The sequence below is a fragment of the Brachypodium distachyon genome, chromosome 3, assembly GCF_000005505.3.
Source record: "Brachypodium distachyon strain Bd21 chromosome 3, Brachypodium_distachyon_v3.0, whole genome shotgun sequence".
Classification (NCBI taxonomy): Eukaryota; Viridiplantae; Streptophyta; class Magnoliopsida; order Poales; family Poaceae; genus Brachypodium; species Brachypodium distachyon.
In genome coordinates this window covers 36,830,965-36,889,392 of record NC_016133.3, presented here as the reverse complement: position 1 = coordinate 36,889,392, position 58,428 = coordinate 36,830,965, and the positions used below count along the sequence as shown (strand labels likewise).

General features: G+C 43.7%; 4 protein-coding genes, 1 long non-coding RNA gene and 2 pseudogenes across 16 annotated transcripts; 4 read left to right on the top strand and 3 right to left on the bottom strand.

Annotated features, from left to right (window-relative positions):
- The first annotated feature begins 13,068 nt into the window (after positions 1 to 13,068).
- LOC100846223 (sulfite exporter TauE/SafE family protein 3) lies at positions 13,069 to 17,820 on the top strand. 3 transcript variants are annotated; one of them, XM_010236777.3, is made up of 13 exons: positions 13,071 to 13,468; positions 13,540 to 13,746; positions 14,157 to 14,316; positions 14,972 to 15,172; positions 15,262 to 15,326; positions 15,406 to 15,433; positions 15,512 to 15,588; positions 15,684 to 15,770; positions 16,127 to 16,177; positions 16,450 to 16,671; positions 16,825 to 16,918; positions 16,993 to 17,133; positions 17,217 to 17,820. In XM_010236777.3, the coding sequence occupies exons 2-13, from the start codon at positions 13,552 to 13,554 to the stop codon at positions 17,300 to 17,302; spliced, it is 1,407 nt and encodes a 468-aa protein (XP_010235079.1). In that variant the 5' UTR covers positions 13,071 to 13,468; positions 13,540 to 13,551; the 3' UTR covers positions 17,303 to 17,820. The 3 variants fall into 3 exon arrangements, with proteins under 3 accessions (XP_024316981.1, XP_010235079.1, XP_024316980.1); XM_024461212.1 differs by having other exon boundaries at positions 13,072 to 13,468; positions 13,560 to 13,746; XM_024461213.1 differs by lacking the exon at positions 16,127 to 16,177 and having other exon boundaries at positions 13,069 to 13,468.
- A 79-nt stretch (positions 17,821 to 17,899) lies between these two features.
- On the bottom strand, positions 17,900 to 24,167 carry LOC100832870. Of its 4 annotated transcripts, XM_014901151.2 has the most exons (7): positions 23,565 to 24,167; positions 21,384 to 22,247; positions 19,993 to 20,436; positions 19,432 to 19,621; positions 18,485 to 19,356; positions 18,266 to 18,328; positions 17,900 to 18,184 (listed from the first exon to the last, which is right to left on the bottom strand). In XM_014901151.2, the coding sequence occupies exons 1-6, from the start codon at positions 24,054 to 24,056 to the stop codon at positions 18,266 to 18,268; spliced, it is 2,925 nt and encodes a 974-aa protein (XP_014756637.1). In that variant the 5' UTR covers positions 24,057 to 24,167; the 3' UTR covers positions 17,900 to 18,184. The 4 variants fall into 4 exon arrangements, 3 of the variants coding, with proteins under 3 accessions (XP_014756637.1, XP_014756636.1, XP_003572150.1); XR_002964868.1 differs by having other exon boundaries at positions 18,266 to 19,356; positions 23,565 to 24,166; XM_014901150.2 differs by having other exon boundaries at positions 17,900 to 18,328.
- A 4,975-nt stretch (positions 24,168 to 29,142) lies between these two features.
- Positions 29,143 to 34,862, top strand: LOC100832561 (carotenoid 9,10(9',10')-cleavage dioxygenase 1). 2 transcript variants are annotated; one of them, XM_014900803.2, is made up of 13 exons: positions 29,143 to 29,371; positions 29,476 to 29,598; positions 30,873 to 30,975; positions 31,081 to 31,340; positions 31,728 to 31,907; positions 32,266 to 32,344; positions 32,429 to 32,510; positions 32,901 to 32,963; positions 33,043 to 33,181; positions 33,448 to 33,733; positions 33,834 to 33,898; positions 34,003 to 34,161; positions 34,584 to 34,862. In XM_014900803.2, the coding sequence occupies exons 1-13, from the start codon at positions 29,255 to 29,257 to the stop codon at positions 34,692 to 34,694; spliced, it is 1,767 nt and encodes a 588-aa protein (XP_014756289.1). In that variant the 5' UTR covers positions 29,143 to 29,254; the 3' UTR covers positions 34,695 to 34,862. The 2 variants fall into 2 exon arrangements, with proteins under 2 accessions (XP_014756289.1, XP_010235077.1); XM_010236775.3 differs by having other exon boundaries at positions 29,149 to 29,374.
- On the bottom strand, positions 31,442 to 37,378 carry LOC100845919. 5 transcript variants are annotated; one of them, XR_002965167.1, is made up of 5 exons: positions 37,315 to 37,378; positions 36,040 to 37,182; positions 35,798 to 35,925; positions 32,177 to 33,240; positions 31,442 to 31,960 (listed from the first exon to the last, which is right to left on the bottom strand). It is a non-coding gene; the product is annotated as an uncharacterized LOC100845919 (long non-coding RNA). The 5 variants fall into 5 exon arrangements; XR_002965169.1 differs by having other exon boundaries at positions 32,177 to 32,378; XR_002965168.1 differs by having other exon boundaries at positions 32,177 to 32,253.
- Positions 37,379 to 37,714: 336 nt separating this feature from the next.
- LOC100832252 (probable disease resistance RPP8-like protein 2) lies at positions 37,715 to 40,345 on the bottom strand. 2 transcript variants are annotated; one of them, XM_010236776.3, is made up of 2 exons: positions 39,951 to 40,345; positions 37,715 to 39,406 (listed from the first exon to the last, which is right to left on the bottom strand). In XM_010236776.3, the coding sequence occupies exons 1-2, from the start codon at positions 40,310 to 40,312 to the stop codon at positions 37,849 to 37,851; spliced, it is 1,920 nt and encodes a 639-aa protein (XP_010235078.1). In that variant the 5' UTR covers positions 40,313 to 40,345; the 3' UTR covers positions 37,715 to 37,848. The 2 variants fall into 2 exon arrangements, with proteins under 2 accessions (XP_010235078.1, XP_014756288.1); XM_014900802.2 differs by having other exon boundaries at positions 39,267 to 39,406; positions 40,051 to 40,345.
- A 1,071-nt stretch (positions 40,346 to 41,416) lies between these two features.
- Positions 41,417 to 46,549, top strand: LOC100831959 (annotated as a pseudogene).
- A 5,445-nt stretch (positions 46,550 to 51,994) lies between these two features.
- On the top strand, positions 51,995 to 57,479 carry LOC100831048 (annotated as a pseudogene).
- Positions 57,480 to 58,428: the final 949 nt, after the last annotated feature.

Here is a 58,428-nt window from a genome sequence, read left to right as displayed (position 1 = left end):
TCAAGTCCACTCTCTCCACGCACTTGATGTTAACATCACTCACATGGCTCACTCACATGGCTCATGTTCTTGAGTTTACTCAGTGGATCGATGCTAGAGGGTAATGTTATAGTACACCTAATTTGGGACGTAGGTTCTTCCATATATGTTGTGTCAGATATATCTCATGGACCTGCAGATGGTTTGTTTTTACCTGCTCATAGGGTCATAGGGAGTAATACCTTTCTGCGAACTTTTGTTAACCAGTCTTCATAAGCCTACGCTCTTTAATTTTAGCAGCAAAAGACAATTTCTCAACACAATCACGAGGTACATGCATGAGTAGATATAACATTAACAGTAACCTCATTAGCATAAGACGTAAGAAAAGGTTTGCAAAGTTTTTTTGGATTCTAACATTGATCTGTTGGGCATGCTGTTGAGAACCAGCTAATGCTTGCATGAAGAACTGATGAAGCTCTTGCATCTCTCTGGACATGGCACGCAGGGAATCTTCTGTGACCATCGGTCTTCCAGGATAGTAAAGAAGCACCCGGCTCCGTCCATAGCCACGAAATAAGATTCGTCTTCGAATCTATGGCCTTGATATGGGTTCCTGATGAGAACGTTAGGCCTATTGTCCTCCCAGACTCCAGTTATGTCAGGCACATGGTGCATCTCATCTTGAGTGACATTAGAGGACTCCTTGATGGTCTTGCCGCCGCGCACCCTCTTTTTATGCCTCCTCTGCTTACTGTCCCATGCCTTCTGCTCCTCTTCCTTGTACGCGTCATCGATCTTGCGGCCACCCATGGACTCAGCGGCACCCAAGAGAGAGAAGGAGGGAGGGACGCTTTCAGCCTGTGCCGACCCTGTGGTCTGGCTATCTTTGAGCTGTGCAGGCACCGACATTGCCTGCTCTTCATCTCCGCCGGCATCGACAGGAGGAGGAAGTATCCTAGGGGAAAGGCCGAGTGGCGAATGAGAAGTACCTTTGTGGGCGGAGGGAGATGGAGTCATAGAGAGCCGGCGCTGGTTGTAGAGAGATACCAAGCTCCTAGGGCACATAATGCGGTAGTTTGGACAACCGCCTAGGATATCCACGCCTTCCTCCGGAGGTAGCGGGATAGCATAATCCCGATGCTCCTCGACGACGGAGTCCACCATCACAATCACTTGTGCGTCGTTCATGAGAATGCCGTGCACCAGTGGCAGTGATTGTTTGGGCATCAGGCGGCCAATGGCGCCTACAGGCTTCCCAGGCTTCTCAACATGGATACGACACTTCACCGGTGCCTGCGCGTAACAAGAAGAAGGCATATGTGTGTAAGATCTTTATTCATGAAGGTAAGGAGTGAAAAAGAGTTTGAAAAGATTGCTTACAAGGATGTTGTCGCTCGGACCCGGATCGTTATCCCGGATGCCCTCGCTTGGGGAAGGTTGGCTAGCGGGGGGGGGGGGGGGGGGAGGGTTGTCCATGCTAGGAGCCGGGCTGTAACCTGGGGTGCAGGTGTCTTCGTCCTCCATACGTGTGTCGGAGGCAGCGCTGCTCTTTAGCGGGGTGCTCTTTCGCGGGGGAAGAGGAGGAAGAGGAGGAAGGAGGTTTCTCAAACCTTCCACTCCTCCCCCGAGTATGGCGCCAAGGGCGGGGTGGTCTTTGGCCAATGCCGAGACCAAATGATGGACGGCTTGCACTGCATATTCCCGCAACACCTCTTGAGACACGATAGATGCCTGCTCTCGCGCCTCCGCCTTAACTTGTTCTATTATCTCAGAAGAAGCGGGGAGCTTTTTCTGGGCCCTGCTTCACTTCGGAGCAGGCGGGAAATAATCATCCCAGCAGGGCCCTTCGCCTTCTCCTAGGACACGGCCCGTATGCTCTTCCTTTTGCAAGCCGGCGGTCATAGCCGACTCCCACCTCTTGCTCTGCACGGAGTTGTCGGAGGTTTCTGACCTCTTGCTCTCCTCCCATTTGTGGGCATTTTCCTGTTATCATATAAGACAGGACGTGAGTCTATATGGATCAGGAGTGTCATAATTAACGCCGAAAACAACTAAATGCACGTGAACCCTTACCGTAAAAATTTTAACAGGCGGCTGCATTGGCTCAATGCCCGCCCACTCCTCGGGTGTCATGTGCTGACGTGCATATTCTCTAGCACGTTGGTCCTCCAGCATGTCATGCACTAGAGGCACCCTGCCTGCCGCCTCGAGAATTCGGTTCTGCTTGCGCCAGACCTTCTTCTTCCCCTCTTTCCCTGCACTCCCTAGCCTGTGGTTCAAGGGCTTCCTCGCGCGCAACGCCTTCATGCGTTCACTCTTCGCAATGAAGGCAGGGTCAGACGATTCCTTTTTGAACTTTTCCCATTCGGCCTCATCAGTTACCGACGGCCATTTCTTCTTGATGATCTCGTAGGGTTTGTCCATCCACTTTCTAGCGGTGGTTTTCCAATTAGCAAGTCCATTGCGGACTGCTATGTTGACGGCCGCTAGGAATCGCTCGCGCCACTCGTCGGTGACTTGGGACCTCCTTGCAACGTCCACGATGCACGTGTTTCTAACGACTTGGGAGATGTCACTCCACTCGTCGGTGATCTTGCAATACTTGCGTGCAACGGCTCCACAGGTCGTTGCGAAAGCCTTCTGTGCCCTCTCAGGCGACTCCGGGCGGCCTCTTTCAGAGTGCCGGGTGACCACATAACATAACTCCTTCAAGTTGTGGCTCCCCCTCGGTGTCTTCTTCCTTTGCTTCTTAGCGGGAGTTTCAGAAGGCTGCGGGTTACTCTCGTTGTCGCGCTCTTCTGAACGTGAGCGGCCTGAGCCAGAGCTGGCAATTTGCTCTCCCTATGAAAACTCTTCATTGACATGATCTACCTCCTCCCGATCAAGAACTGGTTTCTGGCTACTCTTGTCCATTTCATACCTATGCCATCAAAACCATCAAATATATATCGGCCGAAAATTTTGGCATGACCTATGCTAAAAAACTAGCAAATTTTCTCTACTAGGAGCTCGAAACCTGCATAAAAAACACACCCGCATATGTACCCTCTCTGCACGATGGCCGGCCCCTTCTCCAATGACCCGACACGATGGTCGGGCCCACAATTCACATAAATGAAGCACTTTCCAAAGCAAACAATCATCACACCTAGCTAAAATCATATGCAGCATGTATATAGCATAAGTAAACAGCAGCCGCATAAGTAAACAACAGCATATTTAGCCTAAGTAACATAAATAGCAGCATATTCGCATAATAAATTCCAGCATAAGAATTCTAACCCTAATTCCAGCATGTATATAAATTCCAGCATGTATAATCTAAACTTATGATTTACTTGACATAAGTAAACGGCAGCAAAACACTAACGATTATGATTTACATAAGTAAACAACAGCACCTTCACATAAGTAAACTTATGATTTACTTCACAACATGTATAATCTATTTGCATCCTAACCCTAATTCCAGCATGTTTGCATCCTAAATTAGGCAAATTAGGCATTGTTTGCATCCTAAACAGCATGTTTGCATCCTAACCCTAATCATGTTTGCATCCTAACCCTAATTCCAGCATGTTTGCATCCTAAACAGCATGTTTGCATCCTAACCCTAATCATGTTTGCATCCTAACCCTAAATCAAATTAGGGTTAGAACAAGGAAATCAGAGGAGAGGGAGGCAGAGGAGCGCGCACCTAGGCAGAGGAGGAGGACGGTGTCGCGGGGTAGGAGGATGGCGTCGGGGGCGGCGGCGGGCTCGGGCTCGGCGCGGAGGAGGTCGATGGGCTCGGGGGAGGAGGTGGCGGCGGGCTCGGGCGCGGCGTGGAGGAGGTCGACAAGCTCGAGGGAGGAGGTGGCGGCGCGCGTCGGGCTCGGGGGAGGAGGCGGCGGCGCGCGGAAATCCGGCAGGGCTTCGCCCGAGGAGGAGGAGCGCCCACAGCTGGTCTGCTCGAGGAAAGCGACGCACAGGCGAGAAGTAACGGGTTAGGGTTTCGGCCGCTCCTTTTATACGCCGAAGCACATCACATCAGTAACGGTCGCGTAGCTACCCGCGTAGCTACCCGCCCGTTACTGATGGGCTTGTATACATCAGTAACGGTCGCATAGTAGCTGACCGTTACTGATGTGCTTGTTGGAGCAGTTGTATTTCTCTAGTATTTATGCTACACTTCTCTAGTATTTGTGCTACATTAAATTCAAAAAATTCATCACATTTATAATTTCACACATAATTTCACTTATAGTACAAAGTTTGCATTAAGATCTACATTTCTCTAGTATTTGTGCTACATTAAATTCAAAAAATTCATCACATGCATAATTTCACACATAATTTCACTTATAATACAAAGTTTGCATTAAGATTTCACACATAATTTCACTTAGTACACATAATTTCAATTAGTACAATGTGACTACTAGTGCTTCTCCTTCCTTCGGTAAGTCATCACATGCATACAAATTTCAAAAAATTCATCACATGCATAGAAATTTCACACATAATTTCATCACATGCATACAAATTTCACACATAATTTCATCACATGCATACAAATTTCAAAAAATTCATCACATGCATACAAATTGCATTAAGATTCAGTATGAGTACATTTTTACAATGTGACTACTAGTGCTTCTCCTTCCTTCGGTAAGTCATAACTTGACTCCTCGCAGAACTGCTTCTGAGGCAGGGTTTTTGTGGTATTTTCTCGCTGTCGCTCTCATCACTTCTTCTTTTCCCTCTCCTTTTCCTCGTTAATATCGTGCGTTCTGCTTCTTCGTCATCTGCGGTGGTCGTCGGATCATGAAAACCTTCGTAGTCTTCTTGTGAAGTAACTCCGTCCACTCCAACAATACTTCTTTTCCCTCTTCTTACTACGACGCGGCCTTTATTTGCCGGGTCGTCTATGTAGAATACCTGCTTACATTGTTTAGCAAAGACCCATGGTTCCTCTCTTGCCGGGATTTTTCTCACGTCAACTTGTTCACGAGGGATCTCAGGAGGTAGCACCATCATCGTGAACCTGTGACTTTCTTCTTTGTCACCTTTGGTCCATCTTTCATGGAACATTGGGATCTTTGTGATCGAGTACTCCAATTCCCAAATCTCCTCGATAACGCTGAAGAACGCTTTGGTTTTGCTGTTGTCGTCGGTCGCGGTCTCAGAAGTCATGACTACACCACTATTTTGATACGTGCTTTTATGGTCCTAAGACGCAGTGTAGAAGTTATAGCCGTTGATCGCATATGATTGCCAAGTAGAGACGTGAAACACAGGTTGCCGTGACAAACATGCAACCGTCTCTTCTGATACATTAGTCGTCTCCCTGCCGTACCAACAATTCTTCAGCCACGCTGCGAATGTTTTATTGTGCTCCCAGTGGATCCAGACTTCTCCTCTTTTAGGGTTTTCATTTCGCAGTTGTTCCATGTGCATTTCCTGATAAGGCCGGCAGCAATCGACAGTTTGCAACACAACCAAATGTGCTCTTTCAAAGTCAGCTTCCCTTCCTCTTCCATAGACATTAAGGTATGTATGTCCAAGACCACCTTCGCCATCGAGCTTGCCCTTGTGCCGTGATTCGGGAACACCTATTGATTTCTGATCGGCCAACCAATCCGTGCAGAACTCGATGCACTCTTCTGCCCTAAAGCCTTCCACGATGCTACCTTCCAGACGCGATCTATTACAAACGTACCGCTTCAGAACCTCGTTGTATCGTTCAGGGCCATACATGTTATGGAGGAACGAGGGCCCTAGGGACAGGATCTCATCGCATATGTGGATCATTAGATGGACCATGATATCGAAGAATGATGGAGGGAAGAACATATCGAGCTCGCACAGAATCTATATCATATTATCCTTCAGTATCTGGCATCGTCTAACGGTTATTGACTTCTGCGAGATGCTGTCAAAGAAGTCAGAAAGCTTCATGATTGTCTCCCTTACGTGCGGCTCCATGATACCTCTGATTGCGACTGGAAGTAATTGAGTGAGTATGACATGGTTGTCGTGAGACTTCATGCCAGATAGCTTGTGATCTTCATGTCAACTAGATGCTTGATGCTCGACGAGTAGTTCGATGGGACTTTAATGCTCTGCAGGCACTGGCACATCCTGTGCAACTCATCTTTGTACAGGTTGTAACATGCAAGACGACACCGCGTGGTCACCGTCACGAAACCATTCTTGTCGACTGCCGACACTTGATCTTTGCCCCACAACTCTTTCCTGATAGACATGAGTTCCAGGTCCTTCCGTGCATTGGGTCCATCTTTCGTCTTCTCTGGAATGTTCATCAGCAACCCCAGCACGCTGCCGCATACATTTTTCTCCACGTGCATGAAATCTATGCTGTGGCGGCATTCTAAATGTGCTCAGTACTCCAGGTCCTAGAATATGGATCTCCTTTTCCACACGACGCCTTCAGGTTTCTTATATTTCTTCGCAACAATCTTTCCGGCGACAACCTCAAGATCGTTCACAATTACTGATGCGTGGTTCATCAGTAACGGTCGTCTCCTAACTGACCGCCACTGATGTCTCTCGCGAGCTATGACTGTTCATCAGTGGCGGTCGGGTCGCGCGACCGCCACTGATGTGTGGCTGGGCGGGGACGGGCGGTGCCCGCTCAATTCATCAGTAACAGTCGCGGCCGCGACGGACACTGATGTTGTTCATCAGTAACGGTCGCGCCGGACCCGTTACTGATGTGCCGTTGCACATAGACCGTTTTGTAGTAGTGTAGTCATGGCTGGTGCGCCCCGTCAATTTATATTGATGTCGCCATTAGATGCACCTTGGGCTCCACGAGCAACGTGCATTCGCTCTCCTCGGCCGGACCACAGAAGTATATCGATCAAGGACAGTCTGCACCGAATGCGTGCAGTATATGTACGACTAGGTTAACTGTGGAGACATTTGTGACAAGATGACACACATTTTTTTGGTCTTTGCTCTAAGGGCACAACTTTCATTGTCACAGACAAAATAGCACTATTTATCTTTGAAACTTTGACAAAATAGCAATTTTTATGTTTTTAACTCGTTTCTCCATCCAGGCCACATGGCAGATATTTCTGAATCAAATTGCCTCGCCTCTTGTCAATCAGTTTTGCTATCAAATGGATTAATCGGTGACAGCAAACTGAAAATAATTACCACTAGAGTAACAGTAAACTGATACGAATCCCTGAAGTGGTAGTCCTAACCCTAAGAGTAGGCATTTTGTGAAATTTACACTTCTTAGAAGAGGCGGCGAAAGTTAAGGGAAGGTCAAAAACAGAAAAACGAAAACAACACTGAAAGGACAAAACAGAGCCAAAAAACGTACAAAAGGTCAAAGCTGTACACTAGTTAGCCGAAAGACGAAGTAGCTAGGCAGGAAGTCGTGAGTGAAGCGGCAGCCTTCCAAGAGCCTTGGCGCCGGCGATCATCCAGAGAGAGGTCTCGGGCAAGATGGCTTCGACCAAAGAAGGAACCACGGGGGCGGTGAAGATGCAGTCATTACGGAGGCAGCCTGGGCCCTGGGCCATGCACGCAGCCTGGTGATCAACATGAATTGGGAAAACGAGCCCAAGGCTTGGTGGGGGCAGAGCGTTGGAACCAGGGCCAGCGCACGCGCAAAGCCCATCACAAATGGTTCTGTTTCGATCAGATTTTGATCCCACCCAATTTGGCTGAGATGGTGAATGCTGGACAAACGTACTGCACGGATGGTGGCACATCAATTAGCTACAGCCAGCAAGCAGCACATGAATCAGCTACAGGCTACAAACATATAGAAAGCAAGGACCAACCCAAAATAATATTGTAGCTTAAGATCTTGACAAAATGCCACATAATTTCTCATATCTTGCTTCAAGCACACATATTGATCCTCTTCAAAAAAAAATCTGGATTCGATCAAAAAAAATCTTGTCCGGTAAAAGGCCGTTGGATTGTAGTTTTGGTAACCGCAAATCCTGTTCCAAGAAGGAAAAAAAAGACGATCTAGAAACGAACCAAAACCTTTGGATTGTAGTTTTAGCTTGCTTACACCGTTGATCACCTTTTTTTTGTGACTTTTAGCTTTCTGGTGGTCGATGTCTGATTGGTCTGACAACACAGACGCGAGGGTTTAAAAAATTCTACACGCTATGCTTGCTGCAATAAATGATACCGTAAGATATTTTCTAGAGCAGACAAAGACAGCAGAGGGAAACTGAAAAGAAAAATAAAGTTGAATGTACTATGATATGATTGCAAGTTCGTGGTTAATTCTCAAATTTGCCCCTCCTTTTGACTGGGAGTACAACACGCCGAGAATCATCTCCGCCTAGTGTTGCAAGCGCCCACTTAAGTCCCTCTTCTAATTTACTCTCTCCGATCCTAAATTGTTGTCGAAATATTACATGTATTTAGACGTTTTTTAAAAGTAAATACATCCATATTTGGACAAATTTGAGTCAAGAATTTAGGATCAGAGGAAGTATTTGGTATTTGCTAGTTCAAAATCTTGACTCAAAATTTGAATTAAAATTGAAAATTTGAACTAGAAACGGGACTTAGGTGGAAGCCCACTTGCAAAGACTCTCCACCCGTCTTCTCCCGGCCTCTTCTCAACTCCCACCACCAAACTAACTCATCCAAATAAATCATTTCCTCCCCCCAGTTCTTGCAGCTCCCTCCTTAGCTCGTCCAACTCCATAGCGATCTCTAGCTGGACGTTTCCACACGGTCCAACAGAGCATCGAGGTGCTGAAACATTATTTAACTTCAATCTATCTAATTCTTGATATTTGAGGCTGTTTGGCTTAACATGGTCCATTAGAATCAATTTTAAAGTAAACAATAGATCAGTGATTAAAGTTACTACTTTGCTAAAGTAGTTTCGAGGCAAAACTAACTTCATTGCTGTCTATATATATATATATAACAGAGGATGGAGTATACCAGCTATATGACATGATAAACACCGGTGAAGCTATACATGTTTTTATCCACTATAATTCATCTAGTGTCCTGTTTTTCTCTCGAGCGCATAGGTCACTCAAATTGGCTTCGATAGATATGCGTGGCATCAGGATATGTAGTGTATGTTTTGGAAATAATCTTGCCTTAATCAAGGTAGGTCAGTCCTGAGTGCTACAAGAGTTAGTATTAGGGAGTTAGTACTTAACTAAGTAGTGCTAGCTTAGTTTGAATCAGTATAGGATTCTAGTCCGTGTAGGAGTTTGCATGGAACTCTCTAGTCCGTGTAGGAGTTTGCATGAAACTCTCTAGTCCGTGTAGGTTTGTAGTTAGAAGAGGATGTGTATATATACACATCGATGGCTGCAGGTTGTAAGATCGAACTTGTACCGTGGGATTTGAGAAGAAATAAAGAGATTAATAGAGGGCACGATACGTGCCCTTGGTCAAATAATTGTGTGATCGTTTCTGTTTGTGCGTCTTCATGTGATTGATCTTTGGGCAAACCCAACAGTGTAACAAAATCCTATCCATCAACTACATCTTAGATTAGTTGTGCCAATTCTAGAGGCGCTTGTCCACCGTCATCAGGACGGCATTATGAGTATATGTACTTACCGACTTGCTGGATGCCATAATTTCATTTTGTACTAAAAACAGGTTGTGTTCTTGGTGAAATAATTCCGTACGAATATGCTTGTGTAGCATCCAAATTTCTAAAATCCGATACGTACTTGTTATCTATGCTGGGTTAGTTAGGCATTACAATTCTAAGGAATAGGTCAAGTTCCTGTAACCTTGTAGCCTGACGACGTCGCCCCGTCGATTATGCTGATATCTCGCCATAACCCATGCATATCCATCCACGAGCTGGCAATGTGCATTCGCTCCCCTTGGGCCAGATCAACTCGTCGCGGCGGCGGCAAGACAACACAGCAACATACTCCCTCCGATACTAAATTCTTGTCGTGCTATTAATTCAAATTTATATTAAAATCATGAAAAAAAAATTAGTATCGGAGGATGTACATACACATGCACAGACATCGACCGTCAATACTCGCTAGAGCCCGAGATCCAGATCGCCGTGGTCTGGTCCTCTGCAACTTGTTCATTTCCACCAATGCCATCTACTGTACTTTTTTAGTTTTGAATTGGAATACCCTTCCATCGGTTCACCATTAATTTGGATCTACCTACCATAGCGCGTGTTTCTTTTGCAGATAATTAATGGAAAAATTGATTGGGATAAGTTTTTTTTAGAACAATTGACTGGGATAACTATAAGAGGTATTTTATGGATGTTGCTCCTGCGCGAACCCGCCAATGTCCGCAGCCCTGTCAGGACCTGATCTTCAGTTCAACTGTCACTTTCTTCAGTTAAGGATCAACAGCTAAGGCTCTAAGGACTGAAACGTTATCTTCAATCGTCGACCGTCCGATGGCCATCGTACGGTCCAGATTCAATCACTGAAGCTGTCATCTTTTGCCAGTTCATCTCCTTTTCACCTGCTCCTTGGCTATATCTCTGGATCGAGCATTCCCCTCTATTGTGAACCCTAGCCGCCATAGATCTACAATACCAATAACACTACAAAATCCCCAAAATACCAAAAATAGTATCACGTGTGATTTCTGTTATTGTTGTTTTGGATTCTATCTCAGGTCCTGACACAGCCAGCAGCGCGGCCCAGTCTTGATATTGTGGGTTAACGATCTAGTATTTGTCATTGTGACATCCTCCGCTCTAGCTCCGCCACGTACTGTTCACCACGGTAATCTGTCTGACTTAGCGAAGCCCTCATACTTTCCTGGTACCTCGCACGCCTAGCTAGTGCCTACATGCATGATCTAATGCTAACATGGAAAAAGAAAAACGAAAACACATTTCCTGGCAGTGACTCGACCCCACTGCTCTTGCCTTGTGCTCACTCTTGCTGGCCTGGTTAACTCAATTTTCTGAAACTAGCCTCTTCGGCCATGCATATATGGTTGCAGGTGTTCATGTATGCATGGGTACAATGATGCGTAGTTGTTTCCTTCTACATATATACATGCAACACAGAGACATGCGTATGTTGCTTCGTGATACCTATAACGCTTTTGCTATTGATAAGTCGCATGTTTTTTAGTTAAAGCTCATTTCTTAAAAAATCAGGCAACTTTGAAATAGCCACACCTATCTATAATTTGGGATTTTGTACAAAGTTAGTACAAACTTAAGGGTCTAAATGAAAAGTTGCGAATGTTCATCTTAGGCCACACAACTTTGAGCCCACGACTCATATTAGGGTTTGCATCTTTTCACCCAGGGTTGGTTTTCATGGGATATATACTTTCTCGTCTTGTATGTACGTTGCTCCGTGGCGAACGTCGCCAGGTAGTCCTTCCGAGCGGCGGGTAGCCAGCAGCTAGCGAGCCTCCCGCGTGAACTAGCCAACGCCCGCAGCACCCAACGCGCGGCCCAATCTCCGCAGCGTAGCGCAGACACTTAAAATTGTAAGCCTCAATCACATGCTTCAGTTTAATCTTTTTTCTTCTTTTAACGGATGGAACTAACTACCGCAAGGCGTGGCCCGTTAGCATTAGGCAGCGGAAGCTGAGACTAAACAACATGGAATTAGCAACTAGATAATACACCACATGACAGATAATAGTGCACGACATATCACTATGACCGAGTAACATGGTGACTATGATCAAACAACATGCTAACTATGTAGCACAACATGGTAAATAGGTAACACATAGCATGTCCACTAAGTAGTAGACTCTTCATGATAACAAAGGTTTTAAATAGCGGATATATAGCGGGTTTGGTTGTGGACTGGCCACGTTGTGCATACCGGATTGCGGGTGCTATGTCCACATATTGGATTTACAATAGCACTAATAAATTTAAGATTATTGTGTAGGCCATTAACAACAAAAGTGCTACTCCTATTTAATTTGAAACATCATCACTTATATATATGCCGATAGGGCGACGACAGAACCTCTTGGCAACATCATCATGGCGGTTGAATGTAGTGATGAATGTGCTACTGTTTGTAATATAAATGTACGTACTATTTGTCATTGTGACGATCTCCTCGCTAGCTCAGCCACCGGCGATCATGGCGGTAATCCATCTGCCTTAGGGAAGACATCATACTTTCCTGCTACCTCGCACGCCTAGTGCCTACTTATCTCTAATGATAACATGGAAAAAGAAAAAATGAAAACACATTTCCTGTGACCCAACTCCACTGCTCTTGCCTTGTGCTTAGTGCTCACTTGTGCTAGCCTGCTTAACTAACTTTTCTGAAACTAGCCTCTTCGGCCATGCATGCATGCATGCATGCATGCATGCATACATACATACATATGTTGCTTTGTGATATCTATAATTAAGATGGGAAGCAACTAACTATTGTGGGTGGCCAGCTGAACAGAAGAGGACGATCGAGTTGGTGAGCCGCGTTCTTTGAAGTAGAGTAATGGAGTAGTCACTGCTGGCTCGTCCGGTTGGTACTTCTATCTGATTATATTGATCTCGCCATAATCCCATGCACCCTCCAGGAGCAACATCCATTCGCTCTCCTCTGGGAAAAAATCACTGGGATAAATAACACCTTATTTGGATGTATCAGGGGCATATGTGCTAGTTCGTAACTTGTACTACTGCACAGATGGAGGCACATCAATTAACTACAGCCAGCAAGCAGCGTAGCAATTAGCTACAGCACAGCAAAGCAGCAAGGAAATAATTTTCCCAACCAAAAATAATGTTGCAGCTTACTCCTTCTGTCTAGAATCTAGACACAGAGGAATTTGACAAAATGCCGCACACTTACTTATATATCTTTCTTCCATCCAACACACATATTTGATCATCTTCCAGAAAAATTGAGTTCAAAATTTGATTAAAAAACTTATCCAGTAAATAGCTGTGGGGTTTTCCAGTAGCCAGAACCTTGGGTTACACCGTTGATCAACTGTCCTGTGACTTTTAATTAGCTTTCTTGTTAGGTGCGATGTGCGATTGGTCTGACAACACAAACACGAGGATTTAGAAATCGACACACGTTATGCTGCAATAAATTGATAAGATCATTTCCAGATCGAGCAGACGTAGACAGCACAGGGATACTGAGAAAAACAATCAAGAGTTGAATGTAATGATTAGTTCGTGTGGTTAATTCTCAAATGTGCCCCTCCTCTTGACTTTCCCTTGCTACAACACGTCGACAATCATCTCCGCCCGTCTTCTCCATTATACCCACCATCGAATTAGCTCATCCCAAATTCCAATCCCAGCATTTTCTTCCCCGGTTCTTCAGTCTACCTACAACACCCAAATCGCACTCAAAACCCAAATTTTCCCAATCCCAGCATTTTCTTCCCCGGTTCTTCAGTCTCCCCACAACACCCAAATCGCATTCAAAACCGCTATGCCGTCCTGCTCCCCACACACGCGTAGAAATTGAGAAAAACCATCCAACTCCATCGCGATCTCTAGCTGTCCACGGCCCAAAAGAGCAGCAAGGTGCTGAATTTGTTGCCTTTTTTTTCTGGCTGTTGTTGCGTGCAAATAGCTCAAGAATTGATAAAGTTCAGGTTTCGATCGAAATGGGAAGGCAATGGCACGCCGTCGCGGCGCTATGCATATCCTGCACCGTCATGGCCGCCGCCGTCGGTGCCGACAGGGGGCGCTTGTTCGCCAGCACCGCGGCGGCGCCGGAGCCGGAGGATGTGAGCTTCCTGCGCAAGGTGGCCAGCTACATGTGGCAGAAGGACGGAACCACGTACCACCACGTGTGGCCGGTAATGATAGGAAACCTCTGCTGTGTTAATTACAGTAATTTGGAGCTGGATTTCAGGGGAGTATACCTTGTAAAGCTTGATTACTCTGGTTTTCAGGCGAGCTAATTAACACAGTTTTTTGACGGAATTTTAAAAGAAATTTTGACGGAATTAATTAGCACAGTTTTCTCAGGCATGTCCTAGAATTTGTGGCAAAAAGCACATTGCACCAAATAAAGCTTGATTAACTCTGGTTTTCAGGGCAGTTACCCTTTGTACCCGTAGGCATGTTAGAATTGAGTTCATTTTTGTGGTCATATGACCCATTCTGCAGTCTGCACTTCTGTTTTGACGCATGAGTAGCTATTTATTGATGGTAAATTGTGTTCTTAATTTGGTAAATTTTATCGGCTTCTCTTGTATGTACGTAGCCCATGAAGTTTGGATGGAAAATTGTGTTGGGGTCATTCTTCGGGTTCATCGGAGGAGCGTTCGGCAGCATTGGAGGGGTGGGTGGAGGTGGGATCTTTGTGCCCATGTTGACATTGATCATTGGCTTTGATCCCAAGTCCGCGGCGGCCATGTCAAAATGTAAGGTTTATATTTCAATTCATTTTACTTACTAGATCTTTCTTTTCCTCATCTTTCAAAAGAGATGTGTTCTAGCTTGTTCTTGATCATTAGTCGATTTATATTATTTTGAGACAAAGCCCTACACTTATTCTGCACATTATGACAGTATGTACTCCACTACGTAGCATGTAATGATGAACGGCTTTTTAATGCCCTGCCTGTCCTTTGCTGTACCGTACTACTCCCTGCTAACAACTTTCAGAATGGGTATCCTCAGGTGCTGCCTAGTTCGACCTTTTAAAAACTGGCTGTGACTTCATTTTTTTAAGGCTCCATTGTTGGTTAACTATTTTCTGGGGAAATTGAAATATATAGGTGTAGAAGGGAAAATATTTCAATATCTAAACATGGGCGTACAGCTCATGCAGTAGGGTCTAAAATTATGAGAATACAAGTGCTGTTCTATATTCAGTCAACACTTGCAACCAAGTAGAAGCATTCCATAATTTTAAGTGCAAAGATACATCTAAAATGTATCCCAAATCCCATTGATTAAACATGGTTTTTCTCTTATCATTTCGCATAACGAAAAAAATCGAAAACATAAAAAAATTTCAAAAAGATTCCATGGTTGGTATTGTGAATTGAGTTTGGTTTTTTCTCGCTGCCACAGGTATGATCATGGGAGCTGCTGTGTCAACCGTTTACTGTAACCTAAAGCTGAAGCACCCTACCTTGGACATGCCAGTGATAGACTATGATCTGGTCCTGCTCATACAGCCCATGCTCATGCTGGGGGTCAGCATTGGGGTTATTTGCAATGTTATATTCCCCAACTGGCTTGTCACCGTCCTCTTGATCATCCTGTTCCTAGGTGCTCCGACATGTCCTTGAAACTGCGATATCGGTGGTTTAACCTTACCCGTAGCTAACTTCAGAATGCATTTCCAAATTCAATTCCAGTTACTTCGACTAAAGCTTTTCTAAAGGGTGTTGAAACATGGAAGAAAGAGACAATAATAATAAAGGTAATCTTTTTTTCTTACCTTTTTTCGTCACAATTTTATTTGACATTGACAGTCTCTTGATTTTGGTTACTCATTCCAGGAGGCAGAAAAAAGATCAGAGCAAATAAGTAACAACAATAAACCCTACTACTCATTCAAAAAAATGCAGAAAATGTTTCTCTTATATAGTTTTCTTGATCAAGCAGGCGAAGAAACGGAATATACACCGCTGCCTACAGGACCTGATTCCCCAGCTGAGACAATAACTCCATCAGATGAAGCGGTAGACTGAAATCATGAACATTACTAAATTACGTGGCCTTAGTAGCAACCATCTTAAGGACTATGTATAAGACTAGAGATCGCCTGATGCTGTAGGTATCCATTTGGAAAAACGTTCATTGGAAGGAGTTTGGCCTTCTGGTCTTTGTTTGGGTAGCATTCCTTGCTCTTCAGGTTACAAAGGTGAGAAACTCAATTGCAATTTAGAAGTGTGACATGAATTCCAGGATAATTATCCAATATTTTTATTTTTCAGTTATTAGTTGCTTTGTTTATATGTCAATTTCCATCCAATTATTCCTTTTGACAATATGTAGCTGTATACTTGTGTGTTCAGTTTTACCTGTCTTATCCATATTAGTATTGAATAAGGTAAGTCAAGCTGCAAAGGAAGATGCTGTAAAAGCGAAAAAATTCTATATGCATTCAACTCGATCATACTGACAAAAAATTCATAGGAGTATTGTATATGGAATTACATCAGGATAAATAGTATTTTTGACAGTAACATCTTTATGTTTATTCCTTCGTGTCTCCAGAACTACATAGCAACTTGCTCAACGTGGTACTGGGTTTTGAACTTACTACAGGTACTTTACTGCCTTGCCTCACCTTATTATTCAACAATACAAATACAGCGAATTTAAGATGGTTCCGGGAATAAGGAGAACTTCATGCAACTGACTGTGTAATCTGCCTGAGCATGTCTTATCCCAAATCTATTTATCTGCATTTCTCTTGCAACAGAAACATACATATTTTTTTCCATGTATGATCATCCGAATTGAGATATGGTTTAACCATTACCGTCAAAGTGTGTTTGAAAGTAACATAGTTTCTTTACATGTTGGATTATACTCAGATCCCAGTGTCTGTTGGTGTTGCCATGTACGAAGCTGTAGGTTTGCTGCAGGGAAAGAGGGTGATTTCATCAAAGGCAAATGATCAGACCAGCCTAAAAGTTCATCAGTTACTGCTATATTGCTTCTTGGGCCTCATGGCTGGTGTCGTTGCCGGTCTGCTTGGTGTCGGTGGTGGCTCCATCATGGGGCCTCTCTTCTTGGAGCTAGGTGTCCCTCCGCAGGTAAAATATTTGCTTGTTCATCTTTGTGCTTCAATCATGGTGTCTCCCTCTTTTAAATCAGCAACAATTTGTGGGCATTGTAATTTTCATTTATTTTGTTTATCGTTTACTTGTAACATATTCTATATTTCTTGCATTCCCTTAAAATAACAGGTCTCAAGTGCTACAGCCACCTTTGCAATGATGTTCTCATCTTCCATGTCCGTCGTAGAATACTTCCTCTTGAACCGGTTCCCTGTACCATATGGTACCGCCCCTCTTTCTCTGTTCCTCCCATGATAAACATGTCTTGGTCATTTTTTCTGTCTGAAACTTTTGCAGCTCTCTTCTTCACCGTTCTGGCATTTTTTGCTGCGATTGTTGGCCAGCGAGTTGTAAGGAAGCTGATCGGTTTGTTAGGACGGGCATCGCTTATCGTCTTCATATTGTCCATGATGATCTTCGTCAGTGCGTTTTCTCTAGGTATTGGTTTTCCCTCCCTCCTGTCACTGCAAAACATCTGGGGCACATAGTTTTGAACCCGACACAAGCTCTGAAATCTGCAGGCGGAGTGGGCATCTCCAACATGATTCACAAGATCACCCGACACGAGTACATGGGATTCGAGAACATCTGCAAATATGATGCCTGAAAAGCTGCGGCAGCTAGCAGGCATGCAAGATCAAGAACAGCATGATGTATTGTGCAGTTTCAGTGGATGGAACACTGTGATGTAAATTTGCAGATCTCAGGTTGGACCATAAGGGTTGGCGATCAGAATTCCATCCTGTAGTTCAACATAGTATTTTTCCCTTCAATGGAATGTCGCTCTAGAATTTGCCCTTCTCATTGTTGTTCTAGTTCTTCCATCGTCTTTCAAATATCCGACTGTTTTGTTTCAAATTCACTCTCCCCACACTTGATATTACAGTTTTGCCCCTCCCCTCTAATTCCTTGCTTCCACGCTTCATAAAACATACCTACAAGGCTCGTGTTCTTGTAGTTTATTCAATAGATGCTGGAGTGTTTATTAAGTCCGGCTGTAGATTGTTCTATATATGATGTGTGAGATATACTCTGTTACTTGTAGATGGATGGACATATTGTTGTATGAAACAAAAATAGTGATTATCTTTATAGATTTATGTTTGTTCTGACTTCTTTAACAAATTATATAGTTTGCTTTTTTCTTCCAGATGATTACTCATGTTACCTGTTGAGAATACATTTTTCATAGTTGCAGCAGATCAGATATATGAACTTCTCATAAGCCTATCTTCCATGGCAAGTAACGTGTATAATTACAGGTAGCAAAGATCTCAAACATCACACAGAAAATATCACTCAGGTAAGGTGCATAAGCTTGTAATCACTTCCTCTATGCTAGTATACATGCCGAGCACTTGTGTTTCATATAATTTCCTCTATGCTATTGAGTATACATGCCGAGCACTTGTGTTTCATATAGGGCCTATTCACACGAGTCATGTTCCAACTTCCAATATAACCACATCGAAGCTGACATGCTGAGTTGCTGAAATGCACACGAACGCTGGGGTCAGCAAAAACAACTTGCCTGATGAAACAAACAAATGAATATGTAGAAGCCACAAACTCAAAAACATCTTATCTGTGGACCAATTCCCGGAGTCAAATCTCCTTTGTGCATCCAAGACACCTGCCATATTCCAAGGACATAAATCTTCTTCACATGGAGGCACCATAATCATGGAAATTGAAAGCATTTTAATATGAGCTCAATTATGCATAGGCACTACACAAATCAAAGCTTCTTTGGGAGATCGTATGTTTTCTTGAGGAACTTTGAGGCCACCTCATCATTCCGGTAGCACAATACTCGCAGGATAGTGTTGGGGTCATCTGGGCTCCACTGGGCGGGCACGGCAGGCATTGGGAATCTTGATTTTGCTGGAGATTCGTAACATCTGGAAATTGTTTGCTTGAAACGCTGGATAAGGATTCCTGTGTCTGTTTGCAGGAGTGGCAGAATGCTCTTCACCTCCAAGGAAGCCTTGTCAATTACTTCCTCTGGCAGGCCATCACCATTTGCAAAGTACAGTCCTCTGAGGTCTCTGAAATCATTCTCTATTATCTGGGAGTCCTGAAGAGTGAAAGCACGTGTAGGTCCACCAGCAAGAAGTACCAACAGAAATCCATCAAAAGAACCTTTCATCAAAGAAGTTATGAGACGACTCCGCACCCCATTATGCACTATTCCAGATATGACCCTAAGGATAGAGTCAAGCTCTCTCAACAAAGGCTCCACCCTGTTTGATGAAGTACCACCGACATACAGTGTGTCCAAAAGTACATGACTCAAACAATTGAATACCAACTTATATGCAGTTGTGTCACACAGCTGACGGATGCTGTCTTGGCAACTTGCCTGGGATAGCTCAAAGTTGATGCTCAGTCCATCAGTGATACCATCCTGAGCTGATTCACAGTTTCGTAAACATGTTTTCGCCTTCTTCTTCAGGTTTTCCAACTCAGTTTGGATGTAGTGGAGTGTATTAATTCGTACGCAGAGTTCAGGAAGATCTGAGGCACTGTTTCCAGTGGATGATCCAACTTGTGATCCACGCTTCATAAGAACATGTGGTTTTTCCTTTTTCTTGAATAATTTGGATCCAACGTCGCATCTTGTTAAGTGAGGTAGTTGTGGAATGGTAGTACTCCGGGTCCCTGTGAATCAATACTCTATGAAATCACCATGGCTAAATATTGTACGAAAAGAAAAGTCTTTGCCTTCATACATACCACAGCAAGATTTTGCCTTGGAGACATAATACTGTATAATTCTACCAATCCCAGCTGCTAGATCAGGAAAGGTAGTAGAGTGCATTGGTATGGGCAACTGAAAAAACGCATCTAAAATTTCATCAATTATCCTTAGCATCTCCACGGAAGAAGGAGCAAAGCTCTGTCTGTTAGCCTTTGGATTCCATGTCTGCATACCAGTTCACAAAATTAGTGGAACACTAGAATGGTTGTTCTATGCTGATATTAGGCTATACAACGTTGCACAAATACTTGATAGAGCAGTTGGAATATGATGATATCTTTTTTGCAACAGATGGTTGAGAATGGCTGAATGCCTAAATAGCTAATCACTTGAGTCAGATATTATCTGTTGAGCACGTTGATAAGAAAATGAATGTGTTATAACTTATAACTAGTGGTAAATCGTCCAGGTTCTGTAGCACATCCAGACGACGAAAGGCTACCACAGACTAAATCAATGGGTAAGGCTGAAACGATAATCAACCTGAGTTCTCAAAGTTAATACAGATAGGGTATAGGATAACGAGTAAAGATCACCTCCTGTTGTAAACTTCGGTGAACCCATCCCTTAAGTCTGTCAACTCGATCTTTCACCCATGCTTTGACCAGATTAGTAATTGCATTTTCAGCTTCATATGGTGGCATTTGTCTGATCAATGACTTGCCTCCATCATCACTATCCACAGAATCTTCAACAGCAATTTTGACAAGATACTTCTCTAACTTGTCAGCCGCGTTAAGCACTTGAGCAGTGTCTGGTGTCAACTTTGTAAGCCCATCCATAAATTGCTTCAGCTCATTGCCAAAGCAAGAATGAAGGGTTGTAACTGCAACACCTGAAGCGAATGGGTGCCATTTCTTCAATATTGGACTGTACATATTTTTCTCCTTGGTAGCAAGGTCACCGATATCCTTTGCAAGGATTGAAAGAACTGGCACGGGGTTTCTTGATGATCGCTTTGAGTCTGCCTCCTCCATTCTCTGCGCAAATCAACAAAACATCAGAATCAACACAGTAACAAGTGTCCAGGGGTCAACATTACGATCATTTTATAATGATTCCTACAACTGTAAGTAAGAAGATCAAATATTAATGAGAGCCATCACAAATGCTTAATGTCCAGTTTTGCAGCACTGAAAAAAGATCTAGCACTCATGGTAAGATAAAACAAAATGAGGAAAATAACAAAAAAAAGAGAGTAAAGTGCACCGTTCATCCATTAACTTGGCATGCATGTTCACTTTAGTCAGTTTAGTCCAAAAACTCACATGACATGCCCTTTTTGCCACATTGGTATGCTGACTACGAACGAGACGCCAGTGAGGCACACGCCTGTTCCAGGCATGTAAAAAAGACAAATGTATACACTTTGCATAATAACCCCAAAAATTTGCAATGTCATATGCACCCAGGACCCAGCACCATGGGCGTGAGCATTGCAGGCCCAATTCAATGTACACGTGTTTCCCGTGCTACTCGTATGGTCGTACCCTCTCCTGATCAAACAAATCAAGTTCGTCATGTCCTGCATACATATATCCTACAAGAATTTCAGTTCAGTTTTCAACTTTGGTTCTACCTGAATTATCTCCATTTACCACAGTTTAAAAATCTTGCGGATCTCTGAGTATAGCTTTTGGGATTTGCTGTGTACACAAAAAAAAACATACCTGGAACATGGCTCGTGTCAAGTTTTAGTCAAGATGCCAACATGGCAAATATGTTTGTTGTGTGAGCATTTGGACTAAACTGAACCCCATTGCCACGTTTAATGGACCAAATTAACCACTTTCAAGTTAATGGACTAAAGTGAACATATGTGTCAAGTTAAAGGACCAGCGGTACATTTTGCTAAAAAATATTAATCTTGCATTATTCCTCCTGAATGAGTAAAAGAGACAAGCACAAGTTCACAGTTTGAACTTACTTGAGCAAAAGCAGTACGGATTGAGGACCGTATGTATGCTTCTATCCTGCCGCGTGCTACATCAGTCTCTCCTTTCCTTCTGCGGCGATATTCCTTAGATGTATCTTTCGCAAGAATCTTTGCAGCTGAGACTCCTATCGAGGCAATGCCATGCATGGAATCAATATTGCTAGTACTGAAAGTTTCATGGTAAGCTAGTAGTCTTTGCTCAGTCCAACCCATTATCGAACTTAAAGTGGAGCTCAATATGTCACAGTAATCTGGATCTTCGGTGGTTTTTGCATCATTTACAACTTCAGTTAACTGTTTCTCTGCTGCAGAAAGCAACTCGATATCTACTTGGTCCAACATGGCAAAATGGTTGAACAATGCCCAGGTAAAGCAGAGGTTGTGAAGCATCTGATTAATCCCAAGAATAACCCAAGTCTTCTTCAACAACCCCATCACTTCATCAATCTCATCAACCACAGCACCATCCTCACTCTCAAAGCAAGCTTCTACTAACATCCGATAGATATGGAAATTCAATGGAAAACCATCTGCCCAGTGGCACTCATCAGAACGTCCATCGAGGGATCTGCTAGCAAGAGACTTTACAGCACTGCTCAGTTCCTGCATCGATTCAGAATCCTTCCCAGTTTCAAGTGGCCTCTCATATGCTATATGTATTATCTGCAGCAGTCTGTGTGCAGAAATGTCTGATTTGCTTAGGGGAACAAGCGGGTGAACCAGCAAACCAGTCTCAAGAAGCTTCAAATTTCTAAACTGCCAGGCCACATACTCTTGTGGATCAGGGAAATCTGATGCTTTACACTGCCGCAAGAACTCCAAGGGCAAAATCATTGATTCTGCACGTCTGCCTAGCTGTTTGAAGAAGAAAAAGGTGAAATTAATTTGAAGGCTCAAACTCTTTTTGTGAATGGCAGAAATATCTAAGTTCTGCATTAATAAGTGCAGAGGATAACTGATGGTGACTCAGCTATACAAGTTAATAGTGCTCCAAAGCAATTAACTACCCAAAATAGAATACTTGCTGAGGCCAGAGCTTCGCATCTTCAGAACAAACAAGACAATCCTGCCAACAGTCTCTATCTAGAGAAAGAAATAACAGGAAATATGAATTGCTGGTCTGGCATGTCTAAAAGGAAACATACATTTCACATTTTCCATGTAGACATTGACCTGAAACCCACAGCAAAATAAGAATCAAAGGTAACCAAAGAAACCTCAACAATGAGGATATAAATATTAACTTCATGTATTTGCGTGTCCAGCTGTCCACAAAGGTAGTGAATATATTAACCAACATTTTAATGACTCAATTTTGGTTAATCATCTGTTTTTGTTGTTGGGCTGAGTGTGTATGTGTGTGTATTTTTATTGTTGCCTTGCTATCTGAGAAGTGAAATGAAGTATTGAGGCTGATAAGAATGAACGGCTGATACAAACCATGAAGATACCCAATGACAACTTGTGCATTCTGACAGTTTACATGGATGGAATCAGATAAAAGATACCAGAATTGCCAAACACAAGAACTGAAATTTGAACACCTCACCTGGGTAAAATATTTAGCAAAGTTATACTCATTGAGAAACAATCAGAAATAAGAACGAATGTTTCACTGATTTCATCTTTCTACACAGAACAGAATACCAGATGAACATGGACATTTTTTTCCACTGCTGACCCAATAGTACTTCAGGACGCTCATAATTGGAGCCCACATTCGCACACAAGCGAAATATAAAAGCAAGAAAACATCATAATTAAGAATCCATTCAAGTACAAAGTACAGATTGCAAAAGGACAGAGCCCAAGGAGAGGAGACTAGATAATCGCAACACTGATCAATGCAATCACTCCATCAAATTGAGCAAATTCCTTCCCACTTTCCTGGTAATAACTTTCGTTTGTGGCATTTCAACTGCGATCTCAACAATAGACTTGCTCAAGGAAACTAAGTTTGATGATCTCCCAAGATCACCAAATTGAGACACACAGTGGCCGCTCATTGGTTATACTACGAGTCTACCAAACCCACACCACTAACAAGTAGGAACACAGACAGGGATCTAGTACAAACGTTCAGCCCACCGACACTGCAACAACCACCTAAACAAGCGATCGCAAAAATGAATAAGAGAATAAAGCTACGTTGCAAGGAATCGAGATGTCGACCTGGCTGGCGGCGATGCGGAGCAGCCCGCGGCGGATCCTGGCGTCGGCCTGCTCCGTCACCCTCAGCTTGACCCGCACGAGGTCCGCCGCGGAGGCTGGCCGCCGCGGCGGCGCGGCCCTGGACGACGCCAAGGACCTGAGCCCGAGCGCCTTCTTCGCCTTGCTGGCCGCCGTGGACGTGAGCGAGCGCTGCAGGGAAGACGAGGAGGTGGTCGAAGTGGATGTGGCCGCGGAGGAGGTGGCGGAGGAGGTCGAGGCGGTGGAAGCGGAAGTGGACTGGGGGATGTAGGTGAGGGGCTTGGCGCCGGTGGCACGGGAGGCGGCGACGAGGACCTCGTAGGCGGTGGTGCGGAGGTCGTCAGCGGAGAGCGGCACGCCGAGGTCAGGGAACGGGGCCGCGAGCGGCATCGCGGCGGCGGTGGAGGTTGCTGTGACACCGTCGGCGGCGGCAGTTCCGGTTGCCCTGGGGCCTAGGAGGAGGCGGGGCGCCATGCTGCCGATTGATCGATGTGTTTTGTACTTGATTTTTTTCTTGTTTTTTATTAGAACGGCGTTGATCTGTTTTGGGTGTAGGTTGGGTGTCTTTTTGTGAGATCGCGTGAATCCGCCAACAAACCAGCATATAATCTCCACAACCGCAAGGAACCTGATAGGCGACGGGATACCATTTTCCATTTTTCTGAACAAACAAACTTTAATAAATGGTGATTCTTATTCGGGTCTGTTTGGAAGCAGGGACAAAAGTCCTTGGTACTTTTACGCGTGTCATCTCTTTTCTCCATGCTAAAAGGCTATTTGTCCCCGGTAGTCATAGAACTTGTCAAATGCAAGCCATTGCGGTTGCGCACAAATCAAATTCTAACCAAATTTGCTATGATATGACAGCCGGACAATGTCCAATGTCCATTTGTCATGTCACCCTTGAAAATGTCCTAAAACACGTTTTAAGTCTCTAACCCATGCTGCGGTGGCCATGACATTGTCAACACCCTAATAACTCAAAACTGCTACCACCACCTCGTCCAATCTAGCATCCCATACGATATTGAGCGACGGGGAGAGAAAAACATTATTCACTTCGTTTCCAATAGTAACATGCAAGAACGGAAAGCGTTGCAAATTTAGTTCGCCGTTAGTAAACATAGAAGTTGCGAGATGTATGTATTGCTAAGATTTTCCATCACTACACACGCATGATTCATGTGTTCCAAACTATATCCGTTGCTAACATATTTTGTTGGCAAACGTATATAGTATGTTGCAGATTCTATCTGTGACCGAGTTATATAATTGGATACGCAACACCCATAACATACATTGCAATCTGTGTGTTGCCATGACTCCACTTTTTAATTAGGTGGATTGAATCAGACTGGACTAAAATTCTGAAATGGGAAACCATATTTTAACTAACAACATCGCAAACTCAAATTTTTGTGTGCTAAGATCTAAGTCAAACGTTGTGGAAAATGATTTTTATGAGGAAATAAAACATATAATGGAAAATAACCTCTGAAGGAAAAACACGGGTAACTGTAAATTTGTTTTTGGTGATCAAAGCAGACTCGCATTCTAACAAGTGCGACCATACTGTAATTATATATTTTTTACTTGTTACCTAGTTTTATTGAACGATGGTGAACTCAAAATTTTCAATGGCAACCTCGAAAAAAACAGTTGCATGAAACCGAGTTTTATAGTAGGAAAAGTATACGAAGTATACACTCTCAAATGTTCCTGGACATTTCAGAATTGATTTGGTATTTATTTGGAACTCTTCTTATTTTTCGGAAAAGAAAAATCATTTTGTTTCTACCTCCCCTCATCTTGGGCTAAAGCCCAGCTTCGCCCTTCTCTCTTTCTCTTTGGGCCGCAGCCCACCTGCTCCCTTCTCTCCTTTTCTTTTCTTACTGGGCTGCACCTCTTCTGGCCCAACTCGTGGCCACAGTCCCATCTTCCTCCTCCTGGTTCGCTAAAAAAAAAACAAATCTTCCTCCTCCTAGTGCTCTGACCCCCAAAAAATCTTCCTTCCCCGAAAAAAGACACGTGGAGCACGCATGCAGCAGCAGCCATGGCCGCCAACCAATTCTTTTTGAATTGAAAAGGAGAAATTGATCCCTATTTACTCTCAAACCGATTCAGACGATGAATTAGCGGTTTCTCCTCTATAATATCTCTATTAAAACGGTTTTGTTATATCTAAGTCGACTGATTTTTACTTAGACATAAGTCGATTTTTCAGCCATTGAATATGGTATGTGCTTTAAGATTCGGGACAAACGATAAAAAATGGAGAGTGAAAAATGATATCCACATATTAATTCAACGGCTATGATACGTCGACTGAGAATTAAGCCTTTTGATTAAAAATCAGTCGATTGAGATATAAAACAAGGACATAAATAGGGATATATTTGAATTAAGCCTTTTTAGTTCAAATATAAAAAAAAGGCTTAATTCAAAAGACTGAGATATGATACGTTAGGTGAGCCTTTTTTTTTCACACACAGTAAAAAAGAACGACTCACCGAATGCCGACCATGGCATTCATCTTCTGATCTTTCTTCACCGGACGAAATTCAAATATATGCGCTACACTTTGAGGCCTCTCCCTCTCCTCCCCCATACCCCTCTGTAGTATTTCGATTTTGCTATTGCTTAGACGACTGAGAAAAAACTATTTCTTAGAGCATCTTCAGCAATAGTCCCTAAAACAAGGTCCTAAAGTGTATCTAGGGAGGGTCCTACAAAATACAATTGTCTATTTGTGACATGTGGGACCGACTTGTCAATGATAGATAGAGTTGCCTTTTCTTTTCCTTTTCATTTTTCTTCCTTCTTCTTCCTGAGGAGAAGCAGCGGCGTGGTGTGGTGCCCTTCTTCCCGAGGTCCCGGCCGTGGGCGGCGGAGCGGCGTGGCCGAGGGCGCCGGGCGAGGTCGTGGGACCGGGGCGACTCAGCGGAGGGCGAGGGCGCGGCCATGGGGCGTGGGCGACGCGGCGGAGGGGTGCGGAGGAAGGGGACGGCTGCGCGGAGGCAGCGGTGCGGCGGAGTGGCTCGGCGGCGCGGAGGCAGGGGCAGCCGCAAGCGGCGGAGGGGCGCGGAGACAGGGGAGGCGGTCGGGGGGGCGGCAGCACGGAGGCGGGGGAGGCGGCAGTGGACGACGGACTCGCACGGTGGCAGGAGAGATGGCGTCGCGGGAGGTCGGCGGCGGCGGGCGGAGGCGGCGCGGGGAGGTCGCCGACGGCGGACGGAGGCAGCGCGGGATGGTCGGAGCCTCCACGAGAGGGCAGAAGGTGACGTGGCGTGGGAAGGAGAGGAACAGGGACTCCCTTCCGGGTCCCTAGGAATATACAGGGGCTTGAGGGATGTATTTAGGTGCATGTCTCTCTACTTCACTGACTCAAATAGATTTTTTTTGGCTCAGCTCCTAAAAATGGGATAGGGATCTTATTTAGGGTCCCTGTTGAAGATTTAGTCAACGATAACAACTTTTTGATTCAATCGTTAAGATTCGTGTAGGTCCGATATAAAAAAAATCTTCATTGGATGTTTACAATTGTCGACTGAGAAATAACTACTACCTCTATTAATTTCATAATTCTTGTCTCAAATTTGCCCAAAATGAATGTATCTATTCCTAAAAAACGTATATATACATGTAATATTTCGACAATAATTATGAAACGGAGGGAGTATTTCTTTAGCGAGCGAGAAATAGACACTCACTTAGTATTTTCATGAAAAATCCGTTGTAACCCGTTCTATCGCATTCTTCTCCACCGGCCATCGTCGCCGAAACCTCGCCAAAACCAAATCGCCAGGATAGACATGCACACGCCATAAGCTTAATTAATAAGCGCGACGTGGAATTTCCAACCCCATCTATCCCCATCCGTGGCAATGGCGCACACACATTACCAGCCAAAAGCCTCTCAAGATCGTGCATGTCGTAAAACACGCGAGTCACACCGCCGATCGAGCGGCCCCCGTCGGCAATAAACCGGCCGGGGCGCCCACACCATGTACAGTTGTACACAGACAGCTCTTCCCGCAAAGATGCAAAAATGCCAATTGTTAGAGCTACTATTTACGTTGAATTCGTCAGCAGTTTAGCAAAATTAGCCACGAAGATCACATTCCAGCGAAGCGAGCATCAATGAGTGCCCAGTCGCGTGTGACTTGAGAGATGCAATGATCAGTGATGGATGGCAACACGAGCAGTAGAGGCCAAACGCGAGCACTGCTTAGCCATCGAGACGTGCAGATGAGACGAACCATACTGATGCATCGTGCTATTGTCCCACGTGTGGGAGAAGATTAAGACACTCTTGTGCCGATGTCATTGGGATGAGTAATTTGTCATCACCTCTGATTCCGATGCACCTCCCTTTTCTTACGAAAAACATAAGGACGGTCCAGATCATTACATATCCTTACATTAAAAAGAGCACGATGGACACTAAACAATTTTTTTTTCTCTCCTTTCTCCCTGACTTCGAACATCACACGATGTTTTCAATTTTGCCGAAGATTCGTCACGAAATTTCACGACATAGCAGTAGACACAATTCCACACAATCTCACCGAAGGGATCAGCGAAAAGTTTCTTGAGCCAGCGGAAAATAGGCTAACAAGTTGGATGTTCGTGCTGTCCTCGCATGGACGTGAGAAATCCAAACAACACTCGGTGCTTTAAAGTTTTCCGAAGATTGCACCGTTAGATCGCGATGAAATTTCACATCTTTGTAGTAGACAAAATTCCGCATAATCCCCACCAAAGGATCGGCGAAACCTTTCTTGATGCATCGGAAAACATGCGAACATGTCGGATGTTCATGCTGTCCCGCACTGTAGTTTGAAGTTCTCCGGAGATTCCACCGTTGGATCGCAATGAAATTTCACATAGTGGTAGTAGACAAAATTCTGCACAATATCACTGAGGGATTGTTGAAATATTGCTCGAATCAACAGGAAACATGTGAACGTCATGCTAGCACAAACGGCCGCAAGAAATCCGAACAACACTCGGTATTTTGGTATTGGCCGGAGATTTTACCGTTGGATCGTGATGAAATTTCACAGCATCGTAGAAGACACAATTCCGAAAATTCTCACTGGAGGGATCGTTGAAACAGTACTTGAGGCAACGGATACCTTGCGAGAGAGAAAAAAGGCAGCGGATACATCACGAGATTGAAAAGAGGCAGACCTTGCGGACCGAAGAGTAAGAGGATCAAGAAATAAAAACGTGAAAACCCTTCTGAGGTTTTTGGGGGGTTGCATTGAATTAGGCATCATTTGTCATAATGGAAAACTATGTGTCGGCCTCATGCATGTTACTAACCTTTCTGTAACAGTGCAAGTTTGGGATAGTGTGCGCATTAGGTTGTTCGGTCTATCAGTTTTTCTTTTCCAATTCGGGTGTCGTAACACATGGAATTCTTCTTATCTTAAAAGGAAGGAATTGCAGGGAATGTGTGGGCGAGCCTGAGCTAGCTGAGCACCCAATCAGGAAATGTGTGCCCACCCCGGTTCATCAGTAGTTCGTTTCCTCGAACGGGTGCAGCCAGCTGCGGTGTATAAATAGAGGCGCAATGGTTCTGCCTCCGCAACAAACTAGCTATAGCACTCCAGAAGAGTATAATCAGTCGAAGTTGAATCTGCTTCGAAGCTTTGCAGAGGCACAAAATGGTAGTAGCAGCATACATGCCTGTCTCCTCTCTCGGGCAACGTATGAGCTTCCCCAGAATAAGGCCATGGCCTGCCAACACCCGTCCTGCTGCTACCTCTTCTCCGATGGCATCCGTCGTACTCAACTCCTCTCCCTTAATGTCCCTGCCCTTAATTAAACGTGTCAAATTAATGGAGTATTAATGATGCCGTGTTTTTTATTTTTGCTGGCGTTTCAGCCATATTTCAAGGAGCTTCAGCAGCAGATTACTTCCAAGCTGGCGGAGGCATCCGAAAGACTTCTGGATGCATTTGTAGATTCCACCTTCACATTCAGTAATCAGTCTTTGCGACCCACGGAGGTAGCCACTCCACCCCTAAATGCTTGTCTTAGTTAACACGTGGAACAATACATGCATACTCTCTCCAATCCGAAAACAAGTGACTCTTAACATGTGGAACAATACATACTCCCTTCCGTCTGGAAACAAGTGATTCGACTTTGTCTAGATTTGTATATAGCTAGACGTGTTTTATTGTATAGATAAATGTGAACTTAAACAAATTCGAGTCACTTATTTTCAGATGGAAGAAGTACATTTCTTGTTTCTTGATGCATATTTGAATTCTGGTATAAGTATAACACATCTTTCAGTTTGTTTTAAAAAAATCCGAATGTTGGCTCATTGAAAAACTCCAGACACTATAAAATAGCAAATTTGTTAAAAAAAAACTCCCTCCGTCCAACAAAGAATGTCTCAACTTTGACTAAATTTGAATGCATCTATATATACTAAGTCATGTCTAGATACATCCAAATTTTAACAAACTTGAGTCATCTTTGTTGGACTAAGGGAGTAGTAAATTTTAGAAAATCACTTTTTTTTGTGTCTAGATTTTCACAAAACTATAGTTATCGCTAATTGTTTCGAAGAAGCATCACTTTTCCGATGAACTTTCTCACATAATCTAAATCCGGTAGATTAAGGCTCAGTTTGGCATTGTTGAATGTTGTTGTGCTGAATTTATTAAATAATCTGCTATGGCAAAATATACACGAAATAAGAAAAAGTTAGTTAGCCAAACATAAAAATAGCCAAAAGCTGGATTATCATAATCCACTCAATGCCAAACCATTTAACACAATTTCTGACAGATGTGGCCCACACGTCAGGTTTCACATGCCATGGTTGGCCCGTTTTCTTTGACACATCAGATCTGGATCCGACCTAACAACGGTCAGAAACGGGCCAGCCGGGACGGGTGTCACCTAACGTTCGGACGACAACCGTCAAAAACACTGTCAAATGGCTTAATCTATCAAATTTAGGTTTTGTGAAAACGTCGCTCAAAGAGTGATGTTTTTTTAGACAAATACCGATAAGTGTGGTTCTATGAAATCCTAAAAGACACAAAAAAAAACGTGTTTTTCTAAAATTTACTTTAAAAAATCGGTGCATTGCAACTTATCAGACTCTGCCACACGGATGCTTCTGGGTGCTGGGAAAACATGTCGATCACCCCTCCCAAATACATAAATCATGAATGCAGTTTGATTGATATTTAGTTTTCTAGATTTGCTATCCATTACTACGACTTAACCTGGGATTAATCATGCCTATATATATGCACGCAGAGCAACTTTGCGCCGGTCGATGAGATCGGTGAGTTGACAACGATACTGGACATCGAAGGAGACATACCAGCAGATTTCCCAGAGGGTGTTTACATAAGAAATGGTGAGTCAGCTTCCTCCGTACTCATTTGTTGTTTACCTACACGATAACATCACAAAGCGCTAACAGCTGCAAGTTGCATCCATTTTTGGACTTGGCGATGCACAGGGTCGAACCCTCAATTTGGAGCCCTCCACAACGTGGACTCCGTGTTTGGGAGGTCGGAGAACATCTGGGTGGAGGGGGAAGGCATGGTCCACGCCGTCTACTTCAGCAAGAGCAGCATGGGCACATGGTCAGTCCAATACGCCAACCGCTACGTGCAATCTGATACGTTCAAGTTTGGGAAACGACGACAGAGACCCTTCGCCCTCCCGGCCGCCACCGGAGAACCCACTGCTATGCTCGCCGGCTATGCTCTAAACATGGTACTTCCTCTGACCCACAATAAGTGTCGTTTGGTTTAGTACAACTTAAGTACAAAGTTGTACTTAATCAGCGACGCTTATACCGCTAAAAGAAACCGCTCAAAAAAATCAGTGACACTTATTATGGATTAGAGGGAGTAAGTATTACTACACTCTCGGGTCTTGAACTAAATCAGCGATATTTAATATGAATTAGAGAAAGTAGTACTCCCTCCGTTTCATAATTCTTGTCTCAAATTTGTTCAAAAATGAATGTATCTATTTCTAAAAAATTGTCTACGTACATGTAATATTTGAGGGAATACTTATCATCAGATATATTTTCCGGTGATATATAGTTAATCTTGGGAGCTGAAACATACATGTATGTATGTCATGTGGGCGCAGCTGAGGTTCGGCAAACCGTTCCAGAACTACAGCAACACGAGCGTGTTTGAGCATTCCGGGAGAGTATATACAATCGCCGAGAATAACGTTCCCCAAGAGATTGATCTGCAGAACCTCGACACAGTGGGCAGGCATGACTTTGGCGGTGACTGGAACACCCCGTGCACATCGCACCCGAAGGTCGGTTCTTTCGCTCAGCAATTCAAGGATTCTGCAAGATCTTAATTTTACACCTGTATATATATACGCAGTGTGCCAGTGTGTCAGGATTTCTGTAAAGAAACAAGCAAATGTATACACAGTGATAGAAAAATTAATGCATCATATAGTAATTCTTGGATGGTCATTAATATACCACTAAGTATAATTGTAGTTTGATACAATAAACATCGTTACAAATATTTGATGCATTTAATTTCCATTTAGGATGCGGAAGTTTTGTACTGTACCTTTCATGATACGGAGTAGAATTTAGTCGCTCCAAAATATCTTGAATGAACTGTACCTTCCATGACCGGCAACTTGCCTATGGGAACAGGTGGTTCCGGGGTCAGGAGAGCTGGTCATTTGTGGATTCAATTTGACGAAGCCTTTTCTAATGGTCGGAGTTGTCTCAGGTCTTCTAGATCCTAATTTCAGTTTACGCATCTCCTATTTACTTGCAGAAAAATTAGATTGCTGACTTTTAAGTTTTACTGCAGCGGATGGAAAGAACCTAACACACAAGGTTGACCTCAAGCTAGATCGATGCACATTTTGTCATGAAATAGGAGTTACTACATTGTAAGTTCTTGGCTACTACTACCAGTTGTGCTAGCTCTACTGCTCTGTTGATGTGCAGTGGTTAATTTATTTATTTTGATGCGGAAGTTTGCTTTTATTTTTATATATGTATTTACTTTAATATCACAATAGTGTCCCTAAAATAAATGAATATAAATCGGAAGAAAACTATATATGGTAATAAATAATTAAGTTGATACTAATTATTTTAAAATATAATTTAAACCTCTACAGCATTGTTGGGTTAATCTGGCTTTCTGAAGCCAGTTCGAATAAATTACCTATAGATATACGTGAAGTAAACAACAAATGTAGCATAATACATCGCCATTTCAGGAAAAAAGAATGAAGCCAATAAAAATACTCAGTGCAGTTAATTTGATTTCTTAGGTACAATATTATCATGGATACACCACTTACCGTCAATCCAAGAAGGATGCTACGAGGTGCCCCGTAAGTCTTCTCAATGAACCTAATCTTGTTTTAAAACTTATCTCGGTTTCCCAATTTGTTCATATATGCCCTGATGTAGGTTGATTGACTATGACAAAGAAAGCTATGCAAGAATTGGTGTCATGCCCCGTTATGGAGATGCAAACTCAGTATTATGGTTTGATGTAGAACCATTCTGTACATTCCATCTTGTCAACTGCCATGAGGAAGATGATGAGGTAGACATTTTTTTTATCCAGATACAACCACGGTGCAGTACATAATGACCCTAATGATACTGTTATAATAAAGATCACTAGTTAGCGAAACAAAGAAAAATGTTCATTAGGGGTATTATATTGCTCTGTTTTTGTGACTTGAATAGTCCGTGATTCTACAACTATTAGACATACCAAAAATATCAAATAGTTGGAATATATTTCAAAAATTAACTAGACATATAATCCAAGGCACCCTAATCTGTCTGCATGTCATGATTTATTAGGTTATTGTAAGGGGAATCCGTGTGCCGCCTTCTGTCCTTGTCGGGCTCAATCAGGCTCATCTGACGTCTGCTAATGATCAAGGAACGGATGAGGAATACTTTTCTCGCTTGTATGAGTGGAGATTAAACTTGAAAACCGGGGCCGTGAAAGGAAAATACATAACCGGGAAAGATGTAGCTTTGGAATTCCCGGTGATTAATGACCAATTTGCAGGCCTGCATCACAGTTATGCATATGCCCAAGTGGTGCATTCGACAGCCAGCTTGGCTGGTGGTAGTGGAACAGGTACTTGTCAGTCAACAGTGACATGGAATGTTATATATCATATCACATATGACAACAGTATGCCATAGTTTTCTAACGATATCTTCAATATATATTGTAGTTCGACCTAAGTTTGGAGGTTTTGCAAAACTTTATCTTGAAGAGGCAGTGAGCAAATATTCTGAGGTAGCTACAACATATAAGTTCAATGCATTTCAGAACTACTGATCTGCTATTTTCATCTATGTATATACATATTGACTTAATTTATGTTTTCGGATTTTTTTAAGCTGGCAGAGAAAGAAGATCTCATAAATGTGGAATACCACCACCTTAATGCAAATCAATTCTGCTCAGGAGCAACTTTTGTCCCAAACGTCAATGGAGGACATGAAGACCATGGGTGGATAATCTCATTCGTGCACGACGAGGACACAAATATATCACAAGCAAGTTTTCATAACCACAACCATGTTTCTTGCATTGCATTTCATACATTGGTACCAGCAGTTCCCAATAAATTCGTACATATATTGCATTCGTGCATTAACACCAGGATTTGCTGGTATGCTGCAACAAAGGGTATATGGTAGTGCATTGTTTTTACGCTATTCATTTTGTAGTATATTGGAATTAGCAATTGAGTATATTGAAAATTATAAGGAAGTATTATACATGTATCCAAGGGGTATACAAGGTTTGACTGTTTGAGTAGATACACCTAGGAGTGTAATACCATTTTCCTGTTTGAACAGTTAGTGCTAACAATTTTTTAAGATTGATGAAACAAGAGGGAAAATGGTTGATTTTATTAAGACTTTGAAATACTCCAGTCATGGCATCATATATCTTCAAATTTACTATTTTGCAGGCACATATCATTAATACTCGAAGATTTGAGAGTGAAGCAATTGCCAAAATAACCTTGCCGCAAAGAGTGCCTTATGGTTTTCATGGAACATTCATATCAAAAAATAAATAGGAGGAGATGTACATTTGTTATTTAGATATATATAGCCTGGTCTCCAACGTAATTGCCCGGGACACATATGTAGTCTTCTTTATATTTGTGTTATTGTGTACTTACCTAGATATGTACATACGTGCTATTCTGCTATTTAAAATATCGCCAATTATAAATCTTCAGAAAGTGATCATCATAACCTTAACAAAATAGATAAATTCATAGATCTTACTTTGCATAATTCGATTACGGCTATGCATAAACTGATCGGTCAATTCGTCTTTTGAACTTTGGTTTTGTGTATTAACACTACTACAGAATAGCGCTCCACTGATGGACCCAGAAGGACCTGTAAAGTGGTGTTGAGAAACACCGTTAGTGGTGACTCACAAAATGTCATTCTTGGCAAGTCACCACTGACAGGTCGCATAAAGACCCATTATTGCTGAGTGATTATCCCATATCCGATTGACACGGAGGTCACCGGGCTTAAGTATGACCCGTCAGTGCTAATCACATCAACATTGACAGGCCATACTTGAGGCCGTCAATGGTGAATGGAGGTGCCACCTTCAGGTGACACAGCGCCAATGGCGTCTGTCGAGGGATAAAATATCCGTGCCTCATAGCAATACAGTTTTCAGAAGTGATTTTTTTTATGTCATGGGGATACGCTCGGGGTACTAGGGATCGCATGGCATTACTTTACTTACCCAAGTTCAGGCCACCAATAAGAATATCAGTTCAGTTTTCCACTTTGGTTCTACCGGTATTATCTCAATTTACCACGGTTAAAACTCTAGCAGATTTCTGGGTATCGCTTTTGGGTGTTCATTTTGCAAAAGAGGAAACCGTACCTGGAACGCGGCTCGTGTGTCCCAGTTTTAGTCAACATGCTAACATGGCAAAAAGTGTGTGTTCTGTAAGCTTTTGGACTAAACTGATCCCATTGTCAAGTTTGGACCGAATTAACCATTTTCATGTTAATAGACTAAAGTGAACATGCGTGTCAAGTAAGTTAGAGCACCAATGGTGCATTTTACTAAAAAGAACAAAATCCTTGCATTATTCTTCCTTAATGAGTAAAAACAACCAAGCACAAGTTCACAATTTGAACTTACTTGAGAAAAAGCAGTACAGACCGTATGCAGGCTTCTATCCTGCCGCGTACTACATCAGTCTCTTCTTTCCTTCTCTGGCGGTATTCTTTTGGTGTATCTTTCCCCCAGAATCTTCGCAGTTGAGACTCCTACCAATACAACGCCATGCATGGAATCAATATTGCTAGTATTGGAAGTTTCATGGTAAGCTAAGTATAAGTGGATTTTTTTTTGCGGGAAAAGTATAAGTGGATTGTCTGTACCTTTCCATCATCGAACTTAAAGTGGAGCTAAGTATATCACAGTAATCTGGAGCTTCGGTGGTTTTTGCATCTTTTACCCAGGTAACTGATTCTCTGCTGCAGAAAGTAACGATATCTACTTGGTCCGACATGGCAAAATGGTTGAGTAATGCCCACGTAAAGTAGAAGTTGTGAAGCATCTGATTGATCCCAAGAATAACCCAAGTCTTCTTCAAAAACTCCATCACTTCATCAATCTCATCAACCACAGTACCATCACTCTCAAAGCAAGCTTCTACTAACATTTGGTAGATATGGAGATTCAATGGAAAGCCATCTTCCCAGTGGAATTCATCAGAACGTCCACCGAGGGATCTGCTAGCAAGAGACTCTAACTACAGCACTGCTCAGTTCCTGCATCAATTCAGAGTCCTTCCCAGTTTCAATTGGCCCATCATATGCTCTATGTACTATCTGTCACAGCCTCTTTGCAGAAATGTCTAATTTGCTTAAGCGAACAAGCGGGTGAACCAGAAAACTAGTCTCAACTCAAGAAGCTTCAAATTCCTAAACTGCCAGGCCACAAACTCTCGTGGACCGTGAAAACTAATGCTTTACAGTTTACACTGCCGCGAGAACTCCAAGAGCAAAATCATTGATTCTGCACACCTGCTTTGTTTGAAGAGGAAAAAGGTAAAATTGATCTTAAGGTTCAGACACTTTTTGTAAATGGAAGAAATCTCTGAAGTTCTACATGAATAAGTGCAGAGGATAGCTGTCAAAAAAGCCAGTAACTTGCTATACTTGTAATATTTATATGGACAAATTTACAATTGATCAAAGGACCGGTAAGATTAAAAAAAAACTCCTGCAAGCTTTGCTACCGCCTACCTGCAACTGCAAGGACCAAAGCCTGGAGATCTTACGAACATATCATTGGCTTATATTTTGTGACTTTTTGAAATGTTAAAGATCTGGCTATCCAAAATGCATTTGTAAATATTCTGGTTTCTGAATTTAACTTGAAATACTTGACAAAAAAAAGTAATTACTTGAGAGAAGAGTCACAAATCATTACTAAAATCAGAGCCAGAAAGGTCGATCCAACATGGAACCGATAAATTCTTGACCACCCACAACTGATAATGGAATGCTTGGAGCCTCCTGCAGAAGAGAGGAAAAAACAACATAAGAATATTCCATGATGCGCCCATAGGATACATAACATTGTGTTTATACAGAGTAACAGAAAATTAACATGGATACATTGTATTGTTTGTGAGTGAGAATTTGTACCTCAAGTCTGGGTGATATGGCCACACTGCCTTTTGATCACAGAGAGAAAGGCAAGAACTGTTACCTATCGTCTCAGATCCGGTTTCTAGCCAAGAATTCTGATTTCATGCCTGGGATGGTTTGGATGGGTGCTGACTACTCTCTCAATGGCAGCCATCACGGCCTTCGATGAAGGCAATATCTCTCCCAAACTATTAATATCACAATGAATACTGTTGAGACAGGGGAGGTGCTGAATGCCGAAAGCAAGATCTAAGTTTGTCAGACGACCGGTTTCAATTGCATCGAATTCCAGCTCGAGACTTTCTAGCTTTGGTAAGGATCCAGTTTCAAGCATCAACGCTAACCCACAACTCTTGCCACCGATATGCAAATGCCTCAAGCATGTGAATCCATGATTTCTGCTGATTGTGAGATGAACATTGTAGGATCTGTTGTTCCTTTCCATTCCAACACAGAGACCGAGATGGAGCAGACCAGGTAAGCTTCCTAAGGTCCTGATGTCTTCCTGCCTAACTTCCTTCACCTTGAGGTCTAACTGTTGGAGGTTAACAAGTGAACCAACCCAATTCGGAACATTCTTATGATAGCCCCCATGATGGCAAGTTTACGAATGCACTGTGGAGCAGGGTGCCATGATTCCTGCAAGACATCTTTGCATCCATAGTTCATATCAAGAGAAAGAGAATGAAGATTGACTAGCTTACAAATAGAATCCACCACATTATTTATGTACACATTAGAATTTTCCAATAAACTCTGATCCCTTTTTCTCTTTTTGAGATAACTGCTCGATTTGCTCCTTGGAATGTCCCAAAATATGCTCAGATCTCTCATATTTGTGAGCAGACCAATTTCCACAGAAAAGCTGGTTGACTGCTCAAGTAAACTAATGACTTTCAGTTCTTCCAATCCTTGCATGTTACCAGTTCCATCCCATAGCCTGACACCTCTATCTATCAGCAGATGCACCAAACGCTGAAGTCGAACAATTGTTGACGGTAATGCAGTTATCAAGGTAAATTCAAGGTTCAGTGTTTCTAGTTTCTGCAGTCCACCGATTTGATATGGGAGCTCACATATAGTTGTGTCTCTGAGGCTAAGGTACTTCAGTTCAAATAAGTTCCAAATACTGTTAAGATGATGGCCTTCTAGCAGACGACAGTCTTCCAAGTCCAGAACACGCAAAAATCTGGACTTCACCAGAGAAGGGATTTCCATTGAACAGCGAAAAACACTAAGGGACCGAACATGAGAAAAATTCAAGTTTGGTTGTAAGATATCTTCTCTATTGCTCTTGTGCAGGAGAGATAATCGACGAACCTTGCTCTGTGGCTTAATAGTAAGATTTGGAATACCAAGTATGGTCACAAAGTTCTCTTCAGTAGACTTGTACAAAATGAACTCAAGAACAGTGTCATGAACTCGGCAGCTTGTCACCTCTCCCCACAGATTTATACCCCATGGCTGGATCAAGCTCCTGTTGATGAGCTCATTAAAGCACCTTTCCCCAAGTTCATACATGGTATACCCACTCTTTCCTTGTATAAATCCCTCCGCGATCCATCTCCTTATCAAACGGCTCTTCTTAATAGGATAATCCTCTGGAAATAAACTTAGATACAATAGACAAGTTTTCGGATCGTGGTCAAGGTCAAAGTAACTAAGAGATAGTATCTTCATCATTCTTTCAACACTTGGATATCTTTGAAGTGCATAACCGATCGAATTTTGCACTTCGTCCCATTGGTCCACAGTCTGAGCTTTATTGGCCAATAAGCCGGAAAAGGGGATGATAGCCAGCGGCAAACCGCCACATTTTCTCAATATATCATCAGCAGTTCTGCTGAGGTGTGGGGGACATTGTTTTTCTGAATTGAATATTCTCTTGAGGAATAACCCTTTTGAGTGCACAACACTAAGAGGCCTTAGTTCATAAACATGATTTGCTAGTGGAGAGGAGCATGTTTTGGCGACTCCGTTGATGCGTGTTGTTATTATTATTCTACTACCAAAATTGTTTTCCAGAATTGCACATCTAATAATTTCCCAAGCTTCTACACTCCATACATCATCGATTACAATGAAGTACCTGCCACATGAATTTGTTTCAAAGTTAGTATTAGGCTTTAACTTCTCTAAAGCGCAACTAACCAAAACAGACAAAACATCGATCATGGTAAGTACTGATGCCTAACAAGCTAGGGCTAAAAAAAAGGGTGGGATACTATGTAGTACATTACCTCCTTATCGAAAGACAAAATTTAAGCAGCATTTGTTGTTGTGTAGAAATACAATGTCAAAAACAGAGAGGGAGCTAACAATAGACAAAGAGATACTCTAGTTACTATATTTTGCAAAAAGTCTATTCTTAAAAACGATTTCATACATAATTTAAACCTAATTTTAGATTATGCAGTGAGCTTTATCATCAGGAATTTAATTATTATGCTGCGCAAGTTTGTACAATGTTACAAAATTATCGCAGTTCACAGTTCGCACCGACCATAAGGAAGGTTCCATGTTGGTCATCTGAGAACTGGAAATTTGATCATTTGCCCCACTTTACTTAGATATCACCAATGCTTATATTGATGAATCAATACAGTCATAGGGGGGTGATTACGACATAACACCTTTTGTCTGCAAGGAAGCTTAAAATGTTGCTAATGAGTTGACGTTCATCCCCAGCTTCAGTGCTAGAATATCCTTGGTTGCTCAGTTGGCTAAGAATACCTCTCAAGACCTTCATGATATCAGGATGTCTCGAGACTGACATAAAAGCCCGGTACTTGAATTTCTTTCCAAACGTGTGATAGATTTGGTTGGCAAGAGTTGTCTTCCCCATCCCACCAAATCCGACGATAGATACCACCTTCAACTGCTGCGCGGATGCGCCATCCCCCTCCTCCAACAATTTGATGAGTTCCTTCTTTGGTCCATCAATGCCAACAAGCTGAGACACATCGTTGTAGAGGGAGCAGACTCGAGGGTCCATGGCCACATCGTTAGCCTGCGCGCAGATGCTCTCGTCGCTCGCCGACCTCCTTGACACGGTCCTTGAGACCCTGGATCTCCATGGCTACCCGACGGCGAGTCTTGATCTTGGTCAACAGGTTGATGCTCCTGTCTATGAAGCCCCTGAATCCAGGCAGCGGATGGGCGGATCTGTCATCGTCGTCCAGGCAGAGCGTGAACTCGTCGACGGTGTCCTCGATGTCGTAGGAGAGCTCGCGCACCTCGGCCATCCAGCACTGGGCCTGCTCGTCGGGGTCCTCCACCCGGGACAGCTTTACGAGGAACGCGCTCATGTGCTCCAGCTCTGCTCTGAGAAACAGCACCTCGCCGCGCACGCCCATGAGACGGACGCACGCGCCGCCCAGCATGGCGGCCAGCTTCTCCAGGACGGATCCCAGGGCCCCCGTGGCGGCGCTCACCATGGCACCACCACCCGCCATGTTATGAGTGTTGGGGCAGGAAAATGGTTGGGGATACAGAGCAAAAGCACCAGAAATCGTACGCCGATGACGGGCACAAATCCCCGGGTGACGCCGGCCGTCTTGGATTCGATCCCGATCTGGTGTCGCGGTTGTCGCCGGCGTTCAGATTGGAGACAAGGGGCTGGACTGGAGACCTCAGTGGGTATGAGTGGATATCCAATTCGTCCAAATGGAACCTTCCTGGAAATCGTTCAAAAGCTGAAAGTACAAAGGGGAGAAACACCAACTCTGGGACGACTGCGGAGACCCCAAGTCAATAGAAGTCAGGAACAAGCAATCTCCAATCACCAAGGAAAGCTGGGTGCGCAAATCTGGGCGGTCGCTCGCCTCCAACGGAAGCGCTCGGCTCGGGAAGGAGTACGGCAGGAGCCAAGCTGACCTGCGGCAGTCTCCTTCTCCTTGTCCGTGCTCTGTCAGTCTGCTTCGTTCCTCCCGTTGCTCCTCTCCTCTCCCGCGAGCGGATTTGACCTAGCGGCGTCAGCCTCCGATCCAGCTGAGGTAAATGTCGGATGCATCACCCTCCTCTTTGATCTGGTTAACTTCAGGAACACATGGATGTACAGCGCATCAGCGTCCGGTGACACCGATCTGTTTGTTTGCAGCCTCCACGGTGTTTCCTCGGTCACCGACTGCTGCCTGTCGAGACAGAGGTTTCAGTTCACCGAGAGGGAGCGGCCCGGGCTATCAGATCTGCGAGCTGCCTATCAGCCTAGGCGGCTAGGACGTCCTGGTAGTCTGGTACTGCAGGTTCTATGCCTACTTTGTCCATTCCTACCATTTTGCTCAACCAGCAAGAACTAAATAATCCGTCTTTCGTGCACACAGAGTTGACTGAGCGATCTCAGATCGTGCGAAAATGGAAGCTTTCCTTGTTAGTGTGGCCACCGGGGCCTTGAGACCCGTCCTGGGGAAGCTGGCCGTTGTGCTGGGCGACAAGTACAAGCGTTTCAAGGGAGTGCACGGTGAGATGAAGTTCCTCACCGATGAACTCACGGCCATGCATGCTTTTCTCTTGAAAATGTCGGAGGTCGAGGGTCCTGATGTGCAAGATCAGGCATGGATGAATGAGGTGCGGGAGCTGTCCTACGACATTGAGGACAACCTCGATGAGTTCATGCTAAATGTTGACGCCAAAGACGCCCTGCCAGATGGCTTTATTCAGAAGATTAAGAGCTTGTTAGAAAAGACTAAGAGTCGTGGTAGTATCGCCAAGGCGATCCAAGATTTGAAGAAAGAAGTGATTATGGTGGGCGAGAGGCATACGAGGTACAAGATTGGCGAGGCTGTCTCCAAGACAAGCAATGCGATGGTTGACCCTAGAGCTCTTGCTATCTTTGCGGACGCGTCAAAGCTCGTCGGCATTGATGAACCAAAACGTGAGGTTATCAAATTGTTGACTGAGGAAGTCGGATGTCAATCAACACAACAGCATCTGAAGATAGTCTCTATTGTTGGTTTTGGTGGACTTGGTAAGACGACTCTTGCATACCAAGTATACCAAGAGCTCAAAGGGCAATATGACTGTCAGGCTTTTATATCGTTGTCACGAAACCCACGAAACCCAGACATGATGAAAATCCTGAGAACTATTCTCAGTGAAGTGAGTGAGAAAGCTTATGCTAGCACAGAAGCAGCAGATGCACAACAACTCATCATCAAGATCTCTGATTTCCTCAAAGACAAAAGGTACTGAATCTGTTAAATCTCACTCATCGTCTTCTTTGTGTAGAAAACGTATTTAGATTTGTCACATCAAACTTATACTAGTAATGTAGTAATTAAAAGTAACTATCTGTAGTTGTATTATACAAAGAAATTTATAATATGTGATTAGAAAAATAATGGTCAGATGTCCATTTAAGAACCTCTGTTGTGTACAAAACGAGAATTACAAGAGAATTGCAAGAGAACTTCTGTAGGGTAATCAGTAATCACATAGTACAAGTCTTGGAACATTTGGAGACAGAGGAACGGCTGCATCTTCAACCAGACTACCCCCTCTAGATTAGCTTGGTTCCAGGGGTTTAAACTAGAGCTTACTCGTCAGAGTGTTCGTTTATCGCCCAGCGCGAGAACGGCCTTGCTAGACTGGCTTGTTTCTGTTTCCTCCGTGCCTTAATGGCCGTCTTCCTTTGTCCCCCCCCCCCCCCCCCCCTCCTCTCTTTGTAAATATTCTGGTTTTGGTTTTATATATTTATACTGTCGGAATCTTTCCTACAGTTTTGAGTCAAAAAAAATCACATACTTCCTCCGTCCAACAAAGGATGTCTCAACTTTGACTAAATTTGAATGCATCTATACACTAAATCATGCCTAGTACATCCAAATTTTAACAAACTTGAGACATCTTTTGTTGGACAGAGGGAGTAGTACAAGTCTTTGGGAAGGGCGAGACTTGTTTAGGCAGCCAGGTACTCTTCTTTAAGTTAGATATACACGCCTTGCTAACTTCGGCGTGACCCTTGATACTGGCTGGGTGAAATGTTTCTCAATGATCTGTTCTTTCTTGTGCAGCAGTGTTTGGTACAAATAACAGATGTTACTTCTGTTTACGGGATGTTTGGATGACCAGAACATCCATTGATCCTCATTTAATTGTTAGATAATATTATTTATCTCAATCTTGTGCCAAAACAGACCAACAAGTTTTTAGATAATAGAAGATAAATCCCGAAAATAAATGTGCAACCACAATTAAGTCTGAAATCACTTGCAGGAACTGGGTTCAAAAACAGCATCATGTAAACAAAAGCATCAGCTTTCTTATTTATCGTTTGTTGTCAGCAAGAAAAAATATCTTCTTTCCTTGCCGTATGATTTTGCAGGAAATATTAAAGTCACACCTAATGTCACTGATAAATCATTTGCAGGTACTTTATTGTAGTTGATGATATATGGCATGTGGAAAAATGGGATATTGTTAAGTGTGCATTCCCCAATACCAGTTGTGGAAGTAGAATAATCACCACCTCTCGAATAAATGATGTAGCTCGGTCATGTTGTCCATCTTTTGGTGACCATATTTATTATATAAGGCCTCTTAATATGGTTCACTCAAGACAGTTATTTCACAAAAGACTATTCAACTCCGAAGAAAAATGCCCTTCATACCTTGAAGATGTATCTTGTCAAATCTTGGAAAGATGTGCTGGCTTGCCTTTGGCAATTATTTCTATATCTGGTTTGTTGGCCAACAAACCAAGCACAAAGGATCGGTGGAATCAAGTCAAAAATTCAATTGGTTGTGCACTTGAGAGAAATCCTAGCACCGAAGGAATGATAAAGATATTATCACTTAGTTACTTTGACCTTCCTCCACATCTTAAAACATGTCTGTTGTACCTGAGTATATTTCCAGAAGACTGTACTATTGAGAAACAACACCTCATAAACAGATGGATTGCTGAGGGATTCATTCGTGAGGAAGTTGGATATACAATACATGAGTTGGGTGAGATGAGTTTCAATGAGCTCATCAATAGGAGTTTGATCCAACCTGGCAGATTAAGCTTCAACAGTGAAGAGGTGAAGAGTTGTTGTATTCATGATACAATTCTTGATTTCATGATATCGAAGCCTATCGAAGAGAACTTTGTTACTTTAATTGGTGTGCCCAGTCTAACTATTGGAACACAAAGAAAAGTTCGTCGACTCTCTCTTCAAGGATGCAAGAAAGGAAGTTCTAGCCTACCTACAAACCTTGTATTGTCTCAAGTCCGATCACTTAATGTGTTTGGGCATTTAGCGGTAGTCCCATCCCTAGAGAAATTCAGGTATTTGAGAGTTCTGGACTTTCAAGGTATCCACCGATTGAAAAGTAATTATTTTGCAAATATAGGGAGGTTGTTTCAGTTGAAGTACCTGAACATTGGAAATACAAATGTAAATGATCTCTCAGAACAAATCGGACATCTACAGTGCTTGCAGATGTTGGACATAAGAGACACCAATGTGCGTGAATTACCAGCTGCAATTGTTAGACTTGGAAATTTGGTCTATCTGTTTATTGACAGTAATGTTAAATATCCAGATGGAATTGCCAAGATGCAAGCTCTGCAGACATTGAAACGGGTCGGCATCTGCTTGCAGTCATCTAACTTTCTTCAAGAACTTGGCCAGCTAAAGAATCTGAGGAAGCTACGACTAGTATGTGATCCAACAGAAGTTAAGAAGAAGCATTTGAAAGCTATTGCCTCCTCTATCTATGAACTAAGCACACGCAGCCTTGATTCTCTAAAAATTGGTACTGGGGAAACAGATGATGATGGCTCATTTGATGGCAACTTCTTACTGGAGCAGTGGTGCCCTGCTACACGTAGCCTCCGAAAACTTGTAATTTCTGTGCCATTTTACAGGTTCCTGATTGGATAGGATCACTCGTCAACCTCCAACACTTATGCCTTGTTGTCGAGGAAGTCAGGCAGGAAGATCTCTGCACCCTTGGAGGCTTACCCACTTTGTTCTTTTTACTTCTGGTTGTAAAAGGAGAAGCAGAGTCTGCAGGAAAGCTTACAGTAAGTGGTACCGATGGATTCCCATGCTTAAGTGGTTTTTGCATGGGTGCAGATGAGCATGGGGTGGAGCTCAGGTTTGTAGAAGGATCCATGCCGAAGCTAGAATTTCTCTACATTTGTTTCAACGCAGCTAGAAGAGAGTCTCAGACTAGTGGTGCTTTTTATTTTGGAATCGAAAACCTCCCCTGCCTCAGGGCTCTTTGTTGTACAATTCATGGCTCTGGCGAGAGCACTGATGAGGTCGTTGAGGCCGCCAAAAAAGACATGGAGAGAGCAGCCAGCATGCATCCCAACCACCCTACACTTCAAATAGACATTTCTGAGAAAGATCTGCACCAGTCTGCGGGTCCATACATGGCTTCAACCTGAAACCTCGATTTTTCTTGACTTTAAACTGTAAGATCTGCGCGATTGCAGTCCGACAGTATATAGATATATAACTTTTATAAAAGTGAGACACCAAAGTGCGACATTCGAGGATCGAACTCTGATGGGCTGCTAGTGATCGACATCTGGCTGGCTGACAGGTTCTCACCTGGAAACCTCGATTAGTCATGACTCATGACCATATGTGATTTGTCGCGTGACTAGTGTATGGCTCGGTACACAAAGTTTTTCCGACTCTTAAATCATTGATATGGTGCATGGATCAAGATTGGCAGGTATGAATTCTTTGTCCCAAACATTCAGATTGTGGGGGTGGCTGCCATATGTTGGGCTATCTGGAAATTAAGAAACAGAGCCTGTTTTGAACATAAACTAATAAGATCTCCAGCTGAACTTGTTTGCAGGTTTACAATCTGGAGCTGATGGGGATATCTTGCGTGATGGCGCTCGAGGTCTTCAGGAAGAGGCGATGAGGCACCACCCTGCGCAGGCGGCGCTGGACAGGAAATGCATTCAAGACAAAGTCCCTGACGACTAGGCTGGTTCTTAAGGAGACGGGTGAAAAGCTGTGGTGGGAGTGTTTTGGTGAACTGACAAGGTGGCTCAACGAGCATGCGAGATTGTAATAAGTCGTTATTTCCTTTCCAGTTCTTTATTTTTCTGCACTAAGACTTGGCATGAGTTCTTGTTAGCCTGAGGGCGGCAAGTGTGCGCAAACTATTGTGGGTGTGTGAACTTCTGTCGGTCCGTTATCTCGTATAATGGAACCGATCATAAGGAAAAAAAATATGCTGCTCCCTCCGATCGGAATTACTTGTCTCAAATTTGCCCAAATACGGACGTATCTATGTGTAAAAAACCGTCTAGATACACGTAATATTTCAACAAGTAATTCCGACTGGAGTGAGTAGCTGTTTTTCTTTTCAGGTTGGGGCGCAGTCTCATCTTGTCTTAGGTACCTGAAGGTACATGTTCCTCCCTTTTATTTGTTATATAGGGATCAATCCTCCCATGTCAGTTTGTACTTTAATTTTCCCAAAGAACTAAGTACTGGAGTATTTGGCAATACCCTATGTAACCATATCACTTTGTTGCTGTGATAGCAGGGTGAGCATCACGTTGACGCCCACGAAGAATGGGCTGCCAGCTTGGATTTCATACCTCTGAATTAGGTCGACGCACCTTAGCATGCACAGGTGAGCAGGCAAGTGAGATTGGCAAGTAACCGAGGCGCTCGCAATTCCACCTCCGATCAGCATGTACAACACGGCTAGGAGTAAATCACCCATGTACAGCTAGCTCTTCCTGCAAAGACAAAAATGTCAATTATGTTGAATGCGTCTGTTAGCAAAATTACGCATGAAAGACACAATGGGTGCCAGGTTGAGTGTGACTTGAGAGAGGCAACGATCATGATAGATGGCAACACGAGCAGTAGAGGGCAGCACGAGCACTGCTTATCAATCGAGACGTACAGATAAGACGAATCTTACTGATGGGTCGTGCTATTATCCCACGTGCGGGAGAACATTAAGAGCATGTTTGCTTCTCGCCTATTCAAGCCCTATCAATTTTCATCGCTAGCCAAATAATTGAGTGTGATTTTTTGTCAAAGGGGAAAACTATTTGTCGGCCTCATGCATGGTACTTACGGCTTATTTGGTATCCATCCTTTCATTTCATTTGGTAGAAATGAAATGAAATCCAAATTTTCATAGGATTTTATTTGGTTGAATTTGAATTTTTGATTTAAAAATCACGTTTGTCCACACATGAATTTGTAGAGTAATAGACAATCCCAAATAAATGATGGCTTTCGGAGAGAAATTGAAATTACTTATAGTTGAGATTGAATTCTTGTAACCAATTCCCCTGCCAACCAAACAAGTTGGTTTCTGAAATTCAAAATGAATTTCAGAATTCTAGGCCCAAAAGATGAATGCCAAACAAGCTGTCAGCGTTAGGTACCGATGGACCGTTCCCCCCTTCCTGGCGCACATTTCATGTGAGCATTGGGTAAAAATTATAGCACCCAAAAATGTGGGTATTGGATAAATATTATAGTACCCCAATATCGTATGCATGCACATAAGAAAAAAAAATGAGATCAGTTTTTCTTTTCCAAATCTGAAAATTCAAAATGCTTTAACTCTATAGCGGCACACCAGATTTATGAATCATTTTCTATTGTGTTTTTCGTGACGACTTATTGTACCTATTCACAGTTGATTATCAGCGCTTACAGTTGATTATCAGCTTACAAACTACTTCGTCCGTTCCTAAATATAATATGTTTTAACTTTGTCCCAATACAAAAAAATAAATCAAGTTTGACTAAGTTTATAGAAAAACCAACATCTACAACTCCAAATTTGTTTTATAAGATATGTAATGATATACTATCTTCATAAGATATTTATTTATTACAGTAAATATTGGTATGATTCTCTATAAATTTGGTCAAACTTTAAGAAGTTTGATTTAGAACAAAAATAGAACATCTTATGTTTAGAAACCGAGGCAGTATATCTACCTACATGTTTTTTCTGTAAAATATTTTTGAGCTCGTATATTATTTTGGATGTACGACCGGAGTACGAAGGTCAGCCTCACCAACATCTCCCTTGGGCGCTTGATACCAGACGGTGGCGGTTGGCGCCAAGCGTATCGAGGCAGTCACCCTCCGGCTCGATGGCTAGAAACCATTTCGGTGATTTTGACGGGCGTAGGTGCGTCGGGGCACCGGAGTGTAGAACAGTGGGGAGTTTTGGGAATGCACCTTAGGTGCTCCACATGTACTGATCTCATATTTATATAGAGTACAACGAGAGCCGGTTACAACAGAAACAAGATCAGGCGCTGGACGTGCTATACAGGCGTGCGCATGACTCCATCGTGGTTCGTTAGAGAACATGCATGCTACGTTGTTCTACACCCCGCCGCAGGTTGATCGTCCGGAGCCCGGACGCACAAGCTGGAATGAAAATCGCCAAATGTGGAGGATGGGAGCCCCCTTGGTCATGATGTCGGCGAATTGCTGCGATGTAGGGACATGCAGGACACGCAACTGGCCGAGAGCAACCTTCTCGCGCATGAAGTGGATGTCGAGCTCGATGTGCTTGGTGCGCCGATGATGGACGGGGTTAGCAGACATGTAGACGGCGGAGATGTTGTCGCAATAGACGATGATGGCCTTCGGCAACGGCACGTGCAGCTCGGAGAGAAGCTGCTGGAGCCAGCAGCACTCCGCAACGACGTTGGCGACGCCGCGGTACTCCGCCTCAGCACTGGAGCGAGAGACAGCCGGCTGCCGCTTGGATGACCACGAGACGAGCGCGTCGCCGAGGAAGACGGCGTAGCCAGATGTCGATCGCCGTGTGTCTGGACAGCCAGCCCAATCAACGTCCGAGTAGGCGACGAGATCAAGCGTGGACGCAGGCCGGAGCTGAATCCCGTAGCCGGAGGTCCCACAGATGTACCGAAGGATGCGCTTGACGAAGGCGAGATGATCGGTCTTGGCCGCGTGCATGTGCAAGCAGGCCTGCTGCACAGCATACGTGATGTCCGGCCGCGTCATCGTCAGGTACTGGAGCGCACCAACGATGCTCCGGTACTCAGAGGCGTCGCTGACAGGATCGCCAGCGTCGATGGAGAGCTTGGCACGGGTGTCCACGGGCGTGGACACGGCTTGCACGGTCTAGCAGATCCTCCGCGTAGTTGCCTTGGGACAAGAAGAAGCGAGCAGGCGTGCGCGTGACGTCGAAGAACCGAAGCGGCCCGAGATCTTTCATCGAGAACTCGGACTGCAGTTGATCGGTGATCTATCGGAGCACGATGTCGTCGACGTAGAGCAGCAAGTAGGCCATGTCGGTGCCGCGTCGCAGGACGAACAGAGAGGTGTCCGACCGAGTGGAGAGGAAGCCGATCGACCGGATGTACGAGGCAAAACGGTCGTACCAGGCGCGCGGCACCTGCTTCAGCCCATACAAGGACTTGGACAGCAGACAGACGTCGGAGGCGCGCGCCGGATCGACGAAGCCGGTGGGTTGCTGGCAGTACACCTTCTCTTGGAGGAAGCCGTGGAGGAAAGCGTTGTTGACGTCCATCTGATGAACCGGCCACTGGTGCGTCGCGGCTAGAGTGAGGATGGTGCGAATGGTGGCGCTCTTGACGATGGGGCTGAACTTCTCGTCGAAGTCGATACCGGGGCACTGGGAGAAGCCATGCACAACCCATCTTGCCTTGTAGCGCTCAAGCTGTCCGTCAGGCTTCAGTTTATGCCGAAACACCCACTTCCCAGTGACTACATTAGCATCGGGTGGGCGCGGCACGAGCGTCCACGTCTGGTTTGCCATCCACGCCCTGTACTCCTCCTGCATAGCTGTTAGCCAATGGGAATCGCGTAGAGCCGAGCGCACGGACTTGGGAATAGGAGATATAGTGGTGGCTAAGTTAGAGTATTCGGAGGAGAAGTAGCGAGGATTGGGCTTGGAGATCCCAGACTGCGCACGAGTACGCATGCCAAGGAGTGGATCAAGGGCTGCCGCGGCAGGAGGTGGGCAGGCCGCAGTGTGGCTTGGAGAGGGGTTGTGGTCTGGCACGGCTGAGGGGGGAGTAGATGTTGCAAATCGCGGTGGAGACCGCGAAGAGTGCTGTGGACGAGCTCCCCGTCGCTGACCGGCTTGCCGAGGTTGCGAAGGCTGTCCACCAGGGTCTTGAGACGAGTGCAGTACTTGATGACATTCATGTTGCCCTGCTGCAGGTTGTGGAACTCGGCGTCGAGGTAGACCACGCGCGTCGTCCGGTTGTCCAGGAAGAGCTCCTCGATCTTGAGCCACACCGCGTGCGCCGAGTCCTGGGGCGTGATGATGAGGGAGAGGACGTCGGAGGACACGGTCGTGTAGAGCCAGGAGACAATGGTGAAGTCGTCCTGGATCCATTTCGGAACGGGGTGATGTAGAGGATCGGCAGTGACGACGATGTGGTCCGTGACGGAGAACTTGCCGAACACCTTGCAGAAGAGGATGCGCCACAGGTCGTAGTTGTCCTCCTGAAGACTGAGAACCACCGGGACATGCTGCTTGATGATTGTGTGGTTGATGTTCTCACGGAGAGGCGACGCGGGGGCCGCCGGCGGCACAAGGTGCGCCGGTTGGGCGGGCGCAGGGTGTGCCGGCTGGGGGGGGGGGGGGGGCACAGGGTGCGCGGGCTGCTCTGGCGGAGCGACATGGGGAAGGCGCAGGGATGGGGAGGCATCGGTGTGCGTCGCGAGCATGTCAGAGAGAGCCGAGAGGGACGGCCGGACGGCAGTGGAAGTTGGGCTCACGAGGTGTTGGATCGTGAGGAATCTGATACCATGTACAACAGTGGGGAGTTTTGGGAATGCACCTTAGGTGCTCCACTTGTATTGATCTCATATTTATACAGAGTACAACGAGAGCCGATTACAACAGAAACGAGATCAGGCGCTGGACGTGCTATACAGGCGTGCGCATGGCTCCATCGTGGTTGGTTAGAGAACAGACATGCTACGTTGCTCTACACGGAGGCACGGGACTTGGCAAAATCGAGGTGGTGGCGCTTGCGTGCCTCGGCGGCAGCCTTCCGACTATGGGGTCTACCCGTGCCGGTGACGTCGCATTGGGATGAAATCACAGGGAAGAAGATGATGAAATTTCATCCCAATGGCTATTTTGTGATTTAGTCTTTACTTGCTAAAGTCACGTGAGTTGCTACAGGAATTAAAAAAATACATATGACATGCTTAAATTTTTAAAATATTTATGTGCTCATATTTTTTATTTTATGCTAAAAAAATTCTCAAAAAATATTTATTCGAGAAAACAATTATCCCAGAAGTATATGTCAAACAAATCAACTATAATCAAAATATCAGGATACACATAACAGATCGAATGGGTGTGAATCAGATAATTGCCTAAGAAGTTCCTCTGTTCACAAAATCTGAAAGGAAAGGAGTATGCAGTATTTTTGATATACATGATGAACGGACGGCCACCAAATATTTGTTTCAGATTTCATATCAGTTCTGACGAGTGGGTCCCAAAGTAGATGAGGTAGCTGAGCATGGACTTTTCTCTCAAAAAGAAAAATCAGGAAATGTGTGGGCGAACATGAGGTAGCTGAGCACGATCAGGAGATGTGTGCCCACACCCTTTTCTGGGGGCAGCTCCACTGGTCCACTGCTCCAGCCTCCAGCTGTCGGTCCGTTGCCTCGGCGGGTGACTGCAGCGGTGTATAAAACCAGACTCATCAAAGGTTCTGCCTCTGCAACAGAGACTAGCACTCCAGAAAAGTATAACCAGTCGAAGTTGAATCTGCCCGAAGCTATTGTAGCACAAAATGGTGGTACTGGCATACATGCCTGTCTCCTGTCTCGGGCCACGCATGAGCTTCCCCAAAACGAGGCCTGCCAACACCCGTCCTAGTGCTACTCGTTCCTCTTCTCCGATAGCATCCATCGTACGCACTCCTCTCGATCCCTCTCTGTCTTAATCTCGCTGCCCCCGCGTCTAAAACTTTGTCGTGCTTTTAATTACAATTTAAACTAAACCACAACAAGAATTATGAGACGGAAAAATTATTAATGATGCTATTTTTATTCTTTATTACTTGCGTTTCAGCAATATTTGAAGGAGCTTCAACAAGAGCTTACTTCCAAGCTGTCGGAGGCATCCGAAGGACTGCTGGATGCATTGGTAGATTCCACCTTCACATTCAGTAATCAGCCTTTGCGACCCAGGACCCACGGAGGTAAGCCTTGCCTAACATGGAACTATACGTGAGAGGCCTCGTTTCGCGTAGGAATAGCGCCTATAGAGACCGGAATATGTGCACAGTGAAACGGTAACTGTTGCATCTTTCCATTGGGCAGCCTGCCATTGGGTACAGCTAACATCTACTTTGAGAATTTTGTTTTCCGATTATTGGCCAGCAGTTAAACACCCGCGACCTGTAAACCCGATGGTTCTTCATCCAATTAGCATTCAAGTTTGGTAAAAAAATATCCACGGGACTGCAAATGGGATTTTTTTGACCGGTCCTGTCGTGGGTCCGGGTCTGGTAATGAAAAACCTGCATATGATGTGTGGTGCCATATTGTCATATGCATAGAGAAAGCATAGGTTTCCCAAAAAAAACCAGACGGCCCACTGGACAATTGGGAAATTTGGTGTTTTTTGAGGTTGTAGCGAGACGGGTAAAAATAACCACGGGTCTTCCATACACGACCGGGTCACGGTTATGGTAAAAATCTATATCCGACCACGGGTCCAGCTCTTGGTCGTGGGTCCGTGGACGGGTCCGGGTCCGGTTGAGCCCCACATGTAGCCGACCCGGTTGAGCGCCATCGGTTAACTTCATCCTCGCAAAAAAAAAGAACCGTTAAACTTCATCACCACCGGTCGTAACTAATATTTTCAAAATCAAATAAGTAATGTCAAAATAATTTAGAAAGTTATGCTAGGGGCAAACGAAAATACAAGAAAAATACTTCGTTCAAAAATAAAATATAAATACTCTAAGTTCTATGTTTTATATGTATAAATCAGTAACCTATAAAATATGGTTCTTTCAAAAGTCAAAACAGTCTCGTTGAAAAACAGTCCACCGTAACATAGTAAATATGTTAAAAAATTGTTGCATGCGTTAGTATTAAAAGCATGCGTGGTTGCCAATAATTAAGTAATAAACTACGGGAGTGTCTATTTCTCAGTTGAGTTGGAAATAGTTATTTCTCAGTCGACAATAATAGCCATGCAACTAAAAGTTTTTCATCATTTTTCCAAACGGTTGTTAAAGAATCGACTTAGAAACGGTCATTTCTCGGTCGTTTTAGAAATAACAAAACCGATAAACTACCTGCGAGCACAAGTTAATAGGCAGCCATAACACTCATACAAATAGGCAGACAGTTTGATTGATATTTTCTTTCTTTCTTTCTTTGCTATTCATTAGTACTCTCTCCGTTTCATAATTTTTGTCTCAAATTTGCCCGAATATACATGTATCTATTCCTAAAAAGCGTATACATACATGTAATATTTCGACAAGAATTATAAAACGGAGAGAGTACAATTTTTCTAATCATGCCTGTCTGTATGCATGCAGAGCAATTTTGCGCCGGTCGATGAGATCGGTGAACTGACAGCGATAGCGGACATCGAAGGAGAGATACCAGCAGATTTTCCAGATGGTGTTTACATAAGAAATGGTGAGTCAGCTTCCTCAGTTCCTCCGGGCTCGTTTGTTGTTTACCTACACGATGACACAAAGCGCTACTTGGATCCATTTTGAACTTGGCGATGCAGGGTCGAACCCTCAATTTGGAGCCCTCCACAACGTGGACTCCGTGTTTGGGCGGTCGGAGAACGTCTGGGTGGAAGGAGAAGGCATGGTCCACGCCGTCTACTTCAGCAAGAGCAGCACAAGCACGTGGTCCGTCCACTACGCCAAGCGCTACGTGCAATCTGATACATTCAAGCTTGGGAAACGACGACAGAGACCATTCGCCCTCCCGGTCGCCACCGGAGAACCCACTGCTATGCTCGCCGGCTATGCTCTAAACATGGTAAGTAATTGTAATTACCAGTGTAATACTGTACTTATTACTGTGTCAGATATGTTTTCCGCTGATAATCAATCTCGAGATAGCTGAAACATGTATATATCATGCATGTCGGCGCATGCAGCTGAGGCTCGGCAAACCGTTCCAGAACTACAGCAACACGAGCGTGTTCGAGCACTCCGGGAAAGTATATACGATCGCCGAGAATAACGTCCCCCAAGAGATTGATCTCCGAAACCTGGACACCGTGGGCAGGCATGACTTTGGCGGTGACTGGGTCAGGAGAGCTTGTTATTTGTGGGTTCAATTTGACGAAGCCTTTCCTAATGGTCGGAGTTGTCTCAGGTCTTCTAGATCCTAATTTCCATCTAACCATCTCCTGTTATACCGTCCGTATTTAATAAGGCTGTGTGCATCGATCAATGCAAAGACCGGAAGTTTTTGAATATTTTTATAGTATTTACTTGCAGAAAAAATAGATTGCTGACTTTTAAGTTTTACTGCAGCGGATGGAAAGAACCTAACACACAAGGTTGACCTCAAGCTAGATCGATGCACATTTTGTCATGAAATAGGAGTTACTACATTGTAAGTTCTTGGCTACTACTACCAGTTGTGCTAGCTCTACTGCTCTGTTGATGTGCAGTGGTTAATTTATTTATTTTGATGCGGAAGTTTGCTTTTATTTTTATATATGTATTTACTTTAATATCACAATAAAGTCCTTAAAATAACTGAATAATCTGGAATAAAACTATATATGGTAATAAAATAATTAAGTTGATACTAATTATTTTAAAATATAATGTAAACTTTACAACATTTTTGGGTTAAATTGGCTTTTTGACCACAGTTTGAATAAATTACCTATAAACATACGTGAAGTAAAAAACAAATGTAGCATAGTACATTGCCATTTCAGAAAAAAGAATGAAGGCAATAAAAATACTCAGTGGAGTTAATTTGATTTCTTTTTTTGACTCTAGGTACAATATTATCATGGATTCGCCACTTACCTTCAACCCAAGTAGGATGCTAAGAGGTGCCCCGTAAGTCTTCTCGATGAACCTAGTATTGTTTTAACACTTATCTCAGTTTCCCAAATTGTTCATATATGCCCTCATGTAGGTTGATTGACTATGACAAAGAAAGCTATGCAAGAATTGGTGTCATGCCCCGTTATGGAGATGCAAACTCAGTATTATGGTTTAATGTAGAACCATTCTGTACATTCCATCTTGTCAACTGCCATGAGGAAGATGATGAGGTAGACATTTTTTATATATATCCAGACACATACAGCCATGATGTACATAATGATCCCAATGATATTGTTATAATAAATATCACTAGTTAGCGAAAGAAACAAAAAAAAAGCTCATCAGGGGGCATTATATTGCTCTGTTTTTGCGACCTGAATAGTCCGTGATTCTACAAGTATTAGACACTAAAAGTATCAAACAGTTGCAATATATTTCAAAAATTTACTATATATATTCAAAGGCACCCTAATCCGTCTGCATGTCATGCATGATTTATTAGGTTATTGTAAGAGGAATCCGCGTGCCGCCTTCTGTCCTTGTTGGGCTCAATCAGGCTCATCTGACGTCTGCTAATGATCAAGGAATGGATGAGGAATACTTCGCTCGCTTGTATGAGTGGAGATTAAACTTAAAAACAGGGGCCGTGAAAGGAAGATACATAACCGGGAAAGATGTAGCTTTGGAATTCCCAGTGATTAATAACCAATTTTCGGGCTTGCATCACAGCTATGCATATGCCCAAATGGTGCATTCCACGGCCAGCTTGGCTGGTGGTAGTGGAACAGGTATTTGTCGGTCAACAGTGACATGGAATGTTATATATCATATCATATATGACAACAGTATGCAATAGTTTTCTAATGATATCTTCAATATATATTGTAGTTCGACCAAAGTTTGGAGGTTTTGCAAAACTTTATCTTGAAGAGGAAGTGAGCGAAAATTCTAAGGTAGCTATGACATATAAGTTCAATCCATTTCAGAACTAATGATCTACTCATTTCATCTATATATATTGACTTAATTTATGTTTTTCGAAATTTTTAAGCTGGCAGAGAAAGAAGATCTCATAAATGTGGAATGCCACCACCTTAATGCAAATCAATTCTGCTCAGGAGCAACTTTTGTCCCGAGCGTCAATGGAGGACATGAAGACCATGGGTGGATAATCTCATTCGTGCACGATGAGGACACAAATATATCACAAGCAAGTTTTCATTACCACAACCATGTTTCTTTAATGTTTGCATTTCGAACATCGATACCAGTGGTTCCCAATAATTCACTTGGTTTCACAATAATTTCGTGCATCGATACCATCCAATCCTAATATATTCAACTTATAGACAAGGAGCATGGAAATTTGAATTGTTGATTTTAAGCACCACAACCTTGCATTGCAAGTGTTTTAAACATACTTTTTTTTGTTTCAAGATAAGTATGTCTTGAATCTAATAGGATTCCCTAAATTCAACTATGCTGGAGGAGCTATCTCCTAATTAGGGACATAGGTTTAACACCCATCAGGGTGGCTTAAATTCAAATTTTTTGAAACAAAAGTTATTTTGTCCTGAAAACCCTTTTACCATGGGGACACTCGGAAATGCATTTATCAGGTGGTAAAAATATATTGCCCAGTAATAAAAGTCGGTACGTGAGTTTCTAGGAAGTTAATACCATAATTTTCGCTAATCGATCTTCGATATCCTGAGGAGCTTTGTTGGGTTGTTTTAATTATAGCAATGCCTTTTTTTTGTTAATTTTCTTTAATTGGTAAATACTGATATCTCAATGACTTGACTCGTTGATCTTAATAAGACTTCTAAATACTCCGGTGATGGCATCATATATCTTCATATTTACTATTTTGCAGGCACATATCATTGATACACGAAAATTTGGGAGTGAAGCGGTTGCCAAAATAACCTTGCCGCAAAGGGTGCCTTATGGTTTTCATGGAGCATTCATCTCAAAACTTAAATAGGAGGAGGCTTGTTATTTAGATATAGTACGGTGTCCAAGGTAGTTGCCCGAGACACATATGTAATCTCTTTTTTCTATTTGTGTACTTACCTAGATATGCAGATCTGAGCTATTTTGCTATAAAATATCACCAATTATAAATCTTCATAAAGTGATCATCATAACCTTAACTGAAATAGATTAATTCATATATCCTAATTTGCAGTTGTGATCAAGTACGTAACAATCAATATATCTAGGTAATTGAACAAAAGAGGACATCAGTGCCAGGATAAAAATCATGTGATGTCAAGGCGTCTGTTTGACACGAAAAATACTTAAAGGAGAAAAAAAAGTATTTTTTCTCGCACCGGGGAAAATTAAAACACGGGCGTGCCAGTGTACTAAGTACACAAAAAATAATAATATAGAAATTACACATTATTAATCATAACAAAAAAATAAGTGTTTATTTCCGGGTGTAGTGTGCGCTCCGTAGCCTACTAGCTCGGCTAACATGACATAGCGATCATGGTCTTCTGGTTTCCGGGGCCTCGGGAGGCTACCGGTTAATTATTCCCACGGCTTGAGCCGCAGGACACCTCCGATTAAGCTGCCGGATCGTCGTCTTCATCTTCATGTCGCATTCTGCATGCATGGTGGTGACGTGTGGACGGCGGCAGGGTCCATGCACTTGAACATGCACGCGCCGTCGATAGCGTGGCCCTTGTTTCGGCCACGCTCGCCCTTACCGTCCGGTCTCGTCAGCCGAACGATGTCGCATCGAAGTCGCATGGTAGGGCTTGGCATTGACGTCGAGACGACTCAATGGCATCGTCGAGATGGTCGAGGGGGACCCCCGTAGAGCATCCACCGAAGTCTTACCGGCAGGAGTTGCTTGATAGCAAAGAGGTTGCTGCACACTAGGGATTTACCAAGTCCCGTAGGTGTGCTAGCTGAAGAACGCGCCGGAAGACTACCTACTAGCAGCCTCGGCGTCGTAGCTCGTGAGGTAGAAGGGCCGCCTAAGGAGGCGTCCTCGCAGCCGGGCAAAGTGGCCAGGCATCCGTGATGTTCTCAGTGGAGAGCCTACCAAAACGTCATCTTCGTCGGGCGGTCAC

What these genes read in the sequence shown, in the direction of transcription:
- LOC100846223 (XM_010236777.3), top strand. Translation starts at nt 13,552, where the DNA reads ATGGGAAGGCAATGGCACGCCGTCGCGGCGCTATGCATATCCTGCACC. An exon ending in CGCGGCGGCCATGTCAAAAT is followed by an intron (nt 14,317 to 14,971) that starts GTAAGGTTTATA and finishes TCGCTGCCACAG; the next exon opens with GTATGATCATGGGAGCTGCT. An exon ending in TTGCTCTTCAGGTTACAAAG is followed by an intron (nt 15,771 to 16,126) that starts GTGAGAAACTCA and finishes TCGTGTCTCCAG; the next exon opens with AACTACATAGCAACTTGCTC.
- LOC100832870 (XM_014901150.2), bottom strand. Translation starts at nt 24,056, where the DNA reads ATGGCGCCCCGCCTCCTCCTAGGCCCCAGGGCAACCGGAACTGCCGCC. An exon ending in TCCGCATCGCCGCCAGCCAG is followed by an intron (nt 22,248 to 23,564) that starts GTCGACATCTCG and finishes TTCTTCAAACAG; the next exon opens with CTAGGCAGACGTGCAGAATC. An exon ending in TGTGCTACCGGAATGATGAG is followed by an intron (nt 18,329 to 18,484) that starts GTGGCCTCAAAG and finishes GGAATATGGCAG; the next exon opens with GTGTCTTGGATGCACAAAGG.
- LOC100832561 (XM_010236775.3), top strand. Translation starts at nt 29,255, where the DNA reads ATGGTAGTAGCAGCATACATGCCTGTCTCCTCTCTCGGGCAACGTATG. An exon ending in AGGATGCTACGAGGTGCCCC is followed by an intron (nt 32,964 to 33,042) that starts GTAAGTCTTCTC and finishes GCCCTGATGTAG; the next exon opens with GTTGATTGACTATGACAAAG. An exon ending in GCCATGAGGAAGATGATGAG is followed by an intron (nt 33,182 to 33,447) that starts GTAGACATTTTT and finishes ATGATTTATTAG; the next exon opens with GTTATTGTAAGGGGAATCCG.
- LOC100832252 (XM_010236776.3), bottom strand. Translation starts at nt 40,312, where the DNA reads ATGGACCCTCGAGTCTGCTCCCTCTACAACGATGTGTCTCAGCTTGTT. An exon ending in AGCTTCCTTGCAGACAAAAG is followed by an intron (nt 39,407 to 39,950) that starts GTGTTATGTCGT and finishes TTCATGTGGCAG; the next exon opens with GTACTTCATTGTAATCGATG.